The sequence below is a fragment of the Pongo abelii genome, chromosome 10 (genome assembly GCF_028885655.2).
Source record: "Pongo abelii isolate AG06213 chromosome 10, NHGRI_mPonAbe1-v2.0_pri, whole genome shotgun sequence".
In the NCBI taxonomy this organism is placed as follows: Eukaryota; Metazoa; Chordata; class Mammalia; order Primates; family Hominidae; genus Pongo; species Pongo abelii.
The window spans coordinates 4,337,365-4,406,729 of record NC_071995.2 but is presented as its reverse complement, the minus strand read 5'-3'; the positions used below and the strand labels follow the sequence as shown (position 1 = coordinate 4,406,729).

Here is a 69,365-nt window from a genome sequence, read left to right as displayed (position 1 = left end):
CTGCCAGATACCCCTCTGATGTCCTTATCACCCCTTCCATGAACTAGGCCATCCTCTGACTCCCCTTTATCCTCATTATATGGAAACAGCAAGAGAGGTGCTTATTGTCCCTGGTAATATCACTTCCTAGATACTGCTATTTTCACTTCCTCCATCTTCCCCATAAGAACTATCTTTATTGAAGCTGAGTTACCATTGGGCTCCTTAAGCCTTCTTCATACATTTTTCTTTTGAGGTGCTCAAAGCACTTCGCTGCTGTCATCTTATTTATCACTTACTGGCCGCAAGAGTAGAATGGAGTAGATAATTTTCTACTTCTATAAGCAGAGGTTGAGGCAAAGTGGTAATAGTAAAAATTACTAGCACTTAGGAAGTGCTTTCTAAAGGATAAAAACATTATCTCATATGTCAAGATGACCAAATGAGGTAAATGTTTCTGCTGTCGTCATTTTATATGTGAAAAAACAAGAGTTAAAGAACGTAAATAACTGGCTGAAGGTCAGACAGGTAGTAAAAGACCTAGAGGACACCTTGACCCCAAATCCCATGCTCTTTCAAGGTCACACACGAAGACACCTCTGTCATTGAAGGCAAAGTCCATTAAGCCTGCTCAGCTCCAACAGGCGGGGCTGGTGGCTCCGGCAGTCAGTGGCTTGTTCCTTCCTTCTGCAAAATTCTCCCTTGAATCTGTGCAGACTGCGAAAAGATGGCTTTTGAAAGCACAAGGGAAAGAAACTCTGACTCTCTCACATTTTCTAAACTTTCACATTGGCTCACACTGTCTGATGGAAGAGTCTGTGTGCCCTCCGTAGCAGCTGCTCACAGTTCCTCAACCATCGCCGGATGTTTTCTAGGGGGACTGGCTCTGGAGACCAGGAGCGTGTGTGCCATACGCACTGCCCACACTGACCCCAAGCATCAGGCCAGCACGCCTGTCAAGGCATGGGTCCGGCATAAACAGCAGGTCAGAACACGCCACGTGATGTCCTCTGTTTGCTCGACACTTTTGAGTCACTTTTACCACCATTATCCCATTTGATCGTCATCCTATGAAGTAGGCAGGACAGCTATTGTTCTATTTTACAGCTGAAGAAACTGAGGCTAGTGCAGGGTCAGCAAGTGGCACAATTGGGACCAAAATCCAAGTCCCCCAGTTCTCGGTGCCTGGCTCAGTGCCCCTTCCCCGAGCCCTTAGCGCTGCCGTGACTCCTTGTCCTCACTGCCTGCAGCATGTATTTTAGCATTTGATGTTGTCTTCTCAGACTCTTAGTGATTTCTGCTGGAGGCTTGTTACCGACTGGTAGGAAGATGTCTCTGACCTGAGTTTCAATCCTGTCTTAGTTTCCTTATCACTTAAATTAGGATATTGCTGCTACTACTAATAATAATAATAATTAGTACTGACAATATAACATTTGTTTTGAGAATTTAAAATATGTAAATGCTTAGAGTGCAGCCACTCAAAGACCATTACTAAATGTAATTTTTTCCCAATTAGACTGAAAAGTCACCAGAACAGAAACCATTTCTTTTTTTTTTTTTGAGACAGAGTCTCGCTCTGTCGCCCAGGCTGGAGTGTAGTGGCGCGATGTCGGCTCACTGCAAGCTCCGCCTCCTGGGTTCACGCCGTTCTCCTGCCTCAACCTCCCGAGTAGCTGGGACTACAGGCGCCCACCATGACGCCCGGCTAATTTTTTTTTTTATTTTTAGTAAAGACAGGGTGTCACCATGTTAGCCAGGATGGTCTTGATCTTCTGACCTCATGATCCACCCACCTCGGCCTCCCAAAGTGCTGGGATTACAGGCATGAGCCACTGTGCCCAGCCAAAACCATTTCTTACACGCTCCTTATATTTCTCCAAAGGTTTACCACAAAACTAGCCATACATTTGAGACACATAGGCAGACACCACTGTGGAGGAATTTAAGCATCCTTTGCGCCTGTCATACCCCAGTCCACTTCCTGGGAAGCTTCCCTCAAGGTTCCCCTCAGCCAAACTTTGAAACAAATTAACTTCTCTCTTTGGCCCTCTTCCTTTCTCACCTTTCTGGGGCTTGTCTCCACCCTCATTCCCTCTGTTCCACGTCAGTCCAATTTCAGTCCCTATCATGATTTCTACTCAGCTAGTACCTAATTATTGCTGCTTATTTTCCTCAAAGGTCCTTGTATTGCGCCTGCATGGGGTGGGAGAAGAGCTTTGGGCTTTAAATCACCCCCACGAGGCTCCATCACTTGCTAGGCACAGACATTGGGCATTTACAACCTCTCCAAGCTACAGCTGTAGAAGAGGAATTAGAATCCCTGCGTGGGATTCTAGCTGCCTCCCTGGGGGCTATGAGGTCAGATGAGAAGCACCTAGAAATTCTGTGATAGGTAACTGGAAGTGGCCCCAAAGACCTAAAGTAATGATTTTTAACAGAAAATGTCAGGTAATTAAATAACATTCGGGGAAGAAGTCTCGCTGAATTATCACTCATGTAACACTAGTATATGATTTAGTTGTGCCTTTGCCACAAAACAGAAAGCACATTTAAAGCCATTATCAATTACTTAAGAGGAAGGTCGTGTGAATGGGTTTCAGGCCCTTGTCAGAGACTAGTTTTTGAGAGGGAACACTGAAAGTCCATGAGGGACTGCACCTGGAGGGGTCACCACCAAGTGAGAAAATGACAAAGAACCAACCCAAGAAGAGCCAAGAAGAAAATTCCATCCGTCACTTACATTGATTCAACATAAACAGTTATACCATCTGCCCCTAAGCAGCTCACTCTAAGGAAGGCACTAGATAGGTAAACTCAGTTGAAGCAAGGTAAATGGAATACATGCTGTAATAGAGGTGAAGGCATTGTCCTGAGGAGCTGAGAAGAAAGAACAACTGATTTTGAATGGAAAGATGAGGAAAGTCTTCATAGAGATGGTGACGCCTGAGCCTGGTCTTGAAGAGTGAGTGACTTCAATAAGTACAGAAGGAAGAGGGAGATCAAGCCTAATACCATTCTGTACACATACTGGGTGTTGACTGATGTATTAGACAATTACACAGACATCCAGGAGGAGAATCAGACTCTATGGCAAGCTGGATCCTTGAAAGACATCTCAGCATAGATTTAAAAATCACAAAGTAGAAGGCACGGAAGAATGTGACTATCACCACAAACATTCAAAGGTATTAGTAAGGCAAAAGGGAAAGTAAAGACGGTCCAGGTAGAGAGAGAGAAACATGTGTTCAGCACAGGTAGAAGAATTCCAGGAGCTCAGAGGTCCCCATACAGGCAACAAGATGAAGCAGGAGGTGAATGACTGTATACGTGTTGGGGGAAAGAGAGGATGTCAGAAGAAACGCTGAATATGCAGAAATGAGGCTGAATTTAAGGGTGTTGAAGTCATCACCACCCTTAAAATCAATCCAGGGAGGTTTCATGAAGGTGGGTTTCAGGAGGTGCTTGAAGGTGGGAATTGGATGCGCAATGAGTCTTTGCCCTGCCTGGTTTTCTCCATAGGTGCCCTGATGATCAGATCAGAGGATGCTGGCTTTGTGGTGATTACAGGTGTGATGAGCAGAAGATACCTCTGCATGGATTTCAGAGGCAACATTTTTGGATCAGTGAGTTTCTTTTTTGTGTTGGTCACCATTTGCAAACAATTAACCTAACTTATTTGACACGACATAGACTTTTCTAGCTTAACAATTCCATTGGCAGTGTACCCTGGTGACCTGTTTCCACTGATACTTCATGCAGTCTAAGTATTGAATGCTCACGTTTAATAGCTGGGGTTTGAACTCAGGCAGTCTGGCTCCAGATCCCAGGCTCTCAGCCCCTAGTCTGCACTGCCCATTGGAACCCATTTTGAATCTAGCACAGGCCCTGGTATGTAGTCGTAGGTCCTCAAGTCATGTCAATTCACGTTGTAAAGTACATTAGAAAGGGTGAAAAGCCATTGGTGTCTTCTTGATTCTGGGACTAGCTATGACTTTGGGTACATCTCCTCACTTCTCCAAACTTCAGCATTTTCACTTGGAAAAAGTGAAGTGGAATAGACCACGTGACCTGTGGAGCTCCCTCCAGTTAAAGATTTTTAATTAATAACCCCTGCCCCAATTGTGATAGCTATTCATTCGGATTGGTAAGCAAAGGATTTCCCAAACTAAAGGCTGCTGGCCTCTTTTTGAGGATTTTGAGATAGTAAAATAGTAGGACTGCTTATCTCAGGAGTCTCTTACCACCACCCATGCCCACTAGAAATTCCACAAGAACAGAGACTTTCTGTTTTGCTTTCTGCTGCATCCCAGCCCCTACAATAGTGTCTGGCTAGAGTAGGTAAACAACAACAACAACAAAAATCTGTTGAACAACTATTGAAATATAGATAACTATCTAAACATCTGGTAACCCCTCTAGGCATGTAGATAGCCCTGATCCGTAAACTGCTTACTTTGCGGGGTTTGAGGATTAAAAGAAATAACAGGCAAAGGCCTTCGTGGGGACACTCAGTAAAACCCAGTACTAGTGGTAGAGGATTCAAACCCAGCTCATCTGTCAGCAAAGTTCATGTGTCCAATCCCGTCAGTGCCCTCATTCATGTTTGACCCTATAAACTCCATCCCCTCTCCTTTCTCCAGTAAAGACACAAACCCAAGCCAATTTTCAGCCAGCAGAGGCTTGGAAAAGGTAGAAGGCTGGAGGGACGAGGTGGTGCCTACTCCAGGAAAACCACAGGCCAAGCCAGGCCAGCCCGGGCCTCCAGGCAGTAAGCTGAGGCCCCAGTAGTCGCAGTCTCTGAAAAGGGGAACTATAGTCAGGGCTTGAGCATTAATCAAAAGCACTCTACCCCAGCAGGGAACAAAGGGGTGAAGGCTCAACGCCCTAAGAACTGCAGGGCTTCAAGCTTGTGACCCCAGGAGGAGCTGGGGGGTGGGTGGGGCCCCCACTGCCAGCCTTCACGTGGTTCGCTCTTGTCCTTCCAGCACTATTTCAACCCAGAGAACTGCAGGTTCCAACAGCAGACGCTGGAAAACGGGTATGACGTCTACCACTCTCCTCAGCATCACTTTCTGGTCAGTCTGGGCCGGGTGAAGAGAGCCTTCCTGCCAGGCATGAACCCACCCCCGTACTCCCAGTTCCTGTCCCGGAGGAACGAGATCCCCCTAATTCACTTCAACACCCCCGTACCACGACGGCACACCCGGAGCGCCGAGGATGACTCGGAGCGGGACCCCCTGAAAGTGCTGAAGCCCCGGGCCCGGATGACCCCGGCCCCGGCCTCCTGCTCACAGGAGCTCCCGAGCTCCGAGGACAACAGCCCGATGGCCAGCGACCCATTAGGGGTGGTCAGGGGCGGTCGAGTGAACACGCACGCTGGGGGAACGGGCCCGGAAGGCTGCCGCCCCTTCCCCAAGTTCATCTAGGGTCGCTGGAAGGGCACCCTCTTTAACCCATCCCTCAGCAAACGCAGCTCTTCCCAAGGACCAGGTCCCTTGACGTTCCGAGGATGGGAAAGGTGACAGGGGCAATGCACGGAATTTGCTGCTTCTCTGGGGTCCCTTCCACAGGAGGTCCTGTGAGAATCAACCTTTGAGGCCCAAGTCACGGGGTTTCCCCGCCTTCCTCACTCCATATAGAACACCTTTCCGAATAGGAAACCCCAACAACAGGTAAACTAGAAATTTCCCCTTCATGAAAGTAGAGAGAAGGGGTCTCTCCCAACATATTTCTCTTCCTTGTGCCTCTCTTCTTTATCACTTTTAAGCATAAAAAAAAAAAAAAAAAAAAAAAAAATAGCAGTGGGTTCCTGAGCTCAAGACTTTGAAGGTGTAGGGAAGAGGAGATCCGGAGATCCCAGAAGCTTCTCCACTGCCCTATGCATTTATGTTAGATGCCCCGATCCCACTGGCATTTGAGTGTGCAAACCTTGAGATTAAGAGCTGAATGGGGCAAGTTGATGAAAACACTACTTTCAAGCCTTCGTTCTTCCTTGGGCATCTCTGGGGAAGAGCTGTCAAAAGACTGGTGGTAGGCTGGTGAAAACTTGACAGCTAGACTTGATGCTTGCTGAAATGAGGCAGGAATCATAACAGAAAACTCAGCCTCCCTACAGGGTGAGCACCCTGTGTCTCGCTGTCTCCCTTTATGCAGCCACGGCCAGAGGGCCCAGAACGGCCCCACTCTGTTCCCAAGTGGTTCATGATACAGCCTCACCTTTTGGCCCTATCTCTGGTTTTTGAAAATTTGGTCTAAGGAATAGTTTTTATATTGGCTCACGAAAATCTACCCTGCTAGGATTTGCTTTTCAAAATGGAAATAAATTCCAACTCTCCTAAGAGGCATTTAATTAAGGCTCTACTTCCCAGGTTGAGTAGGAATCCATTCTGAACAAACTACAAAAATGTGACCGGGAAGGGGACTTTGAGAGACTGGGACTGCTCTGGGTTAGGTTTTCTGTGGACTGAAAAATCGTGTCCTTTTCTCTAAGTGAAGTGGCATCAAGGACTCAGGGGGAAAAAATCCAATAATCAGGGGACATGTTATGGAAGTTATGAAAAGACAATCACATGGTCAGGCTCTTGACTGTGGTCTCAAGGGCCCTGCAGCAGCAGTGGCTCTTCGATTAGTTAAAACACTCCTAGGCTGACACATCTGGGTCTCAATCCCCTCGGAAATTCTTGGTGCATTAAATGAAGTCAGCTTTCAGTCCCAGGAGCCCCAGTGTTATCTGGAGGAAGCAAAGCTTCACAGAGCAAGCAGTAGAGGAGCAGAGGAGCACCAGGCAGGTGGGCCTGACGGTCAGCTCTCATCCCAGCCTTACCCCATTACTGCAGTTCTTCCTGTAAGGGGACTCCATTTTTCTACCTCTCTTTAAATGACCACCTAAAGGACAGTATATTAACAAGCAACGTCGATTCAACAACAGCTTCTTCCCAGTCACCTTTTTTTTTTTCCTCACTGCCATCACATACTAACCTTATACTTTGATCTATTCTTTTTAGTTATGAGAGAAACATTGGGCAACTGTTTTTACCTGATGGTTTTAAGCTGAACTTGAAGGACTGGTTCCTATTCTGAAACAGTAAAACTATGTATAATAGCATATAGCCATGCATGGCAAATATTTTAATATTTCTGTTTTCATTTCCTGTTGGAAATATTATCCTGCATAATAGCTATTGGAGGCTCCCCAGTGAAAGATCCCAAAAGGATTTTGGTGGAAAACTGGTTGTAATCTCACAAACTCAACACTACCATCAGGGGTTTTCTTTATGGCAAAGCCAAAATAGCTCCTACAATTTCTTATATCCCTCGTCACGTGGCAGTATTTATTTATTTATTTGGAAGTTTGCCTATCCTTCTATATTTATAGATATTTATAAAAATGTAATCCCTTTTTCCTTTCTTCTGTTTAAAATAAAAATAAAATTTATCTCAGCTTCTGTTAGCTTATCCTCTTTGTATACTAATTAAAAGCATGTCGGAATATAAGAATAAAAAGGATTATGGGAGGGGAACATTAGGGAAATATAGAGAAGGCAAAATTGAAAAAAAGATTTTAGAATTTTAAAATTTTCAAAGATTTCTTCCATTTATAAGCAGACTCAATGATTTTAATTGATCTAGACAGAATTATTTAAGTTATATCAATATTGGATTTCTGATCATTCTAACCCTAAAGTGTTTTCTTTCTTTTTTGTTTTTTTAAGATGGAGTCTTGCTCTGTCACCCAGACTGGAGTGCAGTGGCACGATCTCGGCTCACTGCAACCTCTGCCTCCCAGGTTCAAGCGATTCTCCTGCCTCAGCCTCCCAAGTAGCTGGGATTACAGGCACCTGCCACCGCGCCTGGCTAATTTTTGTAATTTTAGTAGAGACAGGGTTTCACCATCTTGGCCAGGCTGGTCTTGAACTCCTGACCTTGTGATCCACCCGCCTTGGACTCCCAAAGTGCTGGGATTACAGGCATAAGCCACCGCACCTAGCCGTGTTTTCTTTAAAGAGGGGATTTTTATTTGAAAAATACACACCATCACAACCACATCAGTATCTCAGTAAACCAAATGCTATGCACTTAACACATACACAGTGTTACTGTCCTGTGAGATTTGATAGCAGGACACCAAGATAATGAATCTACATTCCAAGATTGGTGTTCCCAGAGTTCCTTCTTTCAGAAGGAACTATGAAAAGGAGAGACTTTACATATGGGCATAAGCATTCACTACAAGTCCTTCGCCAAAGACTGGGTAGCACATGCACGGGGTAAGATACAGTGAGTCCTACAAAGATCACCTGCTACAGCAGTAGGAGATAGATAGCGAGTGATACCAGAGGCTATGCAATGTTGAAACACGTTAGAAATCCAACCAAACCTGGGTGAAGAGACCTTACTGAGTGCCTCAGAACTCAAAAGGCTGTTCTTATAAGACTAAGCCCCAGAGGCAGGGGTTATATCCTAAAACCAAATTCAAAACTGAAATAGACTTGCTCTAAGTGAGAATTATACCAATCCTGGCAAAACTACAAGGATCTGCCAATAATTTAACTGACTGCCAGAAGAGAACTTAACACCTTTTAAAGGAAGAGGACATGATTCAGACTTAATACACGGTATCCTATACAATCAGTAATAGAAAAATAACTGGACATGAGAAGAAATAGGAAAAAAACATGTGCACAATCAAGAGAAAATGCAGTCACTAGAAACTAGTAAGATGACCTAAAGATAAAGCTAATATAAATTATCTTATCTGAGTAACAGAGAAGAAATAAGTTTTTTTGAAAATGAGTAGAAACTCAATGATCTGTGAGACCTTATTAAGCTGTCCAACATATGAGTAAGTTGAGTCCCAGAAGGAAAGGAGCATAAAGAACTGGGGAGTAAAAAATATTTGAAGATATGGTGGCTGAAAATTTCCCAATTATTGGTTAAAAATAAGTGTACTAATACAAGAAGCTCAGAAAACTCCAAGCAAGACAAATGCAGAGATCACAGTTATGTATATTGCAGTCAAACTGTTAAAAATCAAAAATCAACAGAAAATCTGAAAGCTACTGTAGACAAATGACACTTTACATATAGAGGAACAGCTATAATAGTGGTGGATTTCTCATCGTAACAATGGAAACTAGAAGACAATGGAATGATGTATTGAAAAGGTTGAAAGAAAATAAAAAGCTACCTACCCAGAATTACACACATAGCAAAAATATCCTTCAAAATTAAGGTGGAATAAAAATGGAGAGAAATTATTGCCATGCTGAAAAGGAGTAACACCAGATGGACATTCAGAATTACAGAAAGAAAACGATCATTAAATGTGTGAACACATTTAAACTATATATATTGTATACCTTCTTCCCTGACTTCACCAACAGGCTGCTTAAGGCAAAAATTATAACACTGTATGCAGGTTTTGTAACATATATAGATGTAATATATAAGGCAAAACTCCCACATAGGATGGGAGGGATAAATGAAACAATATGGTTACAAGATGATAACACTGTATGTAAAAATCTTACAATATTAACTCTAGACTGTGATAAATTAAGGATGCATATTGTAATCCCCAAAGTGACCACTAAAATACTCACAATAATAAGTCAGGAGTGGTGATATGCACCTGTAGTCATAGCTACTCAGGAGGCTGAGGCTAGAGAATCACTTGAGCCTGGGAAGCAGAGGTTGCAGTGAGCTATGATCGTGCCACTGCACTTCAACTTGGTGACAGAGTCAGACCCTGTCTCTAAAAACAAAAAATTTAAAAATAATAATTCAAAGAGGTGCAGGTAAAAAGCCAATAGACATATTAAAATAGGATACTAAAAAAATTCAGTTATTCCAAAGAAGGGAAGAAAGGAGGAGCAGTAGAATAAAAATCAAATGGGACAAACAGAAAAATGATAGACTAAACCAAATTATATCAATAATTACATTAAATATAAATGGGCCAAACACTGTAACTAAAGACAGGAATGGTCAAATGGGATTTAAAAAACACCCAAGTATTTGTTTTGTACAAAACACACACTTAAAGAAAAGAATGGAAAAATACACAGTGAAGACATTCAATATAAAAAATATGAACTTACTATATTAATATCATCGAGAATAGGCTTCAAGTGAAGGAATACCGCATAAATAGAGGAACAATTCATCAGGAAGACATAAAAATCCTAACGGCTCATGTCCCTAAAAACAAAGCAATAAAATACATGAAGAAAACTGACAAAACTGAAAAAATAGACAAGTTCAAATCTTAGTTAGGAATGTGAACAGCCCTCTCTCAGTAACTGATTAAGCAAATACACAAAAAATTAGTAAGGATACAGATATCTGAACATTATTAACTAACTTCATTTAGTTGACATGTGTAGACCACTAAATCCAACAACTACACAATACATTCTCTTTCTGAGTACAAATTAAACATCCATCAAAACAGATCATATGCTTGGCTGAGAAGTCTCAATTAACTAAAAATTTCAAAATCTTGCAGAATATTCTCTCCTACCATTTAACTGGAAATCACCAAGCTATTTGAAAAAAATCCCCAAATATTTTGAATCAAATAGCACATTTATAAATAATACATGAATCAAAGAGCAGATCAAAAATAAAATTAGAAAGTACATCTAACTAAATGACAATAAAAATACAACATACCAAAATTTATGATACACAGCTAAAGCAGCGCTTAGAAAAGCTCTACATTTTAAAAGCTTATATATAAAAAGAGAGAAGGTTAAAATCAATCTAAGATTATTCATTAAGACTCTAGGAGGACATAAAAAACAAATTAGGTCCAAAGTAAGTAGACAGAGGATATAAGAACAGAAATCAATGAATTAGAAAAGAGACAAACAACAGAAGAGTTGGTTTCAAGAAAAAATTAATAGAACTGAAAAATTATTTGCCAAGAATATTAAGGAAAAGAGAAAATACAAAATACCAATATGAAAAATGGCAGAGGGGGGCAGGTGTGGTGGCTCACGCCTGCATAACCCAGCACTTTGGGAGGCTGAGGCGAGTGAATCACTTGAGACCAAGAATTCGAGACCAGGCTGGTCAACATGGTGAAACCCTGTCTCAACTAAAATTACAAAAATTAGCTGGGCATGGTGGCGGGTGCCTGTAGTCCCAGCTACTCGGGAGGCTGAGACAGGAGAGTCACTTGGACTCGGGAGGCAGAGGTACAGTGAGGTGAGATCATGCCCCACTGCACTCCAGGCTGGGCAATAGAGTGAGGCTATGTCTCAAAAATAAATAAATAAATAAATATTTTTAAAAATTTAAAAAAGAAAAATAGCAGAGGCAATATCATGAAAGAAATTAAAAAGACAAGTGAACACTAAAAATAACTTTGTGACAATAAATTTGATAATTTCAATGAAAGATAAAGTACTTGAAAAATCTAAATTTATAAAAACAGACACAAGATGACACAGAAAATCTGAATACCTCCTATTACAAAAGTTAAATTGTCAAAAAATTCCCACAAACAAAATTCCAGATTCAGACAGTTTCAGTAGCAAGTTCTACTAAACATTTCAGCCAATCCTACCCAAATTTTCCAGAGCAGCATCACCTCTTAACCTGTTATATAATGACAAAACAACTTTGACTTCAAAACGTGGCAAAGAAATGACAAAAAAAAAAACCCAACCAACTACAAATTAAAAATCTTTGTGAACATTGATACAAAAATATTCAACAAAATACAGCAAACCAAATCCAACAATATATAAAAATTTTAATAATACAAGTCAAGTTTATTCCAGGTAGTATGAAAGATTGATTTAACATTTTAAAATGTAATTCAAGATATTAACAAAATAAAGAAAAAAAATCAGTTCAATAGACACAGGAAAAAATTAGACAAAGTTTAATATGTATTTATGACAAAAACTCTCAGCAAACTAGGAATGTAAGAGAACTTCCTCCACCTGATAAAATGCATCTACGAAAAACCTACAGCTAACATCATATCTTAAGACAGCTCACAACCTGATCTGAAATTAGGAATAAGCAAAAATGTTTTCTTTCATTATGGATTGAGTTTCCCTTTTCTGAAATGCTTGGGACCAAAAGCATTTTGAATTTTTTATTTTTTCAGATTTTATAAATACATAATGAGATCTTCTTAGTGATGCGATCCAAGTCTAAACATGAAATTCATTTACGTTTCATATATTCCTTATACACTTACCCCAAAGGTAATTTTGTACAATATTTTGAATAATTTTGTTCATGAAACAAAGTTTGTATGCATTAAACCATCAGAAAGCAAAGGTATCACTGTCTCATGTCAGTGCTCAAAAAGTTTTGAATTTTGGAGCATTTAGGATTTCAAACTTTTGAATTAGGGATGCTCAACCTGCATTTTTATTTAATTCTGCTGAAGGTCTTAGGCAGTGCAATAAGGCAAGAAACAAATGGCATACAAATATAAAAATGTCTCTACTCTGAGAGGACATGATTGTCTATGTAGAAAGCCCTAGGGTATCCACAAAGCAATTACCAGAACTCAACTAAAGCTAAAAATAATATGTAAATTTAGCTACACACACACACACAGACACACACACACAAATTATATACCAGCAGCAAACACTGGAAAGTAAAATTTTAAATTAAAATGTAAACATTCAATTTATAACAGGGTCATAAGCATAAAATAGGAACAAACGAAAACATAAAATAATTAGGGACAAATTTAATGTCAAACATAAATATTACAAAACACTGATGAGAAAAATTCATTATATCGAGAGATATACTGATTTGGAGGACTCAGTATTGTTAAAATGTCAATTATTCCACAAGTATGGTCTCAGCAGCCTTTTTAAAATAGAAATGAACAAGCTGACTTAAAAATGTATATGGAACAAAGTAATCTAACTATATTACATGTGTATAAACAACCTCACTGGGGTGGTGGGGAAAGGTGCTGACTGACCTAAGTAATTTTGGAAATGAGTGAAGTCTGCAAGACTAAAGGCAAAAAGAACTGCACATAAGCGTTACATTGATGAATACAGATAGTCACATATAGAAATATTTATAGCTATGTATACATATGTGGATTAGTACACACACATATATTTCCTTGTTCTGTCAGCTGAGAGGGCCTAAAGAAACAATACCTTAATAGTAACCAGCACACCTAGCTCTCATCTTGGTTTTTAATACCATTCTCTAATAAAAGGAACCACAGTGCCTTGAAGAAATGGCTGGTTCTAGGAATGGGACACGAAATATGCAAGAGGAGCCTAGAGTGTCTAGTACTGACAGAAAGTACACCTGTGTCAAAACAACAGCAACAACAATAAAAACAAGCCAAGTTGATGGGGGTATTTCAAAGGAACACAAGAGCCAACTGAAAGAGCTCCCAATGGCTAAAGCTGGAGCAATTTAAGAAACAACAATAAAAAGTAGCATGGGATTATAACCCAAAGTATAAAATAACTATTCACAAGTCCAAAATGATATAAATAAATGATTGAATAAATAAATACATAAATAAGGTAATAAGAAAAAAAATCATCCATGAAGAATTCCAAATAACTTGTAGATACGCCCGCCTCAAAAGGAATGATCATAAATCCCGACTCCCTGCGTTCACAGTGACTTCCTGACTTTCTTCCGCAAGTACTGTATGGAAAGACAGAAAAAAAGAATAGCTTTACAACGGAGAAGCCTGACAAACATTATTTCAGCCAAGTGATCAAAGTCAACATCAACAATCAAATGAAACAAGTCATATTTATAGCATCTACCCTTGATATGATGTAATGAAAATGGAACTTTACAGGCTGGGCGCGGTGGCTCACACCTGTAATCTCAGCACTTTGGGAGGCTGAGGCAGGTGGATCACCTGAAGTCGGGGGTTCAAGACTAGCCTGACCAACACAGAGAAACCCCATCTCTACTAAAAATACAAAATTAGCCGGGTGGTGGCTCACGCCTGTAATCCCAGCAACTCGGGAGGCTGAAGCAGGAGAATCGCTTGAGCGAACCCAAGAGGCAGAGGGGTTGCGGTGAGCCGAGATTGTGCCACTGCACTCCAGCCTGGGCGAAAAGAGCAAAACTCCATCTCAAAAAAAGAAGAGAAAGAAAAGAAAGAAAAGAAAAGAAAAGAAAGAAAGAAGGAAGGAGGGAAGGAGGGAGGGAGGGAGGGAGGGAGGGAAGGAAAGAAGAAAAGAAAGAAAGGAAGAAAGAAAGAAAGAAAGAAAGAAAGAAAGAAAGAAAGAAAGAAAGAAAGAAAGAAAGAAAGAAAGAAAGAAAGAAAGGAAAGAAAGAAAGAAAGAGAGAGAGAGAGAAAAGAAAAGAAGTAAAATGGAACTTTACTTTTCAATAACCCCAGTCTAATCATGAGAAAAATACCAGACAAATTCCAACAGACAGTCATCATACAAAAGACTTGACTAGCACTTCTCAAACTCCCAAGGTCATTAAAAAAACAAAGAAAGTCTGAGAAGCTGTTACAGCCAAGGGGAGTCTAAGCACAGAAAGGCAAACACTGCAAGATCTCATTCATATGTGGGAGCTAACAAAGTTGATCCAATAGAAGGAGAGAGAACAGTGGTTACCAGGGGCTGGAAAGGGGAGGAGAATGAGGATGGGGAGAGGCTGATTCATGGGCCCCAAATCATAGTGAGAGAGAAGGAATAAGTTCTCGTGTTCTGTCGCACTATATGGTGGCTGTGGTTAGCAATACTTTATTGTACATTTTCAAACAGCTGGAAAAGAGGATTTTGAATGTTCCCAACACAAAGAAATGAGCAACGTTTGAGGTGATGGATATGCCAGTTACCCTAATTTGATCATTACATGTTGCATACATTTATCAAAATATCACTCTATACCCCACAAATATGTACAATTATGTGTCAATTTTTTAAAAAAGCAAGGGTAGTTGCAAAACAATGTGAATGTACTTAATGCCATGGAACTGTCTACTTAAAAATAGTTGATTTGGTAAATTCTGCTATGTGTATTTTCCACATTAAAAAAGCAAGGGTAATGAAATGGATACACACACACACACACACACACACACACATACACACACGAGGAACCTAACAAGACATGACAACTAAACATAATGTGGTATCCTGGATGGGATTCTGGAATAGAAACATGCCATTAGGTGAAAACTAAGGAAATCTGAATAAACTATGGGATTTGGTTAATAATGTGTCAATATCAATTCATTAACTTAAGATGTTAATAACAGAGGACACTGGATGCAGGTGTATGGGAATTCTGCATATTGTCTCAATTTTTCTATAAATCTAAAAACTGCTCTAAAAAGTCTATTTTTAAAAAATTTATGTGGAAATACAAAGGACCTGCAATGAGCCAAAACAACAACATCCCTGAAAAAGAACAAGTACACAGGTGACTTATACACTTGATTTCAAGACTTGCTATGAATGTAGAATAATCAGGACAGTGTGATATTTACATATGGATAGACAAAAAGATAAATGGAATAAAATGAGCCCAGCAATACACCAACACTTACACAATAAGTTGAATTATGACAAAAGAACCAAATAAATTCAAGGGAAAAGAAAAGTCTTTTCAACAAATGCTGCTAGAACAATTTGATATCCAGGTAAATAACCATAAGCCTGAACCTGCTACCTCATACCACACACAAAAATTCCACATGGATCAAGACCTAAATATAAAACTTATAAATCACAAATCTTCTAGAAGAAAAGAGTCTCCATGACCAGGGGATAGACAAAAATTTCTTAGACAAAGAAAGCAATAATCATAAAACAAACACAATGGTAAATCAGTCTTATGAAAATCAACAACTTAAAAAAATTGATAAATGGTAGAATAAAATTATATTTTATAATAAATATACAGACTGGAATAAAATTATACATAATATATGCAGATACATGCGTATACACACATACACACACACACACACATACATGCACACACACACCTGACAAAGAACTTGTATACCCAAAACATATAAAGAACTCCTACAACTCAAAAATAAGAAGATGACACAATTTTTTTAATGGATAAGAGTTTAATACACATTTCACAAAGAAAGTTGTATGAATGATCAATAAGAACTGTACATTAAAAAGCATTCCATATCATCAGTTAAAAGTGCAGTGATATACTACCATACAACAATCAGAATGGCTAAAATTTTAAAAACTGATAATAACAAATGTTGACAAGGATGTGAAGCACCTAAAACTCATTGTTGATAAGCATGAAATGGTACAACCACCACGGAAAAAGATCTGGCAAGTTTCTTATAAAACTAAACATACACCAACATATAACCTATAACTCAGCAATTCCACTCCTAGATTATTTACCCAAGAGAAATGAAAACATATGTCCACAAAAAGACTTGTAAAAATATTTATAGCAGCTTTATTCATAACAGCTCCAAACTAGAAATGGTCCTTGTGTTCATCAATAGAAGAATAAACAAACTGTTTTATATTTATGCATTGGAATTCAATGCAGTGATTTTTTTTAAAGGCACAATTAGCAATGAGCACCCCAGCACCCAGATCTTGGTTTCTAAATACCATGCATACCAGGTATCTTTCATTTCATTTCCAAAGAAACAGGGCTCTTTAGAGAAAAAGCTGATTCTGGGGCTGGGGTTCAGGAAGAATGAGTCTGGAGCGTATTGTTAATACCAGAAAGAAAGTACTTAAAGAAGGATGAGATTATGTCACCAGAACATAAGAGCCAGCCTGAAAGGGTTCCCACAGGACAAAGTTGGGACTGTGTAACCATAAAATAATAAAAGTACTATATTATAAGCCCCCGAATAAGAACTTCTGAGTTCATACTGACATAAATAAGTAGGCAAGAAAGGAAAGCTCTTAGTACAGAATGCCAACTAATAAATACAGAAGCAAAAGTACAGTCATGGTGTGAGTTGGCTAAAGAAAAAAAAAAGAGTCAGAAAAGAAACAATAAAGGCTAAAAGAGTAGTTGCAAGTTTAATGAGGAACCAGACATATTGATACAACATCCTGTCCCTCCTGACATGATCAAGGACACATCCTTTCTGGGCTGCTTCTGACAAAAGTATACAATCCAAATCTAATAATGAGGATATGTCAGGAAAAAAAACACAAGAACTCACCTATTTTTAAAAAAGTAACAAGATCAAGAAAGACAAAGTTCATCTGGTTAGATAGATGGTGGGAGAAAAAAGAAGGGCAAAGGAAGGCAAAGGAGTAGACGGAAGGACATGAAGAAACATGACGACTAAATGCAACACAACACACAGTCCTGGATTGATTGGATTCTTGATTCAGAAAAAAAAAAGCCACAGGTACATCAACAAAATAATTGACAGAATTTAAATATGGTCTAAGGATTAGCTAATAGGCAATATCAATGTCAAATTTCCTGACTCTGATATTTATTCTGGGTTATATATAAGAACATTCTTGATCTCAGGAAACACACATTGAAATTTTGTAGGGGAAGAGTATGAGGACTCAAAGTTACTCTCCAATGTTTCAGGGGAAAACAGAGGGAGAGAGAAAAAATGGCAAAGCAAATGGGACAACATGTAAGCAATGGTGAATAAGTGTGGAGTATACAGCCGTTCCTTCTACTGTTCTTGCAACTTTTCTGTAGGTTTGATAAATCCAAAATAAAAGATTACCAAAACATATGCACATACACGTTACTGTAATTATTCTCTATGAGGATACAGTAGCTCAGCAATTTTTTTTTTTTTTTTTTGGAGATGGAGTCTCGCTCTGTCGCCCAGGCTGCAGTGCGGTGGCACGATCTCCGCTCACTGCAAGCTCTGCCTCCTGGGTTCACGCCATTCTCCTGCCTCAACCTCCCAAGTAGCTGGGACTACAGGCGCCCGCCACCATGCCCGGCTAATTTTTTCTATTTTTCAGTAGAGACGAGGTTTCACTGTGTTAGCCAGGATGGTCTCTATCTCCTGACCTCATGATCCGCCCGCCTTGGCCTCCCAAAGTGCTGGGATTACAGGTGTGAGCCACCGCGCCCGGACAGCTCAGCGATTGCTTAGCCACAAAATTACTAAGAACCAGGCCTTGAACTTGAATCCAGGCCTTCTGACAATAGATCTTTCCAGTGTCCCTGCCCTGTCACTTATCAATGAACAAATCACCCCCTTTGGCCATATTGCTGAACAATGAACCAAGTGATTGAGAACTGTGGGGGGAAATCCTGAAGTTTTTAAAGCACTGGTAGTTAGTTACCTGTCATGACGACCTACTTGGCCATCTTGTTTGGAGACAAAGGAACTGACACATACTTCAATCTGAAAGCTGTACTTCCAAATTGATGGGGCCCAAAGAAATAGGGGTAAAAGGCAACATTTACATAAAACAAGGATGTTTTCTAGGAGCCCCATTCAATTTCCAAACTGCTAAGTGCTGCGTCTGATAGCAGGTACTCAGCCCAGCACCACCGCTCTACTGAATACTTCTTTCCTTTGCATCTCCTATGTCTGTGCTTAACAGGGCTGATAATTATGCCAGGTGGATTCACCTAGGATGATCTATTTCAATTAAGTTGTGACTGACCTTAATATAGTGAAGACATATAATAGAACCATTTAACTTACACGAATTCAACTACTTGTAAATGTAATATGCATGCAAGTATACATAATATAAGCATATGTACTTAAGTGATATGGCTAAATATTGCACTTCCTGCATAAGCCTAAGCCATGGAATTGGGTGTGAGATGCACTGTTCTCTCAGGGATATCTTACTTTATGTGCTTCCCCTAATATGAGCATGTCCTTGCTGAGTATGACATAACATTTAAAGAAATTAGTCAGAATAAAGATGCTAGCTAAAACAGGTTTTTAGTTAAAAAGCAATAAAGGAGAATCCTCATCCAAAAATGGAGATGAATAGTAGCTGAGTGAGGAGTGGGAAGGACAGGAAAATAAGAGACAGGTGAATGGGAGCCATGGTTTCGGCTCCAGGTGCAAGGGAGCCTAAGTGACAGGCTCTGCTTGAAGCTGTGAGCCTGGGGTGAAGCCTGGAACTGGAAACTTCTGCCCACTCCCTCTGCTAGGCCTGGGACTAAACCTAACAGAAACAGGCAAGACAAGGCAGGAAAGATGAGTGCATGGAACACAGAGGACTTTTAGGGCAGTGAAAATACTCTGCATGATACTATAATGGTGGAATACATGTCTTCATACATTTGTCCAAACCCACAGATCATGCAACACCAAGAGTGAACCCTAATGTAAACTATGGGTTTCAGGTGATGTTGATACGTCAGTGTAATGTGGGCTCACCAGTGGTAACAGATGCACTAGTCTGGTGGGAGATGTTGATAGTGGGAGAAGCAATGCATGTGTAGGGGCAGGGGATAGATGGGAAATCTCTGTAGCTTCCTCTCACTTTCGCTGGGAAATTAAAGTTTCTCTTAAAAAATTAAGTCTCTTAAAAAATTCATTTGTTAAAAAACAATCAAAAACCAGGGAAAATATTACAAATAAAATATCATTGGATAAAAGACTCAGGCAAAATGAGAGATCTATGACATTCACAGATGGGAGGATGAGAAATCCTAAGCTAACCTAGAAATTCAATGTCCAGGCTCCTTAGTCAGTCATTGGAGGCACTCTGGCCTGGTCCCTGCCAACATCTCTGGCCTTGCTTCTTCAAATGGCCCAATAGCCAGTGCTGCCATCTTCCCTGCCTCCAACCTTGTGCTCCTATAGCACCCCCTACAGCCTGCTCTCCACATTGCAAGCAGGATGGTCCTACTGAAACAAGTCTGAACACATCACTGCCCAAATTGGCCAATGGCGTCTCATCTCACTTGAGTAAAAGCCCAAGGCCTCAGCACAGGCCACCAGGCCATGTGGCCTGTCCTCTTCTCCCATCACTCTCCCATCCCACTTGCTCAAAGGAGTCAAGCCTGATCCTTCCTCATGGCCTCTGCACTCTACTTCTTCCATGCTGCTCCTCTCCCCAGAGCGGCAGATCTTACATCCTTCAGTGCTGACATCATCGAGTCCTCCCTGCCCATCCTGATAAAGCAGCATTCCTCCCACCAGTCTCCATCCCCCTTACTCTGCCCTATTTTGCTCAACAGCACTGACCACAATGTGAGCCAACACACTGTCTTCTCTGACAGAACAAAAGTTCCACAAGGACAGAGGCTTTGTGTTTTGGTTCATTGCTACATATTCACAGCTTTATCACAGTTGTAATAGTTCTGAAAATAGCCTGACATGTGTGTGCCATGCTCAAAAAATATGTATTGAATAACTACATAAATGAAGAGATGCATGCGACTCCAATAAAATTTGTAACAGAATTTTTCTGGAAACTGACCAATTGATTCCAAAATTTATATGGAAGAATAAAAGTGCACAAATAGTTAAGACAACTTTAAAAATGAACAAGAGGAGGTATCCACCCTTTAAGATAGTCAGCTGCAAAGCCACAGTAACTAAGTATGACACTAATAAGGGAATACATAGATAACTAAAATAGAAGACTCCACAGACTCTAGCAAATGAGGGTGTGTGAGGCCTGAGAGCACACACCACAAACCAATTGGGAAAGAACAGCCTTTATAATGGTGTTGGGATAACTGTTTCAACCACATGAAAAAAAAATTAAATTCTTACCTTATACTATAAAAAGCAAATTTCAATTTCAAGATCTGACATTCAGAAGTTCTCAAAAACTGTAAGAAGAGATTACTGTATGACCTCATGGTAGAGAAGTCTTCTTAAAGATACACACCAAAAAAACCCATAAAGGATAAGGTATGTCTTAAAAATTAAGAACACATATAAAAAAAAAATGCATCATAGGCCAGGCATGGTGGCTTATGCCTGCAATCCCAGCACTTTGGAAGGCCAAGGCAGGTGGATCACCTGAGGTCAGAAGTTCAAGACCAGCCTGGCCAACATGGCGAAACCCCGTCTCTACTAAAAATACAAAAAAAAAAAAAAAAAAAAAAAGGCCAGGCATGGTGGCGCATGCCTGTAGTCCCAGCTATTCAGGAGGCTGAGGCACAAGAATTGCTTGAACCCGAGAGGTGGAGGTTGCAGTGAGCCAAGATCACGCCATTGCACTCCAGCCTAGGCAACAGAGAGACTCTGTCTCCAAAAAAAAAAAAAGAAAAAAAGCAAAGAAAAAAAAAACTGAATATACCTAAATACCCACTAATAGAATAAACAAAAATGTGCTATATTTAATAGAATACAGTGGTTATAATTAACTAGATCTATATATATCAACATAGAGATGCCTCCAAGACATAAGTAAAAATAAAGAACACAGATGGCTTGATATTTATTTTTAAAGCACCAAGAGTACCATCTCCTTCCAGACACTAGGTGAAAATGTAAGGAACAGATGAACATATACACAGACTCACTGCAGTGGCTGCCTCTGGAGGGAACAGGACTGTGAGAGCGGGTTAAAGAGAACTCTACTTTTATCTTTATGTTTTGTTTCTTTAAAAAAAAAATGGAAAGATGACTTCAGTACGGTGGGAATGGAGATAGTCTGTCCTTTTTGCTTATTTTTCAAATTTTTATTTACAGTATACTTACTCTCATGCTCAAACATGTGCCCTGTTTCAATACTGGTAGAAAACTGGTAGTGATAGACACACTAAGAACAATATAATACTGAATTTTACATATGATTTAAAATGATGTCAAAGTAAATTTTGACTATATGTGACTATAGCCTTAACTGACAACTTTAGTATTAATCCTCTTTCAAGTTGAGACTCACAGCATTTAGCAACATGGTGACTTAAAAGCGAACTACATGTAAAACAGTTTCTTCATTTAGATAAAGATTTCTGAAAGACCAATCTTGTGTATAAAATTAAGTTAATCAAAATCCCTTTTCTCCAGTGCCATCTGGTGGAAAGAAGAGGCAACCTCACCTGTACCTTCCACAAAATAACCACAGCTGTGGTTATCAGAGCACCATTCTCCCCCTGCAACCACCCCCCCTCCCTGCCCCCAGAGCACCCTCTGTCATCCCCTCTGTCACCCAGGCTGGAGTAAAGTGGTGCAATCTCAGCTCACTGCAACCTCCACCTCCCGGGTTCAAGTGATTCTCCTGCCTCAACCTCCCAAGTAGCTGGGATTACAGGTGCCTGCCACCACGCCTGGCTTTTTTGTATTTGTAGTAGAGACAGGGTTTCACCATGTTGGTCAGGCTGGTCTTGAACTCCTGACCTTGTGATCCGCCTGCCTCAGCCTCCCAAAGTGCTGGGATTACAGGTGTGAGCCACTGGGCCCGGCCCAGAGCACCATTCTTTACAAAGAAGTTCCCTCTTTTATTCTGAGATTACTGTGTGGTGCTCTGTTAACTGTTTACTTTCTTTAGAGCCTTCCTCAAACTGGAAATTCTTCAGCCTACAGGTTAGGTAAGAAGCAAGTGGATATTCTTCATTTTTTTGGCTTTCCTGGTTTCCATTGACTTGACTTTTGCAAGGTATTGTTTAGAAAAGGCTGTTCTTTTATCTTCTGCTCCAAGATTCTTTCTTTACTGTATTTAAATCAAACGTTTTAACTTCTTCCCCCAGACCATTCTGCAATCATAATCTGTATTCATCCACATTTCAAGCCCTCTAGAATAAAAAATTCCAATAGTTGATTCATATGTAAAACATGTTAGTGTTATTTTGCTTTACATAAACTTATAAAAGGATTTTTTATTTAAAGGATTTAAAAAATATAACACATAGTCAATATAAACATGTATTGGGAATTATAAACCATTCTTTCTTCTAAGCACTGGATGAGATACTAAAAACATACAGTATCTTACCAATAGCCATTAAAATAGGCTTAAATGAAAAAGAAACCGTCGTAACAAGGTTACTAATCCCCCAGCTTTCAATGCTGAGTTCCTTCATCATCCACGGGCAATCCAGAGATGACACGTAGCAGGGTGGTAAAATTATTCTGGAAAATGCCAACTATACTTAGACAAAATAAGTTAATTCTATATGGTTGTCCATTAAAGTTTTATGTGGCTATGATTCCACTTGAGCTAAAAATTGGCTTTTAACTGTTTCCAAATCAGAACTAGCAGAGTAGAGAAGTAAATAAAGCTAATGGCACTCCCTTCAGAGGCTCAAAATGGTTAGATATTGATGCAGATTTAACCTTAGCGAGTTTCAGTCAGTCCATTTAGATGATCCTGTAGGTTCATACAAATACACTGAACCGTTGGTTTAACTTCTCTTCCTTCCTCAAAGTTTATGATAAAGAGACTCATCCCTGTATTGGGAGTGACTGACATATTATGTTCAGATCTGCTCAGAGTGGCTGGTAAGGAACACTTAAGGTCAGTCAGAAAATAATCAAACAGACTTCTCATGTAAGCACCGTGACTCACAACTAACACACTGGCTGCTAATCCTGGAACACCACCGTCTGAATTAACTTTAGAGCTGTGATTTTTTCCTAAAGGAAATATCTCTGCCAAAGAAGTTTCCAGACAGTTGCTTGGAGATCCTTGGGAAAACTGTTCTTTTTGATCCGCTTCTTTCAGGATTAGTTGACAAAGAAATTCAAAAAAGTCTATTCCACGCATTTTCACCTACAAGAAAAGAAAAGTCAAAATAAAGTGACATTAATGACTTCCTTAAAACGTTAACATAGAACATAACTGACTGGATTCTTTTCTAATATTGAATGCCAAGTACTATACAAGCAAAAGAATCTCAATCTACATTTCTGTTTGTTCAATCAGTAGTTTCACGGACATATATAAGTATCCACCACATTTCTGGAATTACGAAAGCACCATGGACACCAAGATGAAGAAGATCCAATTCCCAATTCCTGACTTCAAAGCACTCACGGTCTAGTTAGGGAAATCTACAAGCCAACAGAAACTCATAAAACAGTGCTAACTAGGAAGCTGTCTCTGGCACTTCAGTGCCACTGGAACAACAGCAGCAACAAATCCTTCCCTTACTAAAGTAATGTAAAGTATTTTCAAGAAAATTAAGATAAAGATTAAGGAGGTGGTGGTGGGTTAGGGGGAATCACCAATAATGCAATTCGAAGCAGAACACTCTGAAGAAATGCAAGCACAGGGATGCCACCATGAACAGAGCTGAGGAGGCAGCAGAGGCTTGAAGACTTCATGTTTTGAGTTATTTCACCTCGACTGACTTGCCGATCACCCTCTTTGAACTCCATTCCCACCACTAAGCCACCGCTTCATATTCAAAGGTCTTGTTTAGAAGTACCATCTAATAACACCTTTCCCTAAGTCCATTATCAATAATGACAAAGGCAACTGAACAGTAAATAAGATTTTAAATAGAAAAGAATAATTTGCTAAGTAAATAGATAATTTAAAATGGAAAAGAGAATAAACCAAGCAACTTTCAAACTGCTTAGCTAAAATTCCAAAATATCTAATTTTGAGTCTTAATTCAACCACTCTGACATTGGCAGTGCCATATACCTGGTCCAGCGTCTCTCCTCCGGGCGGTGTAAACACAGGGCACTCTTCCCTGGCTGCTTTGGCCATGGCCCTCATCTCACTTAGCGCTTTGCCTTCTACAACCCCGTATTTCTGAAACAGTCCAACAGATAACAGTTTCTCAAATGAAATTGCAATATAACAATTAAGTTTATGTTTATGGCAAATTTAGAACATTCATCCCAGGAATAAGCTAACTCTCCTCCACTTAATTTATTCTATCTCCTCTGAACTGATAATGAGAATGTACTCAGTAGAGGGCCATGAACCTTAGAAAATATAATTGAAATCTTACGTTATACACTATGTCCAAATGGGTTATTTTAGAAGAACTTGCTATCGCAAGTAGACGGTGGGAATTTATTGAACAAATACAGAGATTGCACAGATTGTAGGACTAGAGATTAACATGCACAAGGTACCAATTCAGCCACCTCCCATCCACACATACCATCGCATTTGATCCCAATGACAGTACCATGAAATAGCTAAATAAATACATCACCATAGTTATAAGGAAGTTGAGTTTCAGAGACGCTAACATGAGAGATCTATTTCTTTTTTTTTCCTTTTTATTTTTTGAGATGAAGTCTCGCTCTGTCACCCAGGCTAGGGTGCCATGGCGCAAACTCAGCTCACTGCAACCTCCACCTCCTGAGTTCAAACGATTCTCTTGCCTCAGCCTCCCGAGCAGCTGGGACTACAGGCGCGTGCCACCACACCCGGCTAATTTTTTGTATTTTTAGTAGAGATGGTGTTTTACCATGTTAACCAGGATGGTCTCAATCTCCTGAACTCAAGTGATCTTCCCACCTTGACTTCCCAAAGTGCTGGGATTACAGGCGTAAGCCACCACGCCAGCCACACGGCAACATTGTTAAGCTATTAAATTGGAAAATCACAGAGTCTAAGAATACCAATTGTTGGTGTAAAAAAACAAAAGTTTCTCCTAGGTCATCCATGGGACTATAAATTGGCACAGGTTTTCTGGAAGGCAACTTGGCAATATGTATATAAAAGCCTTAAAAAAAGTACACACTCGCCAATGTCCATTTCTAGAAATATATAGGTCTACAATGAATTAACTACAAAGATGTTTATTTTAACATTATTTACATCAGTGGGAGTCTAGTGAAAACCTAGCTGTCCATCAGCGTAGCTAGGTTACATAAATTATGCAATATCCATATTTTACACCTTTACTTTAAACTCTTCTATACTGTGTTAAGTTTCTTATGAGCGTACCTTCTTTTATACCTTAAGATGCTTGTCTCGTTTGATTTTAATAATAAGATCCTATATATGAGGGTATGTAACAGTGACTGTCATATGGTAGATTCTTAAATATTTTCACTGATTCAAAATCCCTAGCAGAAATGCATTTAACTTTTAGCCAAGTGACGAACTGAGGTGGCTTACTGATAATTTATGGGGAAGAACAATATGTAAATAAGTTACTTACCCTTTCCCGAAGTCTTGAATCATACTTTACTGTCATATCTTTGCAAAATTTGCTTCTCTCCAAAATTCCATGCATGGTCTGAAAATCAAGACAATTGTTTTTTTTTTTTTTTAAATAATCACCATTCTGGTGGAAGCCCTGAAAGAATCTATGTCATCTTAGTGAATAAAAAAGAACTAGAACCAGGCACGGTGGCTCAACGCCTGTAATCCCAGCACTTTGGGAGGCTGAGGCGGGTGGATCATGAGGTCAGGAGATCGAGACCATCCTGGCCAACATGGTGCAACCCTATCTCTACTAAAAATACAAAAAATTAGCCGGATGTGGTGGAACACGCCTGTAGTTCCAGCTACTCGGGAGGCTGAGGCAGAAGAATCGCTTGAACCTGGGAGGCGGAGGTTGCAGTGAGCCGAGATTGTGCCACTGCACTCCAGCCTGGGCGACAGAACAAGACTCCATCTCAAAAAAAGAAAAAAAAAAACTAGAAATGATTTTCCTTTGCAAAAGTTGCCTCCCTCTGTACTGCACATCCGTGTCTCTTCATTCCTGATTTTGATATTCTCGTCTAACCTATCTTCTAGTTCAGAAGTCAGCACAATCCAGGCCATCATCTGCTTTTGCAAATAAAGTATTTTATTGGGACACAGCCACAGCATTCATTTATGCATGGTCGATGGCTGCTTTCTTGCTATTACTGCAGACTTGAACAGGTGTAACAGAGACTGTATAGACTATAAACCCTAAAAAAAATTACTATCTGGCTCTTTGCAGAAAATGTTTACTAATCGCCATTCTAGTTCCTTAATTCGCCATTCAAATGTGTCTAAATTGTTGTTAAACCCATCCATTGAGCCTTAATTCCAATTGTATTTTTAGTTCTAGAATTTGCATTTGGCTCTTTTTTACAGTTTATTACAGTTCTCTGCTGAAATTCTACATCTTTCACCTATACAAAAATATAGTTATTTTAAAGCTTATGTCTGATAACTCCATCAGGTAAGTCATGTGGCTGTTTCTGTTATCTTTAGCTCATTTTTATTCACATTTCCTTCTCTCATTGTATGTCTAGCGATTTTTGATTGACAAGCGACCCTGTCACGTAGAAATAATTTAGGTCCATGATCTGCCTTTCTTAAAAACACATTCCCCGACAAATTAGACATCATCATCATACTGTTTTATATGTATTGTCAATATTTCCTTGTATTTTCCCATACCTTTACCAACTTTGTTCACTATTCTTTTCTGAAACTCAGATCTCCCTTCTGCAATTATTTTCCTCTTTTTCATTTTTCCTTTCAAAGTTACTTCAGGATCTCTTTGAAATGTCATTTCACCTACACAGCAGAAAAAAATCTTGCTGGCTATAAAACTCTAGGTTAATCCTTGTTATTTCTCAGCACAATAAAGAAATCATCAATATGAACAAATGTGCTGACAGCCTAACTAATGGTCTTTAATAAAGGATAGTTTTTTCCTCCTTATTCTTTGGAGTCTTGCAATTTTGCTATAATGAATGTAGATATGGGTTTCTTTATTTATCCTGGTTGGGATTTGGTACACTTCTTGGATCTTTCAACAGTTCTGTATAATTGTCAATATACTGTAACCTCTGAATATCACCTCTTCCTCCCCATTCCCCATTCTCTCTGCTATCTCTTTCTGAAAGACATTAGAACTTCTCATCATGCTCTTCATGTCTTCTGAACTCTCATATTTTATTTATTTTTTAAAGGGACTTTTTTTTGAGACAGGATCTCGCTTTGTCACCCAGGCTGGAGTGAAGTGACACAATCACGATTCACTGCAGCCTCAACTACCTGAGCTCAAGTGATCCTCCCACCCCAGCCCCCCAAGTAGCTGGGACTACAGGCAAGTGCCACCACACTGAAATAACTTTTTTATTTTCTGTAGAGACAAGGTCTCCCTATGTTGCCCAGGCTGGTCTCAAACTCCTGAGCTCAAGTGATCTTCCCACTTCAGCCTCCCAAAATGCTGCGATTTCAGGCGTCAGCCACTGTGCCCAGCTAAACTCTCATATTTTAAATCTATCATGCCGTGCTACATTTAGGTTATTATATTTATCTGTAAGTTAATGATCACTTCAGCCATGTGTGAGCTATACTTTAGTACTTCCACTGAGGTTTTCATTTTTTGGCTTTTTTCTGTATTTTAATTTTTAATTTTTGTGGGTATACAGTAAATGTATATATTTATGGGGCACATGAGACACTTTGATACAGGCATGCAATGCATGACAATCACATCCTGGTAAGCAGGGTATCCATCCCCATAAGCATTTATCCTTTTTGTTACGAACAATCCAATTATATCCTTTTAGTTATTTTCAAATGTACAATTACATTATTATTGACTATAGCTGCCCTGTTGTGCTATCAAATACTAGGTCTTATTCATTCTTTCTTTTTGTACCCATTAACCATCCCCACTGACCCAACACCTCCCCCTACTACCTTTCCCAGACTCTGGTAACCATCCTTCTACTCTCTATCTCCATGAGTTCAATTGTTTTAATTTTTTGCTCCAACAAATAAGTGAGAACATGGCAAGTTTGTTTTTCTGTGCCTGCCTTACTTCACTTAACATAATGACCTCCAGTTCCATCCATGTTGTTGCAAATGACAGGATCTCATTCTTCTCTGTGGCTGAAAAGTACTTCATTGTTTGTGTGTGTACATTTCCTTTATCCATTCATCTGCTGATGGACATTTGGATTATTTCCAAATCTTGGCTACTGTAAAAAGTGCTGCAATATGGGAGTGCAGTTATCTCTTCAATATCCTGATTTCCTTTCTTTGGGTACATACCTAGCAGTGGAACTTCTGGACCATATGGTAGCTCTATTTTTAGTTTTTTGAGGAACCTCCCTCCAAACAATTCTTCACAGTGGTTGTACTAATTCACATTCCCACCAACAGCGTGCAAGGGTTCCCGTTTCTCCATGGCCTTGCCTGCATGTATTATTGCCTGCCTTTTGGATAAAAGCCATTTTAACTGGGGTAAAATATCTCATTGTAATTTGGATATGCATTTCTCTGATTACCAATGATGTTGAGCACTTTTTCATATGTCTCTTTGTCATTTGTTGTTTTTTTTTTTAAATATATATATTTTTATTATACTTTAAGTTCTAGGGTACATGTGCACAACGTGTAGGTTTGTTACATATGTATACATCTGCCATGTTGGTGTGCTGCATCCACTAACTCGTTATTTACGTTAGGTATATCTACTAATGCTATCCCTCCCCCGTCCCCCCATCCCACAACAAGCCCCGGTGTGTGATGTTCCCCTTCCTGTGTCCAAGTGTTCTCATTGTTCAATTCCCACCCGTGAGTGAGAAAATGCGGTGTTTGGTTTTTTGTCCTTGCGATGGTTTGCTGAGAATGATGGTTTCCAGCTTCATCCATGTCCCTACAAAGGACATGAACTCATCCTTTTTTATGGCAGCTGCATAGTATTCCATGGTGTATATGTGCCACATTTTCTTAATCCAGTCTATCATTGTTGGACATTTGGGTTGGTTCCAAGTCTTTGCTATTATGAATAGTGCTGCAATAAACATATGTGTGTATGTGTCTTTATAGCACATGATTTATAATCCTTTGGGTATATACCCAGTAATGGGATGGCTGGGTCAAATGGTATTTCTAGTTCTAGATCCCTGAGGAATCGCCACACTGTCTTCCACAATGGTTGAACTAGTTTACAGTCCCACCAACAGTGTAAAAGTGTTCCTATTTCTCCACATCCTCTCCAGCATCTGTTGTTTCTTGACTTTTTAATGATCGCCATTCTAACTGGTGTGAGACGGTATCTCATTGTGGTTTTGATTTGCATTTCTCTGATGGCCAGTGATGATGAGCATTTTTTCATGTCTTTTGGCTACATAAACGTCTTCTTTTGAGAAGTGTCTGTTCATATCCTTCGCCCACTTGTTGATGGGGTTGTTTTTTTCTTGCAAATTTGTTTGAGTTCTTTGTAGATTCTGGATATTAGCCCTTTGTCAGATGAGTAGATTGCAAAAATTTTCTCCCATTCTGTAGGTTGCCTGTTCACTCTGATGGTAGTTTCTTTTGCTGTGCAGAAGCTCTTTAGTTTAATTAGATCCCATTTGTCAATTTTGGCTTTTGTTGCCATTGCTTTTGGTGTTTTAGACATGAAGTCCTTGCCCATGCCTATGTCCTGAATGGTATTGCCTAGGTTTTCTTCTAGGGTTTTTATGGTTTTAGATCTAACATGTAAGTCTTTACTCCATCTTGAATTAATTTTTGTATAAGGTGTAAGGAAGGGATCCAGTTTCAGCTTTCTACATACGGCTAGCCAGTTTTCCCAGCACCATTTGTTGAATAGGGAAATCCTTTCCCCATTTCTTGTTTTAGTCAGGTTTGTCAAAGATCAGATAGTTGTAGATGTGTGGTATTACTTCTGAGGGCTCTGTTCTGTTCCATTGGTCTATATCTCTGTTTTGGTACCAGTACCATGCTGTTTTGGTTACTGTAGCCTTGTAGCATAGTTTGAAGTCAGGTAGCGTGATGCCTCCAGCTTTGTTCTTTTGGCTTAGGATTGACTTGGCAATGTGGGTTCTTTTTTGGTTCCATATGAACTTTAAAGTAGTTTTTTCCAATTCTGTGAAGAAAGTCATTGGTAGCTTGAAGGGGGAGGCATTGAATCTATAAATTACCTTGGGCAGAACGGCCATTTTCATGATATTGATTCTTCCTATCCATGAGCATGGAATGTTCTTCCGTTTGTTTGTGTCCTCTTTTATTTCGTTGAGCAGTGGTTTGTAGTTCTCCTTGAAGAGGTCCTTCACATCCCTTGTAAGTTGGATTCCTAGGTATTTTATTCTCTTTGAAGCAATTGTGAATGGGAGTTCACTCATGATTTGGCTGTTTGTGTTATTGGTGTATAAGAAGGCTTGTGATTTTTGCACATTGATTTTGTATCCTGAGACTTTGCTGAAGTTGCTTATCAGCTTAAGGAGATTTTGGGCTGAGATGATGGGGTTTTCTAGATATACAATCATGTCATCTGCAAACAGGGACAATTTGGCTTCCTCTTTTCTTAATTGAATACCCTTTATTTCTTTCACCTGCCTGATTGCCCTGGCCAGAACTTCCAACACTATGTTGAATAGGAGTGGTGACAGAGGGCATCCCTGTCTTTGTGCCAGTTTTCAAAAGGAATGCTTCCAGTTTTTGCCCATTCAGTATGCTATTGGCTGTGGGTTTGTCATAAATAGCTCTTATTATTTTTAGATACGTCCCATCAATATCTAATTTATTGAGAGTTTTTAGCATGAAAGGCTATTGAATTTTGTCAAAGGCCTTTTCTGCATCTACTGAGATAATCATGTGGTTTCTGTCTTTGGTTCTGTTTACATGCTGGATTACGTTTATTGATTTGCATATGTTGAACCAGCCTAGCACCCCAGGGATGAAGCCCACTTGGTCATGGTGGATAAGCTTTTTGTTGTGCTGCTGGATTCGGTTTGCCAGTATTTTATTGAGGAGTTTTGCATTTATGTTCATCAGGGATATTGGTCTAAAATTCTCTTTTTTTGTTTTGTCTCTGCCAGGCTTTGGTATTAGGATGATGCTGGCCTCGTAAAATGAGTTAGGGAGGATTCCTTCTTTTTCTACTGATTGGAATAGTTTCAGAAGGAATGGTACCAGCTCCTCCTTGTACCTCTGGTAGAATTCAGCTGTGAATCCGTCTGGTCCTGGACTTTTTTTGGTTGGTAAGTTATTAATTATTGCCTCAATTTCAGAGCCTGTTATTGGTCTATTCAGAGATTCAACTTCTTCCTGCTTTAGTCTTGGGAGGGTGTAGGTGTCGAGGAATTTATCCATTTCTTCTAGATTTTCTAGTTTATTTGCATAGAGGTGTTTATAGTATTCTCTGATGGTAGTTTGTATTTCTGTGAGATCTGTGGTGATATCCCCTTTATCATTTTTTATTGTGTCTATTTGATTCCTCTCTCTTTTCTTCTTTATTGATCTTGCTAGCAGTCTATCAATTTTGTTGATCTTTCCAAAAAACCAGCTCCTGGATTCACTGATTTTTTGAAGGGTTTTTTGTGACTCCATCTCCTTCAGTTCTGCTCTGATCTTAGTTATTTCTTGCCTTCTGCTAGCTTTTGAATTTGTTTGCTCTTGCTTCTCTAGTTCTTTTAATTGTGATGTTAGGGTGTCAATTTTAGATCTTTCCTGCTTTGTCTTGTGGGCATTTAGTGCTATAAATTTCCCTCTACACACTGCTTTAAATGCGTCCCAGAGATTCTGGTATGTTATCTCTTTGTTCTCGTTGGTTTCAAAGAACATCTTTATTTCTGCCTTCATTTTGTTATGTGCCCAGTAGTCATTCAGGAGCAGGTTGTTCAGTTTCCATGTAGTTGAGCGGCTTTGAGTGAGTTTCTTAATTCTGAGTTCTAGTTTGATTGCACTATGGTCTGAGAGACAGTTTGTTATAATTTCTGTTCTTTTGCATTTGCTGAGGAGTGCTTTACTTCCAACTATGTGGTCAATTTTGGAATAAGTGTGGTGTGGTGCTGAGAAGAATGTATATATTCTGTTGATTTGGGGTGGAGAGTTCTGTCAATGTCTATTAGGTCCGCTTGGTGCAGAGTTGAGTTGAATTCCTGGATATCCTTGTTAACTTTCTGTCTCATTGATCTGTCTAATGCCAACATTGGGGTGTTAAAGTCTCCCATTATTATTGTGTGGGAGTCTAAGTCTCTTTGTAGGTCACTAAGGACTTGCTTTATGAATCTGGGTGCTTCCATATTGTGTGCATATATATTTAAGATAGTTAGCGCTTCTTGTTGAACTGATCCCTTTACCATTATGTAATGGCCTTCTTTGTCTCTTTTGATCTTTACTGGTTTAAAGTCCGTTTTATCAGAGACTAGGACTGCAACCCCTGCCTTTTTTTGTTTTTCCATTTGCTTGGTAGATCTTCCTCCATCCCTTTATTTTGAGCCTATGTGTGTCTCTGCACGTGAGATGGATTTCCTGAATACAGCACACTGATGGGTCTTGACTCTTTATCCAAGTTGCCAGTCTGTGTCTTCTAATTGGAGCATTTAGCCCATTTACATTTAAAGTTAATATTGTTATGTGTGAATTTGATCCTGTCATTATGATGTTAGCTGGTTATTTTGCTCGTTAGTTGATGCAGTTTCTTCCTAGCATCGATGGTCTTTACAATTTGACATGTTTTTGCAGTGGCTGGTACCGGTTCTTCCTTTCCATGTTTAGTGCTTCCTTCAGGAGCTCTTGTAGGGCAGGCCTGGTGGTGACAAAATCTCTCAGCATTTGCTTGTCTGTAAAGGATTTTATTTCTCCTTCACTTATGAAGCTTAGTTTAGCTGGATATGAAATTCTGGGTTGAAAATTCTTTTCTTTAAGAATGTTGAATATTGGCCCCTACTCTCTTCTGGCTTGTAGAGTTTCTGCCAAGAGATCTGCTGTTAGTCTGATGGGCTTCCCTTTGTGGGTAACCCGACCTTTCTCTCTGGCTGCCCTTTACATTTTTTCCTTCATTTCAACTTTGGTGAATCTGACAATTATGTGTCTTGGAGTTGCTCTCCTCAAGTAGTATCTTTGTGGCATTCTCTGTATTTCCTGAATTTGAATGTTGGCCTGCCTTGCTAGGTTGGGGAAGTTCTGGATAATATCCTGCAGAGTGTTTTCCAATTTGGTTCCATTCTCCCCGTCACTTTCAGGTACACCAATCAGACGTAGATTTGGTATTTTCACATAGTCCCATATTTCTTGGAGGCTTTGTTCATTTCTTTTTATTCTTTTTTCTCTAAACTTCTCTTCTCGCTTCATTTCATTCATTTGATCTTCAATCACTGATACCCTTTCTTCCAGCTGATCGAATTGGCTACTGAAGCTTGTGCATTCATCACGTAGTTCTCGTGCCTTGGTTTTCAGCTCCATCAGGTCCTTTAAGGACTTCTCTGCATTGGTTATTCTAGTTAGCCATTCGTCTAATCTTTTTTCAAGGTTTTTAACTTCTTTGCGATGGGTTAGAACTTCCTCCTTTAGCTCGGAGAAGTTTGATCATCTGAAGCTTTCTTCTCTCAGCTCGTCAAAGTCATTCTCCGTCCAGCTTTGTTCCGTTAATGGTGAGGAGCTGCGTTCCTTTGGAGGAGGAGAGGCACTCTGATTTTTAGAATTTTCAGTTTTTCTGCTCTGTTTTTTCCCCATCTTTGTGGTTTTATCTACCTTTGGTCTTTGATGATGGTGACGTACAGATGGGGTTTTGGTGTGGATGTCCTTTCTGTTTGTTAGTTTTCCTTCTAATAGTCAGGATCCTCAGCTGCAGGTCTGTTGGAGTTTGCTGGAGGTTTACTCCAGACCCTATTTGCCTGGGCATCAGCAGCAGAGGCTGCAGAACAGCAAATATTGCTGAACAGCAAATGTTGCTTGCTGCCTGATCGCTCCTCTGGAAGTTTCGTCTCAGAGGGGTACCTGGCCGTGTGAGGTGTCAGTCTGCCCCTACTGGGGGGTGCCTCCCAGTTAAGCTACTTGGGTGTCAGGGACCCACTTGACGAGGCAGTCTGTCCGTTCTCAGATCTCAAACTCCGTGCTGGGAGAACCACTACTCTCTTCAAAGCTCAGTTGGAAATGCAGAAATCACCTGTCTTCTGCATTGCTCACGCTGGGAGCTGTAGACTAGAGCTGTTCCTATTTGGCCATCTTGGAACCGCCCCCTGTCTCTTTGTCATTTGTATGTCTTCTTTTGAGAAACATCTATTCAGACATTTTGCCCATTTTTAGTTGGATTATTAGATTTTTTCCTATAAAGTTGTTTGAGCTCCTTATATACTCTGGTTATTAATCCCTTGTCAGATGGCTAGTTTACAAATATTTTCTCCCATTCCGTGGGTTGTCTCTTCACTTTGTTGATTGTTTCCTTTGTTGATTGTTTCCTTTGCTGCACCAAAGCTTTTAAACTTGATGTGATCCCATTTGTCCATTTTTGCTTTGGTTGCCTGTGCTTGCAGGTTATTGCTCAAGAAATCTCTGGCCAGAATAATGTTCTGGAGAGTTTCCCCAATGTTTTCTTGTAGTAGTTTCATAGTTTGAGGTCTTAGATTTAAGTCTTCAATCCATTTTATTTGATATTTGTACATGGAGAAAGACAGGGGTCTAGTTTCATTCTTCTGTATATGGATATCCAGTTTTCCAAGCACTATTTATTGAAGAGACTCTCCCAATGTATCTTCTTGGCATCTTTGTCAAAAATGAATTTGCTGCAGATGTACGGATTTGTTTCTGGGTTCTTATTCTGGTCCATTGGTCTATGTGTCTGTTTTTATGTCAGGACCGTGCTATTTTGGTTTCTATAGCTCTTTGTATAATTTGAAGTCAGATACTGTGATTCTTCCAATTTTGTTTTTGCTAAGGATGGCTTTGGCTATTCTGGGTCTTTTGTAGTTCCACATAAATTTTAGGATGCATTTTTCTACTTCTATGAAGAATGTCATTGGTATTTTGATAGAAATTGCATTGAATCTGTAGATTGCTTTGGGTAGTATGAACATTTTAACAATATTGACTCCTCTAATCCATGAATATATAATATCTTTCCTTTTTTTGTTGTCCTCTTTAACTTCTTTCATCAGTGTCTTATAGTTTTCCTTGTGGAGCTCTTTCACTTCTTTGGTTACTTCCTGAGTATTTAATTTTATTTGTGGCCACTGTAAATGAGATTACTTCTTTTTCAGATTATTCATTGTTGGCATATTCAAATGCTACTGATTTTTGTATCTTGCTTTGTATCCTGCAACTTAACCTTATGTATCAGTTCTAATTGTTTTTTGGTGGAGTTTTCAGGTTTTTCCAAATATAAGATCATATCATCTGCAAACAAGGATAATTTGATTTCTCCTTTCCAATTTAAATGTTATTTATTTCTTTCTCTTGTCTGATTGCTCCAGCTAAGACTTCCAGTACTACGTTGAATAACAGTGGTGAAAATGGGCATCCTTGTCTTGTTCTAGACCTTGGATGAAAGGCTTTCAGTTTCTCCTCACTCAGTATGATACAAGCTGTGGGTCTACTGCATATGGCTTTTATTGTGTTGAGGCTTTTATTGTACTGTTTTATATTGTTCCTTCCGTACCTAGGTTGTTTTTGGGTTTTCATCATGAAGGGATGTTAAATTTTATCAAATACTTTTTCAGCCTCAATTGAAATGATCATATGGTTTCTATCCTTTATTCTGTTGATATAGTGTATCACATTGATTCACTTGTTTATGTTGAACCATCCTTGCATCCCTGGGATTAATCCCACTTGGTCAGGAAGAATGATCTTTCTAATGGTATTGTTGAATTTGGTTTGCTAGTATTTTGTTAAGGATTTTTGCATCAATCTTCATCAGGAATCGTGGCCTGTAGTTTTCTTCTCTTAATGTGTCTTTGTCTGGTTTTCGTATGAGGACACTACTGGCCTCATAGAGTAAGTTTGGAAGTATTCCCTCCTCCTCTATTTTATGGAATAGTTTGAGTAGGATTGGTGTTAGTACTTTAGATGTTTGGTAGAATTCAGCAGTGAAGCCATCGGGTCCCAGACTCTTCTTTACTGGGAGACTTTTATAATGGCTTCAATCTTGTTACTTGTTATTATTCTGTTTAGGCTTTGGATTTCTTCCTGGTTCAATCTTGGTAGGTTGCATGTGTCTAGGAGTTTGTGCATTTCCTCTAGATTTTCCAATTTTTTGGCATATAGTTGCCGATAGTAGCCCTTAATGCTCCTTTGAATTTCTGAGGTATTGGTTGTAATATCTCCTTTTTCATCTGATACTACCTATTTGGATCTTTATCTTCTTAGTTAAGTCTACCTAAAGGTCTGTCAATTTTATCTTTTCAAAATACCAATTTATCATTTCACTGATCTTTTGGAGTCTTCATTTCAATTTCAATTATTTGTGCTCTGATCATTATTATTTTTCTTCTAATAATTTTGGATTTGGTTTACTCTTGCTTTTCTAGTTCTTTCTTTTTTTTTTTTTTTTTTTTGAGACAAAGTTTTGCTTTGTTGCCCAGGCTGGAGTGCAGTGGCACAATCTCAGCTCACTGCAACCTCTGCCTCCCAGGTTCAAGCAATTCTCATGCCTCAGCCTCCTGAGTAGCTGGGATTACAGGCACCTGCCACCACGCCAGGCTGATTTGTTATTTCAGTGGAGACGGTGTTTCACCGTATTGCCCAGGCTGGTCTTGAACTCCTGAACTCAGGCAATCCTCCCATCTCGGCCTCCCAAAGTGGCTTTTCTAGTTCTTTAAGATGCATTGTTAGATGTTTATTTGGAGTTTTTCTTCTTTTTTGATGTAGGTACTTACAGCTAAAATTTCCCTAATATTTTTGCTGTATCCCACAGGTTTTGGTTCATTATCATTTGTTTCAAGAAATGTTTCAATTTAAGGAGATTCTTGTACATATTTCTAGAGTTCTTTCTCTGTCCACCTCTTTCTTCCAGTACTCTGCCCCACAAATTTTAGTTATGTAAAAATTAACCTCCCCAAATTCCAAGTTTTGTCTCCTTAACTCACGGAGACCTCTAAGCACTACTTGGCTTCCCCTACCAGAGTCTGGAAATTGCTTCAGCCAGAAAACCAGGACACTCCTAGGGCTCACCTTCTTTGTTCCACTTCATTCAGGCATCATAGGCCCACAGTGCCCAAAGTCTAATGTCTGAAAACAGTGGTTTCACATATTTTGTCACATTTTCTAATTGTTTTTGGGGGAGATGAAATTCCAACAATAGCTCACTCACAGTTGGTCACAAAACTCTCCTTCCATGGAGTTTTTAGAAATAGACTGGGTTCGTTTTTATTTTACTTTTTTTTTTTTATTTTCAAGACAGAGTCTTGCTCTGTAGCCCAAGCTGGAGTGCAATGGCATGATCTCGGCTCACTGCAACCTCTGCCTCCTGGGTTCAAGCAATTCTCCTGCCTCAGCCTCCTGAGTAGCTGGGATTCAGGTACATACCACCACGCCCAGCTAATTTTTGTATTTGTAGTAGAGACAGGGTTTCACCATGTTGGCCAGGCTGGTCTTTAACTCCTGACCTCAAGTGATCCACCTGCCTCGGCCTCCCAAAGTGCACGGATCACAGGCATGAGCCACCATGCCCAACTGGCTTTACATTTTTATAGTCATCTGTTCCCTGAAGATATTTCTAACAAGTCTTTTATTTCTTTACAGTGACATAGTGGTTTCTTATTCTATCTGGTAATCCTAATACCTGATGTCATGGTGGGTTAATTTCTCCTGTCATTTCTCCCTGCTCTCTCTCATAATAGCTTATTTATATTCTTGCTGGACTTTTTTTTCTAGGCTACTCTAATTTAAAAATTAATTTTTTAAAAAAGTACAGAATAAAATTAAAATAAATAAGTTCTGTTGAGGAAGGTCATGTCTGTTTGGGATTTAATTCCCTACAGACTCTGGTAGCAGATTTTTCAAGATTATACAATTGTTGAGACTTTTGGCACATCAGCCTAGACCTTGACTCTAAACTTACCTGTTGCTGGGAGTGGTGGCTCACGCCTATAATCCCAGCACTTTGGGAGGCTGAGGCGGGTGGATCACCTGAGGTTAGGAGTTTGAGACCAGCAACGTGATAAAACCCCATCTCTACTAAAAATACAAAAATTAGCTAGGTGTGGTGGCACACACCTGTAATCCCAGCTATTTGGGAGGCTGAGGCATCAGAATCACTTGAACCCAGGAGATGGAGGTTGCAGTGAACAGAGACTGCACCACTGCACTCCAGCCTGGGCATAGAGTGAGGCTCTGTCTCAAAATAAATAAATAAATAAATGTACCTGCTTTGTCCTCATGAGATCACTGGAGAAAGCATGAGTAAACTTCACATTATTCAGAAATATACCAGCAGCTGCTGCTTGTTTAAATCCAGTTTCTGAAAGAGGTTCATCTACTCCTTGTCCTGTGATATATTAAGAAGAGGAACAATAACATTCAAAACTACATATCAGAGATGTATAAATCACATGTAGAAAATATAAGCTGCGTTTATCTATATTTTAATGAAAGATTTTTTAAGTACTCTTCCACGTAACTTTTCAGGGAGTTATTAGCAAGTAAACATAAGTTGTAAGTCTATAAAGACTCAAGTATTCAATTATTTTCCAAAAGAATGCTTGCCTAATGGGAATTAGGTGATGATGAGATAGAAATGTCTTAGCTTTTCCCTCTTTTATGTTTGCCCATCTCTTCATTAATTGGCTCTGATCTTACAGGTACTGTGTTGGGGCAGTAGGACCATCACCTACAAGTTTTTTCCTTCTTTATTCCCATCATCCAAATGCTCAGTATTATAACGGTATTAATTTTCCTCTCTCCTTCCTCCCTCTGTTTCTTGTTCTTTTTCATTTTAAAAATGCTTTGAAACCTCCATTTCCAGGATAACGGTTGACTGGACACTCTGAAGGGACCTCCTACTAAAGATCTAAATGGTGGATGTGTGTGAGTGTGTGTGTGTGTTTGTGTGTGTGTCTGTGTGTGCGTGCTGCATTGCTGGGTCCACAGAACACATAAAAAATCTCCAAGGGACAAAGTAAAGCAACCCCAAAGCCCTGAGCTGAACTGTGAATACCAACATGAAAAAAATGAAGATGGTGGACTATGAGGACAGGCTGGTGGGGCTGGGAGAGGAGGCCTGCTGGAGGGGACGGCAAGCGGGAGGACTAAACACAACATTCTTGCGAGCAAGGGCTCCTGTAAGGAGACTTAATGCAGCCTCAGGCCTGTGGTAAAATAAAATGCAAATCCTTTTCAGAGCAAATCATTCTCAAAAGAGGCTAACAGGTTTTCCACTAATTTAGAACAAATAATTGTTTAGCCAAAGATTCAACACACAAGAAAATAATCTATCATAAACCAAAGCCACCCATCAAGACTTCAGACATTGAAAACAGCAAATACGGACTTTATAATAACTATGAATAAAACATAAAGACAGAATCACAAAAATAAGCAATTAACAGTAAGCATCAAAAATAAGTAGACAGTTTTCTAAAATAACCAAATAGATCTTTTAATAATAAAAATCAAGATTGCTGGGGGCTGGGGGGCCCCTCAATGGATAAACAGAGATTCAGATGAAAGGAGGTTTAATGAACTCAAAGACAGGGCAGAAGATATTACCCAGTACACAGCACAGATACAAGGAGATAGAACATAGCACAGATATATTAGAGTTCTAAAGGAAAGAATGAGAATTCCTAACAATGCATTGTCTTAGTTGCTGTAACAAAGTACTACAGACTGGATGGCTTGTTAACAACAGATATTTATTTCTCACAGTTCTGGAGGCTGGAAGTTTGAGATGAGGGTACCATCATGGTTGGGTTCTGGTGAGGGCCTCGCCACGTTACAGGCTGCTGACTTCTCCTTCAGTGCTCCCATGGCACAAAGAGGAAAGAGCTCTCTGGTGTCTCTTGTATAAATTCCATTCATGAGGGCTGCACCCTTGTGACCCTAATAACCGCCCGAAGATCCCACCTCCTAATGTCATCATATTGGGAGTTATGATTTCAACATGTAACTTCTGGGAAGAAAAACATTCAGTCTATAACATGCATCTAATTGGAACTCTAAAAGAATAGAAAAAAAAATGGCTGGGCGTGGTGGCTCACGCCTGCAGTCTCAGCACTTTGGGAGGCCGAGGACGGTGGATCACTCAAGGTCAGGAGTTCAAAGTCAGCCTGGCCAACATGGCGAAATCCTGTCTCTACTAAAAATACAAAATTCGCTGGGCATGGTGGAGCACGCCTGTAATCCCAGCTACTTGGAAGGCTGTGGCAGGAGAATCGCTTGAGCCCAGGAGGCGGAAGTTGCAGAGAGCCAAGATCACACCACTGCACTCCAGCCTGGGCAACAAGAGTGAAACTCCATCTCAAAAAAATAAAACAATAGAAAAAATGAAGGAGAGGAATACGAAAAGAAAATAGCTAAGAATTTCACAGAATAAGAAAACACATGTACGTCAAGCAGGATAAATTTAAAAAAATTCCTCCTAGATATATTATGAGAAACTAAAGAATATCAAAATTAAAGAGTTTAAAGGAAGTTACAGAGAAAGACATATTTCCTACCATGGAACACCGTTTAGCTGATAGAAACCTCTTACCAGGAAAAATGGAACCAAAACTGCAGAATGCTATCTTCCAAGTGCTGAGAGAATCATTAGAAGTGTGTACTGACTGAAGCCACTGTGTTTACCACCAAATGCTCTACACATACTAGAGGACTTTTCAAAGAATGTACTTCAGGAATGGTCTGAGATGAAAACAAATGAGGAGCAGAGAAACTTGCAAATATATTCATAAATTTAAATGCCATCTAAACAAATGAAGATAATAATGTCCACCTCAAACAATTAAAAAAAGACAGGACTAAGCTACTAGACAAGTTATTTGTATTTTTTGGAAGAGGGGATATTAATATTATACTTTATTAGGTATTGTCAGAGTAAATGTGTCCCCGCAAAATTCAAATGTTGACATCCTAACCCTCAGTGTGACGGTATTAGGAGGCAGGCCTTTGGGAGGTGATTAGATCCTAGGGTAGAGCCCTCATGAACAGGATTAGTGTCCTTATAAGTGTTCTTGATCTATCTCTCTGCCATGTGAGGATATTAACCAGAGGACAGCAGTCCGCAAACCAGGAATCAGGTCCTCCACAGACACTGGATATGATGGCACCCTGATCTTGGAATTCACAGTCTCTAGAACTGTGTATTGTTCAAGCCACTGGGTCCATGATACTCTGTTACAGCAGCCCTGGCTAAGACAGGTATGAGGGTAAGAATTTTAAGATAACCATGAAAAGAATGGAAATGGTACATCATTTCAAAGGTAGTGGGGAAAGTAAGAAAGTGTGGAACAAGAAAAAAACTAAGCACTTAAGAAGTAAAAGCAGGTAAGATAAAAAAAAGAAAGACTACAAAAAGAAGGGGAAAAAAAACAAAGAAAAAAAATCGAAACACATCAGTGACCAGAATAAAGGCAAACAGTCACTACTGCCAGTCAAAAGACAGATTCTAGGCCAAGCGTGGTGGCTCACGCCTGTAATCTCAACACTTTGGGAGGCCAAGGCAGGTGGGTCACCTGAGGTCAGGAGTTCGAGACCTGCCTGGCCAACATGGTAAACCCTGTCTCTACTAAAACTACAAAAATTAGGCCAGGCGCGGTGGCTCATGCCTGCAATTCCAGCACTTTGGGAGGCCAAGGTGGGTGGATCACCAGGTCAGTTCGAGACCAGCCTGACCAACGTGGTAAAACCCCGTCTCTACTAAAAATACAAAAATTAGCCGAGACTGGTAGTGCACGCCTGTAATCCCAGCTACTCAGGAGGCTGAGACAGGAGAATTGCTTGAACCCGGGAGGTGGAGGTTGCAGGAGCCAAGATCACGCCATTGCACTCCAGCCTGGGCAACAGAGTGAGACTCCGTCTCAAAATAAACAAATAAATAAAAATTTAAAAAATGAGCCAGGTGTGGTGCCGGGAACCTGCAATCCCAGCTACTCTGGAGTCTCGGGCAGGAGAATTGCTTGAACCCAGGAGGCAGAGGTTGCAGTGAGCTGAGATCGCGCCATTGCACTCCACCTGGGTGACAGAGCAAGACTCTGTCTCAAAAAAAAAAAAAGACAAATTATATATATTTTCAAAAGAGCCAAAATTTAGCTACATACTATTTATGAGATAACACTTAAACATGAGTACACACAAAGAGTGAAAGGAATGAGATGGAAAAATACATACCAGTGAAATTTCATCCCCAAAACAGCTCAAGTAGCTATATTACTATCAGAAAAGTAAGACTTTATGACAAAAGTCTCACTAAGGATTTGGGGACCACTATAAGAAGATCGATGATCCAATTTACTCAGAAGATGTAATCATTTAAACTTGTATAAGCCTAATAAAATAACCTCAATCGATACAAAAGCAGAACATAGAAACCAAAAATGGAGAGAATTCCAAGTATAAAAAGGGCAAACTGGCCACCGCAGCAGGAAATTAAAAATACTGCACTCATAAATTGATATTTAGGACATGCAGGCAAACTAGTGCATTTATAAAGGTAATAAAGTGTATAAGATTTGAAAAACAAAATCAAGAAGGCTGATTATTTTATATATAACTCCAGTCCCAACAATGACGGATTATACATTTTTCTGAAGCATACAATGGAAGAATTATAAAAACTGACCATAATTAACACATTTCAAAGAAGTATCATCAAATAAACCATACTGACAGAACACAAAAGCATTTATAATGGAAGTCAGTCAATGGGAATTGAAAATACTTGGTGCTGAATGCTTACCACATTACCACGTGTCAAAACTATGGGCATACAAACAAAAACAGTACTTAGAAATATATAAGCCTTGAGGCCGGGTGCAGCGGCTCACGCCTGTAATCCCAGCACTTTGGGATGCTGAGGCAGGCATATCACCTGAAGTCGGGAGTTCAAGACCAGCCTGGCCAACATGGCGAAACCCCATCTCTACCAAAAATACAAAAATTAGCTGGGCATGGGGGCACGTGCCTGTAATCCCAGCTACTCAGGAGGCTGAGGCATGAGAAATCACTTGAACCCGGGAGGAGGAGGTTGCAGTGAGCCGAGATCGCACCACTGCACTCCAGGTTGGGTGGCACAGTGAGACCCTGACTCAAAAAAAAAAAAGAAATATATGAGCCTTGAATGCTTATACACAAAAGGCTGTAACTTAAAGAACTAAAGCATCCAACTGACAAGGTCAGGAAAGTTTTGACAAGGTCAAAAACTTTCTTGCTGTTCCATTGTCAATGTCTTAGGAAATAAGAGAAATGAGCAATACTAAAGGCCAGGTGGTAAGAGGCTTCAGTCCAAAGGATAACCTGGGTGGGGCATATTTCGTCTGAAAACAAAGGTTCCTTTGAGAATCAGACCAGTTAGTGTCCATAAAAGGGAGTCAGGCACATGGAATATGAAAATCAGTTTTTGTAAACCCCAGAAGTCCCTAACCAAAACAATAAAACTAAATGCTTTTATAATCACAGCACAGAAATAGCATGTCTAGCCAAAAGTTCACCCAAGATATTCTTAAAAAGCCAGACTAGCTGGATCACAGAGCAAATAAAAGATCTGAGTCCAAATTAACAGAAAAAGGGAGAAAGAATCCTTTCAGAATAAAGTAATGACCACATGTGAAAATAGTTCTTTTTTTAAACCGTTATTACTATTAAAATTAAAATAACTATCTTAGCAGAAAAAAAACCATTAACACCAGTCAGTAAACCTCATGTTTCCAAATATAAAATAATTTCAAATCCAGACATTTATATTTTAAGACACCCAGACCCAATATAATTAATCAGCTGACAGAGCCACTTTGAAGCCATACATAAAGAATAACTTGGAGACCTGTACTTCACACCCAGTTCACTTGAGAGATTTATTCCTCCTGGTTACTAACAGCCCTGATCATATTTCTGTGGTTATGATGCTTTGATTCTGTAATCCCAATTCACAATGGAGTGCTGCCCCCAGTCTACCCCACCCCACCAAATCTGCTTAACTCACACATCTTATTAACACAAGGGTAAGAGCTAAAATAACAATCGGATTATACCAACCTTGGATTATTTTCTCCTTGTTAAATCTTGTTTCTCCACTAAAATAGAAAGAGAAGGAGAACCTTATTAGCCAAATTATACTATTTTTGAGAGCAGGAAAAAAATGAGCAATCAAGTGTGGTGATACTCATAAAAATACCATATGAAACTTGTAACACACTTCATAATCCAACCTGTAAAAACAATTTATTCTAAACTAATATTTGCAATTGTCTTCTTTAATGAAGAGCTAAGAATTTCAAACTACTCCAAACTAAAACGTGTAGATCAGGAACCAATCTTAAGTGAATTGCAGGTGGAAAATCCTACTAAAAAATACAATGCAAATACCATTTTAGCCAAATAATTTTGTTAAAAGAAATATATTGATCAAAACTACTCTTACTGGCAGCAGGAACAAAAATGTGAGAGTCAGTCTATTCATTGCTGGACTGAATGAGCAAGTGAAAGAGAATCTGAATGGAATGGGAGAGAAGTGTACAAACCTTCAGAACCCCCTGCCTTCTCTTAGTTCCTAGGTCTTCAGCAGTTATTTTTTGTAGTACTGACAGCTATCTCGCAGACCAACTGCACACTGAACTGAGGTTTGAGTACTACACTTTTAAAAACTAAAATACCAAAACAAATCAAAGCAATCTGAAGCAACCGGAAGGGTAAAAGAACTGGAAACTTTGTCACAAAATAACTGGGGTTACGGAGGCTGGAGGGGGAAAAGGGCGGGAAGTGCATGGGTAAGACTGGACAGACAGCAGGATAGGTTAACAATAAATGCAACTTCCAAATACATAAGAAGTAGAATCAAGGAGAATTCAGCTGAAATTTCTTTGAGCGCTAATTAAATGTTTGCTGACCCAACCTACCACTAGAATTGCTGGGCCATAAGGTATGCAAATACCAGCTTTATTAGGTAATGCCAGTGTCATAGCAGGTTACACCACCCTGTAGTGTGGTATACCACCCTCAACAAGATTCAGTGATGGAAGGTTTCTTCCATTTGTACCAATCTGGTACCTGAACAATTCATCTCACTTTAATTTTAATTTGCATTTCCTTGATTTCGATGGAAAATGATCGCTCCATTGTTTTTAAGTGAAGCACTAGTTTATAATAATTCAAATGTCACATAGGACTGATTTACTCAGACCTAGAAAAAAAATCTACCAGACCTGGAAGTCAGAATCACAAACTCAGGCCTCGGCCTGGAATCTTGCCGCTTGTTTACAAAAACAGCTGTATGCCAACCTCTGCCAAGATACAGGTTGCTGGATTTGGCCAATACGAATGTTCTTTAAGACCCAACACAAGACTGGTTCTTTTAGGTAGTGTCCCTCCCCAGTACCATTCCTATCTACCTACTCTATTTAATACCCACACTTTATGTTCTCATGGTCCCCTCGCACCACCAGCATAAGTTTTCATCTGTGTGCTAATTACTTCTTAGCTCTGTGTCTATCCCGGCTCCAGTTCCTTAAAGGCACAGGCAGGGATTGCATACCCTCAACATGCCCAGGGCCTGGAGAAAATCCTGGGAAATGACAGAACTTCAGTGAATGTACTTTTACCTAGGGAGGGTCATCTGGAAATACCCATCAACATGACAAATCTGTTTACCCTTTTATCCAGTAACCCAATTACTGGGAATAACTGAATTCACTCATATTTAAAAGATCATTTGCGGCCAGACGTGGTGGCTCATGCCTGTAATTCCAGCACATTGGGAGGCCGAGGTGGGTAGATCACGATGTCAGGAGTTCAAGCCCAGCATGGCCAAGATGATGAAACCCCATCTCTACTAAAAATACAAAATTTAGCCAGGCATGGTAGCGGGTGCCTGTAATCCCAGCTACTCGGGAAACTGAGGCATGAGAATTGTTTAAACCTGGGAGGCAGAGGTTGCAGTGAGCTGCAATCACACCATTGCACTCCAGTATGGGTGACAGAGCAAGACCCTGTCTCACAAAAAAAAAAAAAAAAAAAAACATTAGCTACAGTATTAGTTCTAGTAGCAACAGATTATAAACAACCCAAATGTCCATAACTCATTCCTTAACTATGGCCAGAATAACCATTATTTATATTAACAAATAAACAGTGACATATCTACCTAATGGAATCCTATGTAAATGTGTCCTTTAAAGAGAGAGATTATATGTAAAGATATGGAATGCTCACCAAGATATATGATTAAGTAGAAAAAGCAAGGTATAGAATAATATAAAAAGAAAGCTACCCTTTTAGAAAGGGAAATAAACATCTGGATCTGCACAAAGAAACAATGGAAGGATAAACATGAAACTAATAAACATGGTCACCTATTGGTTGGGGGGAGAATAGGAAGACTAGGGAAAATTGTTTTGATTTCTAAATATGTAGATGTATTAGCTTAAAAAATAAACGTATGATAAAGAAATAAAATTACACAGAACTGGCCGGGCACGGTGGCTCACGCCTGTAATCCCAGCACTTTGGGAGGCCGAGGCGGGCAGATCACGAGGTCAGGAGTTCGAGACCAGCCTGGCCAATAAGGTGAAACTCCGTCTCTGATAAAAATACAAAAATTAGCTAGGCATGGTGGTGAGTGCCTGTAGTCCCAGCTACTCGGGAGGCTGAGGCAGAAGAATCGCTTGAACCCGGGAGGCAGAGGTTACAGTGAGCCAAAATCATGCCACTGCACTTCAGCCTGGGCAACTGAGCAAGACTCTGTCTCCAAAAAAAAAAAAAAAAATACACAGAACTATTTATACCTTGGTAAAAAAAACCAACAGCACTGATTTGCCATTAACATTGTTGTTAATATTAATAAAAGATTTCCTAGGCCACGTGCAGTGGCTCAAGCCTGTAATCCCAACACTTTGGGAGGCCAAGGAGGGCAGATCACCTGAGGTCAGGAGCTCGAGACCATCCTGGCCAAAATGGTAGAGGACCCTGTGTCTACTAAAAATACAAAAATTAGCCAGGCATGGTGGCAGGCGCCTGTAATCCCAGCTACTCGGGAGGCTGAGGCGGGAGAATCACTTGAACCCAGGAGGTGGAGGTTGCAGTGAGCCAAGATCATGCCATTGCACTCCAGCCTGGGTGACAAAAGCAAGACCTCGTCTCAAAAAAAAAGATTTCCTACACTCCAAAATTCATTCAGAATCTTATAAAATGGGCATGAAAGAGGATATTAACCTCTACCATTCAGATGGATAAAGCAGAAGCATTCAGATGGACAAAGCAGAAGCATGATGGGGAACCTGTCATTTTTAATCTAGAAAATAGTTACCATGTATTGGATTCACTTCCTGTCTCAGCCTCAAAATCTTGCTGAGACCAAGAATAAAATATCTGTTATTTCAATACAAGTAACATCCTCAGCTGGGCGCAGTGGCTCACTCCTGTAATCCCAGCATTTTGGGAGGCCGAAGCGGGCAGATCATGAGGTCAGGAGTTCGAGACCAGCCTGGCCAATATGGTGAAACCCCGTCTCTACCAAAAATACAAAAATTAGCTGGGCGTGGTAGCACGTGCCTGTAGTCCCAGCCACTCGGGAGGCTGAGGCAGAAGAATCGCTTGAACCCAGGAGGCGGAGACTGCAGTGAGCCAAGATAGCACCCTCAAAAACAAAACAAAACAAGTAACATCCTCGCTAGACAGTGGCTTGTAGCCCTTAAATTAAACCTGGCCTAAAACTGCCTCCATGCCTAAGGAGCTGTCACCTAACTTAATATGTATACAAACTACAACATAATTTGAGAGTATATTCCTGTAATAAAAACCAAGTCTCAGCCAACCATGGCAGCTGAGCTTTCAGCCAATTATAGGCTGCAAGCTGCTCAGACATGTCCTAATAAGGCAAAGCAGAGCTGTAACCAATCAGGCTATTTCTATATGTCACATCCTTTCTTTTTTTTTTTTTTTTTCTGTGATGAGGTCTTACTCTGTAGCCCAGGCTGGAGTGCAGTGGTGTGATCTCGGCTCACTGCAATCTCCAACTCCAGGATTCAAGCGATTCTCCTGCCTCAGCCTCCCAAATAGCTGGGATTACAGGCAAGCACCACCATGTCCAGCTAATTTTTGTATGTTTAGTAGAGACACGGTTTCACCATGTTGGCCAGGCTGGTCTCGAACTCCTGACCTAAGGTGATCCTCCTGCCTCAGCCTCCCAAAGTGCTGGGATTATAGGTGCGAGCCACCGCGCCTGGCCATGTCACTTCCTTTCTCTGTCTATAAATACTGCCTGCCTATGTCGCTGGGCTGAGCACTCTGAAGCTTTACTGGTTCAGGTGCTGCCTGATTTATGAATCATTTCTTTGCTCAAATAAACTAAGTCTAATTTGTCTAAAGTTTTTCTTTTTATATGTTGCTAATACAATTTCCAGCCAAAGCCAAAGAAGCACCCTCATTTTGAAATGAGGGGGTGAGAAGAAATTTAATTTGCCAACCAAGAAATCACACAAGAGCCACCAAAAAAACTCAGTATTTACAAATCACAGAAATTTGGCAGAGATGATTACTTTTTGTATACTTGCTAAAGATTAACTCAGCATTTTTATTTAATCGAAGTAGATAATGAAATATTCAAATTAAAATAAAGGTTTATACTGTCAAAATGTCATTTTATAAAAAATGGAATCCCAGAAATTTAATAGTTTCATAAAAGTACTGCCCCACCATCTAATGATTTTCAGTGAAAGCAGCATAACCACTGTGATATAATGAAGGATTCATTTAGCTGTATATCAACAGAGGCTGCTGTAGACTCAATAGTATTATTAACAATCACAGCATTCAGTTTAGTTCTATTTGGCATTTTTGCGTTCAAATCACCTTATAAATATTAAAGAGTAGGAATCCAAAAATAGATTTTTTTCCAAAAGCTTTCATAAACATTTAGTTGTACAGCTTTTATCAGCTTTATTGAGAGGTTTATATAAATCCTTTAAGTAACTGTTTAATTAGTATGTTTGGGGAATGGGAAAGGAAAGTTGATGGCTAAAACAGTTTTACTATTAATCTATTTCCCTTAACCAAGTCTGACTTGTGATAGCAGCAGAGAAGGTGAACGGAGCTGAAAGGTCAGAGGGATATATTTTGAAGGAGTCAGGAATAACACCACTCATTTTCAAAATCTGCAGTGTGGTCCATTTCCAAAACAGAAACCTGACTCTGCAGGAATCCAAGTGCTTCTGCCAAGATGTTAAGTCTTAGGATCAGCCATTTATAGGACCTACAAATATACATCATTCATTTTGTAGCTTATCTCACAGTTCTTAAAAGACATTGTATCTTGTTAGCCTGGATTTATACTCTGCAGCATTTCTTCAAAAATCATATAGAAAGCTCAATTTCCCTTAATTCCATTTAAGGAATTAAAATTCAACACACAATACTCAGCATGCTACAAAGGAGGGACAAATCATGGGAAAGTTGTTCTTTAGTGTAAATGAAAATGTAAACCCTCACCTGATATCACGAATACAGCTTAGTCCTAATTCCTTTACACTAATACATCCATTTGCAAATATATAAGTTTTCAAGAACTAGTAACACAAGACTTTTGGCTGTCTTTTTTTTTTTTTTTTTTTTTTTTAGATGAGTTTCACTCTTATTGCCCAGGCTGGAGTGCAATGGCGTGATCTGGGCTCACTGTAACCTCTACCTCCCGGGTTCAAGAGATTCTCCTGCCTCAACCTCCTGAGTAGCTGGGATTACAGGCGTGTGCCACTACGCCCAGCTAATTTTTTGTATTTTTAGTAGAGACGGGGTTTCACCATGTCGACCAGGCTGGTCTTGAACTCCCGGCCTCAGGTGATCTACCCGCCTCGGCCTCCCAAAGTGCTGGGATTACAGGACTTTTGGCTGTCTTTGATCTTTGTAAAGTATCTGTACAAGGTACCTTTATACTTTTAAAGAAGCATTAAAATTTTTTAAAAGTATTAGGTTTATAAAAGTACTAAATTACAGATGACCTAATAGTATTTTGCTTGCTTTATTAATATACAGAACAATTATTAGCATTACACAAAAAGTAACTGCCAATAGAGGTACAGTAAGAAAAACAAATCAGTTTTGCTATCAGTAACTTTACTAATTCGGCCAGGTGGGGTGACTCACGCCTGTAATCCCAACACTTTGGAGGGCCGAGGCAGACGGATCACCTGAGGTCCGGGAGTTCGAGACCAGCCTGACCAACATGGAGAAACCCCATCTCTACTAAAAGTACAAAGGTAGCCAGGCGTGGTGGCATATGCCTGTAATCCCAGCTACTCCGGAGGCTGAGGCAGGAGAATCGCTTGAACCCAGGAGGCGGAAGTTGTGGCGAGTCGAGATCATGCCATTGCACTGCAACCTGGGTAACGAGAGTGAAACTCCGTCTCAAAAAAACAAAACAAAACAAAAACAACTTTACTAATTCATTTTTAAATCATTAAAAGTAAATTAAATTTAGTTTGCCAAAAATTTTTAAAGTTTTAAGAGCTGCCTAAAAATGGAAGTGAACTTTTCTGAGGATCCGACAAGATGGCCGAGGTAGAGCAGAAGAAGCGGACCTTCCGCAAATTCACCTACCGCGGCGCAGACTTGGACCAGCCGCTGCACATGTCCTGCGAGCAGCTGACGCAGCTGTACAGTGCGCGCCAGCAGCGGCAACTGAACCCGGGCCTGCGGCGGAAACAGCACTCGCTGCTGAAGCGCCTGCGCAAGGCCAAGAAGGAGGCACCGCCCATGGAGAAGCCGGAAGTGGTGAAGACGCACCTGCGGGACAGGATCATCCTGCCCAAGATGGTGGGCAGCACGGTGAGCGTCTACAACGGCAAGACCTTCAACCAGGTGGAGATCAAGCCGGAGATGATCGGCCACTACCTGGGCGAGTTCTCCATCACCCACAAGCCGGTGAAGCACTGCCGGCCCGGCATCGGGGCCACCCACTCCTCCCGCTTCATCCCCCTGAAGTAGTGGCTCAGCTAATAAAGGCACACATATCTCCAAAAAAAAAAAAAGGAAGTTAAATGGATGGTTTTGCCGGGGACTCACTGCAAACACCTACAACATTTCAAGGAACCAGACCCTTCAATAGTGCTGGATAGGTGATGGTAATGCCAACCTACACGTGTTGGAGTTTTCAACAATGCTGTGCCATAAGCTCATGAGAAGTTATAGTCTGACAATGATGATAGACTTGAATTCTGGAATCTTGGGCAGTCTGTTCCAGAAATGAACACACTGGTACTTTCATTTCAAAGTATGAAGAAAGATAAACCACATATAGGAACAGCACAAGATTCCTAACAGGTTCTGTTGAACTTAAATTGCTTTAAAGATTTTTTTGCATTATCTGAAGAGGTAAGTCCAGTAAAATTATCTAACTCTTCAAAAAGTCATTACATTTAACTATGGTGATAAGGAGTCAAATTTAAAAATCACTTCTTTTCCTGAAAGAATCACCAGGTTTTGGTTTTGAGAACTCTGAAGGCAAGAAGAGGGATATCCGATCCAGACCGGAAAGCATTGAACCAGCCTTCTCACTCCATCTTCCTACACATAAAACAGAACAAAATAAACTATTGTCATAACTCCACACAATTATATTAAGAGACTAAAAAGTAGCCTCAAAAATGGCTGGTGATGTTCAAGTAATCTACAAATATCAGGTTTTAACACATTAAGTAGGAAACAAAAGATGGTGAGTGGTAAAGTTGCTTTGGTTAAACTACTTCCTCAACTTGCCATGTGACTTTAAGCAAGTTACAAGGCGTCTCTGTCTCAGCTGCCTCACGTGAAAAACGAGGATCTCAGTCCTTAACTCACTAAACTGTCAGATTTTAATTACAACAGTGCCTGGCAAATAATCATTTATTAAGACTTATTTTTTAAATGATTCCTATGAGGGCCTCCGGAATCAAACCCTTTCTAAGCAGCAGGAAGGGAATAAAATCCACATTTATATGACTATTGTCTATTAAGAATCTAAATAAGAATCATCTTACTTTTTAGGGGTTGCCTTACCCCAAATATTCTACAACTTCTGAGTTTTCTTTTTTTTTTTTTCTTTTTGAGACAGGGTCTCACTGTGTCACCTAGGCTGGGGTGCAGTGGCCCAATCACAGCTCACTACAGCCCTGACTTCCCAGGCTCATGTGATCCAAGTGATCTTCCTGCCTCAGCCTCCCTATTAGCTAAGTTCACAGGCATGCACCACCACACCCGGCTTTTTTTTTTTGTAGAGAGGAGGTTTCACCATGTTGCCCAGGCTTGTCTTGAACTCCTGTGCTCAAGGGATCCACCCACTTCCGCCTCCCAACGTGCTAGGATTACAGGGGTGAACCACCTTGATGGTCTGAGTTTCAATTATAAATATGACACTGGGCTGGCTGGGTCAGGCATCTAGAAAGTGCACTAACATTGGAAGAAAGGCTGATCAGGACTCTAGTTCCTGTTCTGCTACCAATTAGCTGTGTGACCTTTAGTAAGTTAAGAATCCTCCCAAGGCATTCTATACAACCGAGAGGGGTGGGAGAAGAGATAGTGAGGAACTAGATTTCTAAGGTAGCCATTAAAATCCTGCTAAACCTAAACGGACAATTTTACAGGATTCTTAAGATTATCTTTCTTATAACGGAAGGACAGGCCAGAAAAGATAGCTGTTAAAGTCAATTGACAAAGTTAAATCATATTAATGTCCTTTGTGAGCTCCATGAATGCAGAAATGGTATGTTATTTATCTGTATGATCCAGTCTACTGGCACATAGTACCTACTCAAAATGCTGGTGTGCTAAACTGTACGTTCGTATTTGGGAATCAACTGCAGTTTTATTGGAGCTTTCTTTATAGAAGTTATTTCGCGATATATTTCTTCCCCTGTTGCATCGTACACTTTACCTGTCCCCCATTTAATTCTCGCATTAAAATAGTGAGATAGGCACTATCATTTGCATATCAGGAAATTTAAGTCCAGGCTACCTGGCTCTTAGCTGGAGAACAGATTCCAACCGAGGTCTACCTTGCCTGAAAAATCTGTGCTCTTAGCAGGGCGCGGTGGCTCATGCCTGTAATCCCAACACTTTGCGAGGCCGAGGTGGTCGGATCACAACGTCAGGAGTTCCACACCTGCCTGGCCAACATGGCGAAACCCCGTCTCTACTAAAAATACAAAAATTAGCCGGGCGTGGTGGCGCATGCCTGTAATTCCAGCTACTCGGGAGGCTGAGGCAGGAGAATCGCTTGAATCCCGGAGGCGGGAGGTTGCAGTGAGCAGCACTCCAGCCTGGGTGACAGAGCGAGGCTCCATCTCACAAAAAAAGAAAAAAGAAAAATCTGTGCTCTTAACTACCCTGATTTTCACCTCCCGTAAACACTTGGCAAATACATGTTGATAAGAAAAGATAAGAGACATAAAGACGTATCAGCATTCAGCTCCATGTAATGTTATGATAATAAAAACATTTATTTGGGATGATACGGTCTGCTGAGATCAGAGCTGTGATCCTCTTTTCTTTCCCAGAACTGTAACCTCTGGGGAAAAGAAAGAAGTCTCATATATGTGCCTGGGGGGCTGACTGCCTGGGGAAACGAGGGGGAACCTCAGAAACAGAGAGGATAGCGGAAGGCAGCCGGCATCAAAAACAGCAGCCATGGACGAGCAATTCTGCAAACTCTTTGCAATCTGCTGGGGAGCAAAATCGGTACCCAGACAAGTCTGTGGACATGTCTGGCACCGTTTTTGGTGCAGCCACCAAGTGCCTACGAACCCCGATCCTTTGCTCCTCCGGGCCTCACTTCATCTGAAACACGGGACGAAGCTATCTAAGACCTGCCGTCGTCCCTCGGGGCTGCTGGGGTGAGAGGAGGGGCGACACGGGACGGCCCCAGGGCAAGCGCCCCGGAAAAAGCGCTTCCAAGCCAGCCCTCACGGGCTGGAGCGAGCAGGGAGGGGAGAGGGTGGTAGACCCGTTTTCCCTTCACCCGCTCCAACACACTCAAGGAAGAGAGAGAGAAAGTCATCCTGCCACAGCCATACTCACTGCCGGACAACAGTCAGAGCGAAGCGAGCCATGTTCCCGGAGCCGCGTCCCGTCAGTGGCCCCGCGCCGCGCTGCCCCTGCACTGCGGGCTACCTCCCCCACACCACTTCCGCCAAGCAGCCGGCCGGCTCCGCAGCCATAGGCCGAGGCGGCCTCGCACGTCATCCCCGAAGGCCACTCAGGGCCGAGCGAGGCCGACGGGGCGGGGGAGATGCGGGAGCCACGGAGGCCCCGCCCAGGGCTGCGGCGCTTGCGCCCCTGCGCGCGGGCCTGTGATTGGCGCGCGGCAGGTGCGGGAGGCCCCGCCCGCGGAGTCCGCGGTAGGATTCCTTGCCTTGATAGCCGGCAGCCTGCGTTCGGGGCAGATAAGGAAACCGGCGCACAGATTTGTGGTTGATCCGATTGAGGCTGGAATGCAACCGTTCGTCTTATAGCTGGCCGCTGTGATGAATCCCTCACGGGTGTACAGCGACCAACAGACTGTGTTCTATGAGGTCTGTTAGTCCCTAACCTTAGGGATGTAGCGTCTGCAAGGTCTGTAGACTTAGACCCACCCACCCCAACTCCGCCGGGACAGACGCCCTCCTTGACCAAACTTTAGTCGGGCTCCTTTGAGGCCTTTTCTATACTAGACGGCATCCTTGGCCTGCTGAGCCCGGTAAAGAATCCTGCTAAGCCTGTTTATCAAGAGAGACCTCACTCTTGATGCTCTCTTCTAAGGCCCTTGATAATCTAGTCAAGTTCCTCCTCCCCGTCCTCCTAGATAGCTTACCACGTTCTGGTAATTTCCCATCTTCTCTTTCATCCCTTCCATCCTGCCCCCGGCTATAAATCTCCACTGGTCCCGGTTCATTCTAGAGTCGAATTCAGTCTCTCTCACCTATTGCAGTAATCTTGAGTAAAGTCTTGCCGTTTTTAACAAGCCTCAGATGAATAATTTCTCTTTAATAGCCTTCAGAACCTTGAGGGAGTTACTTAATGTTAGATATGAGTTCTAAATTTCTTTTCAAAGAATCAATGTGTCAGTATGTTCAATTCTTTGCTTTTTACTTTCAACTTCCTCCTAAAGCAACCTTCTTTTTTTTTTTTTTTTTTTTTTTGAGATGGAGTCTGGCTCTGTCACCAGGCTGGACTGCAGTGGCGCGATCTGGGCTCACTGCAAGCTCCGCCTCCCGGGTTCACGCCATTCTCCTGCCTCAGCCTCCCGAGTAGCTGGAACTACAGGCGCCCACCACCACGCCCGGCTAATTTTTTGTATTTTTAGTAGAGACAGGGTTTCACCGTGTTAGCCAGGATGGTCTCCATCTCCTGACCTCGTGATCCGCCTGCCTCTACCTCCCAAAGTGCTGGGATTACAGGCGTGAGCCACCGCGCCCGGCCACACCTTTTTCGATTACCTGCTTCACCCTGACTCATTCCAATTACCTGCACCACTCTGACTCCTTCCCATTACCTACTCCACCCTGACTCATTCAGATTACCTGCTCTGTCATAACCGTTTTTCCCGCCAAACCACTCACCCCATCACTCTCTTTAAATTAGCCAGTCGGAATTAGTTTAGCCTGTGCGGTGGGGAACTACACAGCAGCAGGGGCCACGTGCGTCAGGGATAAGAACCCCTTCCCCTCACTTGTCCAAGTGTGCGCTCACCATTGCTCCATCTGTAAGGACGCACCCTTCTATAGAAGTACCTTGCCTTGCTGAGAATTAAAAAGAAAATGTTATATTCGAGTGCTGTTTCTTTTGCGGCACTGAAACTTTATTTATAACATTAACTTCTCTAACCCTGGGTTTTGTGACAGGTAAACTGGGATAGCAGTACCTAGCAATGTGACACAAGTAACAATAATGTTAGCTAGGTGACATTGTCTTCCATGCACTGTTAGCTAAATTCTTGTATTTCATAATGCATTTGTTTCCTTGAATCCCCACTTATATACGAAAAGATGTGTTTAGAGAAAAGATGAATGAGATAGATTCATAGGCACACATTTCAAAACAATCTTACATGTAATATCACATTTGGCCTTCTGAACAATTCTAAGGTAGACAGGATAGGCTACATTATCTTCACTTTAGAGATGAGAAATATGGCCGGGCATGGTGGCTCACGCCTGTAATCCCAGCACTTTGGGAGGCCAAGGCAGGTAGATCACGAGGTCAGGAGATAGAGACCATCCTGGCTAACACGGCAAAACCCCATCTCTACTAAAAATACAAAAAATTAGCCGGGCATGGTGGCACGTGCCTGTAGTCCCAGCTACTCGGGAGGCTGAGGTAGGAGAATCGCTTGAACCCGGCAGGCAGAGGTTGCAGTGAGCCGAGATTCCAACACTGCACTCCAGCCTGGGTGACAGAGCAAGACCCCATCTCAAAAAAAAAAAAAAAAGAGAGAGAGAGAAATATGGCCTAGAGAGAAACAGCAATTCGTCTAGGCTCACACAACTGGTCAGTGGTGACACAGAACTAGTTTAGAGGTCCTCAAACCTATCTTTACATTAGAATCTGGAGACCTTTGCCAGGCTACACCCCAGAAAAATCAAATCTGAACTTCTGGGAGAAAGACTCAGGCAGCAGTATCTGTATGTTTTTAATTCCCAGCTGTTTCCAACATAAAAGTGGCTGTTCTGAGAGCTAGCAGTTTAAAGCAATGCTTCATAAACTTGAACGTGCACACAAAGCAGTTGGGCATAGCGTAAAAGTGTGGATTCCGGAGTTAGTAGATTGGAGTGGGGACCAAATTCAGCATCTCTAACAGCTCGCAGGTCAACAGGAGGCATTTTCAGGATGAGAGTGGAGGGATAATCCAGAGGGCCCTAACAGTGGGGCCCAGGTATCGTGTGTGTGTGTGTGTGTGTGTGTGTGTGTTCATGTTCTGAATGCCCAAAGGAATGAATCATCCCAGCAGATTCTCCTGGAAGTTTGAGCTGAAAAAATGAAATTAAGTAGTTATCTGTGAGGGCTGAAGCAGAAAGAAGGCACAGAAAGAAATCATAAGATAGAGTTAGGGCTACAAAGAGGCATATGGTGATTGAAGCTGTGAAGAAACAGAAGCCATAAATAATACAAGTGAGAGAACAGAGGAGAGGGTACGAAGAAGCAAAGTCAATGGAAGAAGTAACGAGAAACACAGAGAGACACAGACACAACAAGTGAGTAATGCGAAGAGTACCCAGTCACTAGTCACTCAAACTGCCATAGTACCAGATACCTTGAAGGTTCCAGTTTGTATAGTAAAACCTCTTTCACTTTAAGGTGGTCCAAGTGCATTTCTAACGCCTAAATAAAAACAGCTTCCCATTTTGTCTTATTTAATACACACAATAACTCTGCAAGGTAGGAGTTATTTCCGTTTCACAGATGAAGAATTAAGGCACATACAGGTTAACTAACTTCCCATTTCTTGGGCCAGGCACAGTGGCTCACGCCGGTAATCCCAGCACTTTGGGAGGCCGAGGCGGGCGGATCACTTGAGCTCAGGAGTTGGAGACCAGCCTGGCCAACATGGTGAAACCCCTCCTCCACTAAAACACAAAAAGTAGCCAGGCGTGATGGCAGGCGCCTGTAATCCCAGCTATTTGGGAGGCTGAGGCAGGGGAATTGCTTGAACCCGGGAGGCAGAGGTTGCAGAGCCAAGATCATGCCACTGCACTCCAGCCTGGGCGACAGAGTGAGACTCCATCTCCAAAAACAAACAAACAAACAAAAACTAATTTCCCATCTCTCAAGATCTCAGAACTGAGTTTGAGACCACATAAGTATACTCCAGGTTTCACAACTATAAATCATGAGGGTAACTACCGGCTCTGTTTCATTACTTCCTAGGTTCCTAAGAAAATGTTTGGAACACAGTGGAGATTCCATTAAAATCTGTCAAATGAAGAATAGCTGTTATGATCAATTTGTTTAATGAAGCATACATATGAAAAAAAGCTGGCATATGGGAGAGGATTACTGTTTTAGGAGAAATTTAGAAAGTTGCATAGCATCCACCTATGCTATTTCTTTTAATTATCTAAGGAATAAATTAAAAAACAATTCTTCATAAATTTTAAGAATCAGGGGCCAGGTGCGGTGGCTCACGACTGTAATCCCAGCACTTTGGGAGGCTGAGGCAGGCAGATCACTAGGTCAAGAGATCAAGACCATCCTGGCCAATGTGGGCAAATCCTGTCTACCAAAACTACAAAAATTAGCTTGGCGTGGTGGTGTGCAACTGTAGTCCCAGCTACTCAGGAGGCTGAGGCAGGAGCATCACTTGAACCCGGGAGGCAGAGGTTGCAGTGAGCCAAGATCGCGCCACTGCACTTCAGCCTGGTGACAGAGCGAGACTACGTCTAAAAAAAAAAAAAACACACAACAACAACAAAAAACTAATCAGGGGCAAAAACCAGGCTGAAAAATGAGGTGTCTTCGAAATAGTGGACATTGTCCTGCATTATTCACTGAGTGGTTCAGGGATTGCCCTTCCACTTATAAAATGAACAGGGAGTTCACTTAAACTGTGTTTCAGATAGAAGCTAGAAATACCCATATATGTATGTATGTGTATATATGTGTGTGTGTGTGTGTGTGTATCCATATATATTCAGATAGAAGCCAGAGATACCCATATATATATATGTTTCTAGGTTCTATCTGAATTAAAGTTTATGTGAACTCCTTGTTCATTTTATAAGCAGGATGTGTGTATATATATGTATATACATGTATTTGTGTGTATGTGTGTGTATACATATATATACATATATGTTCTTTTTTTTTTTTTTGAGACAGGGTTTCACTCCCATTGCCCCAGGCCGGAGTGCAGTGGTATGCTCTCAGCTCACTATAACCTCTGCCTCCCAGGCTCAAGTGATCCTCCTGCCTCCCGCCTCCTGGGTTCAAGCAATTCCCCTGCCTCAGCCTCCTGAGTAACTGGGACTACAGGCCCGCACCACCATGTCTGGCTAATTTTTGTACTTTTAGTAGAGATAGGGTTTCACCAAGTTGGTAAGGCTGTTCTCAAACTCCTAACCTCAAGTGATCTGCTTGCCTCGGCCTCCCAAAGTGCTGGGATTATAGGCATGAACCACCATACCCAGCCATCCACCAATATATTTTGTTGACAGCCTCTCAAATCACATATGCCTTTTTAAAAAAATGAAAAATGGTGCTTTGTTGAAGCACATCATATGATGGCATTCTGGATTAGGCCATGTTATGCCAAGGTAACAAATTAACTCCGGAATTTCCATGGCTTCACACACAAGTGTTTGTTTTTCTTTCATGCTATATGTCTGACGTGGATCAGAAAGGGTCTTGACGCCACATACTCATTCAGGACCTAGGGTTGACAGACATGTTAACTTCAGAAACACAAGAATTCACGATTTTTGAGGCAGGAGATGAGAATAGTTGAGGGTCTTGAACCAGTCATTAGATGCTTCCTTCATTCATTGTCCAGAGCCACTCACGTGGGCCTACCAAATTGCAGAGGTGATGGGAAACATGAGGGACACATGAATGGTTGGGGGGTAGACAATCCCATAAACCCTGTGCATGTTGGAGTATTCAGGATTCTGCCCTTGGCTCTCTTCTCTACTCAACTGTGCAGTCAGCTAGGTGATCTAATCCAATGTATAGATCTTAGTTATATCCCCAGCCTGGCCTTTCCCTTGAGCTCCTCATTCGTTTATCTGTTATAGTTGCCTACTCAACATCTATGCTTGGGTCTATAGTTGACATCTCAGGCTAACTTTGTCCACACAGAACCTTTAATTTTTACCTCTAAAAACAGCTGATATTCAAGTCTTTCTCATCTCAGTAAATGGTAACACCCTCCACTTGACTGCTCATGAAACCCTTGATTCTTTACCTATCCTAATATTCCCCGTCAAATTCATCATAGACTTCTGTAGGCTCAATAATGCAATGAGTGCTGGATTTTACTCGTTTTCTTGCTTTTTTTTTTTTTTTTTTTAAGACAGAGTCTTGCTGTCACCCAGGCTGGAGTGCAGTGGTGTGATCTCAGCTCACTGCAACCTCCACCTCCCAGGTTCAAGCGATTCTTCTGCCCCAGCCTCCTGAGTAGCTGGGATTACAGGTGCACACCACCACGTCCAGCTAATTTTTCTATATTTTTAGTAGAGACGGGGTTTCACCTTGTTGGCCAGGCTGGTCTCAAATGCCTGACCTCAAGTGATCTGCCCGCCTCTGCCTCCCAAATCTTGTTTTCAAATAAAGATTAATTACTGTCTTCACTGAAGATAAGCCAAGTGTAAAATGCCTGATCTATTTGGAATGTAGGGTAGGGGAGGAGATTGTGGGTTGGAGCCAGTTCCCCAGGCATTTAAATACTTTCAGCAATGCATTAAGAATGAAATTAATTACATTGTGACCAAAAGCTGGCCTGTTGACTAACCACCAAAAGCTGGTTAGCTGGAGTCTGTGAAATTTATATTCTTCTTGTTTATCATTTTTTTTATTGAAAGGTTTTTTTTTTTCCTTAATGGCTATTCTTGGTAGTAAGACTAAGATAGCTGCAGACTTAATCTCCAGGACTTCAAAGATTTTCAAGGGTATACATTTTTTAAATTTATGGAGACTTGCTTTGTGGACTAGCCCACAGGCATTTCACAGAAATGTTTCGTGTGTCCTTGTGAAGAACGTGGATTCACTCATTATTGGATACAGAGTTCTATATATACGTCTGAAGCAAGCTTATTTATTCTGTTGTACATATCTTCAATAATAAATAAATGATAAAAGCTATCTATCCAAAACCTTTAACAAAAGTTTATGGGGTCTATCACCAAATTATGTCCTGAATCCACCACTTTTGGAGTCTCACTGTGTCCCAGGCTGAGCCTCCATCACCTCTCGTCTGGATTACTGTGATAGCCTGTTGGCATAGCTCTGCTGCCTCTACTCTGATACTCAGCCATTGAAGAGATGTCCCTATTGTGTCACTCCCTTGCTGGACAATTCTCTATTGAATTCTCATTGCAGTTAGAATGAAGTCCCAACTCCTGCAAGGCCTATGCGGCATGGCCCCTCTTGGCCCTCCAGTTGCAATTCTCTCTTCACTGCCCCTCCTCATCCAGCTCCAGCCATCAGGGCTTCTCTCTGCTCGTAGACCATGCGCTCATTCCTACCTCGGGATCTTTGCATTCTCTGTTCCTTCTGCTCACAGAGCTCTTTCCCAAGATATTTGCATTTCTCAGCCTTCAGGTATCAACTCAGAAGTCCCACTCTCAAGAGGTCTTCCCTCAAGCAAAGTAGCCTGCCCAGTCACTATCCATCATCCGATTTTATTCTGAAATTACATTTATGAACATTTGTGTAGGTTCATTGCTTGTCTTTCTTCAGCAGGATATGTATTCCTTGACCGTGGGGACTGGCTTGTTCCCTTCTGTGTCTTCAGCGTCTCGATTAGTACTAGATATATTGTAGGAGCCCAAACAATTCATTAGAATCTATGGTTTTTTGGGGGGGTTTGTTTGTTTTTTTGAGATGGAGTCTTGCTCTGTCACCCAGGCTGGGGTGCAGTGGCGCCATCTCAGCTCACTGCAACCTCCGCCTCCAGGGTTCAAGCAATTCTCCTGCCTCAGCTCCCACATAGCTGGGATTACAGGCATGTGCCACCACGCCCAGCTGATTTTTGTATTTTTAGTAGAGATCGGGTTTCACCATGTTGGCCAGGCTGGTCTCAAACTCCTGACCTAAGGTGATCCTCCTGCCTGGGCCTCCCAAAGTGCTGGGATTACAGATGTGAGCCACCGTGTCCAGCCCTAGAAATCATGTTCTTACAGAATATTGAATGGTATGATAACATTCCCTTGATAGGAGATTAAATGAAGAAAGGGTAGAAAGCCATTCATTTATGAGCCTGATTTTTAAGAAAAAATGCATACATATTTTTAAAAGACAAGAAAAAACGTGTAATTTATGTCAAGGGTTTCTCTACTTGGTAGTTATAACGTTAAAAATGCTTGTTCTGCTCTATTACTAAAGAATTTATTTCCTGGGACACATGCATACAAATAAGCAAGGTGTCTTTCACAAAGAAAATTATCCAGAGGGTGGGTGACGGAGAACATATAAACTGTTCTATGTGGCTACTCATATATACTAAAGCAAGGCAACTTACTATTTTTATTATGTAATAGAATACAGCTGAGAATTTTTTTTTAAAAAAACCTTTGTTGAGGAGTAGTATGTTCCTGGTATCTGTTCTGTTTATTTTTAATTAGGTCACTTTATGATTCTAAGATAAAGCTCTTTAAGACTTACCAGAATAGAGGCAGGGTGCAGTGGCTCACGCCTGTAATCCTGGCACACTTTGGGAGGCCAAGGCGGGCAGATCACTTGAGGTCAGGAGTTCAAGACCAACCTGGCCAACATGGCGAACCCCTGTCTCTACTAAAAATACAAAATTAGCTGGGCATGGTAGTCCCAGCTACTTCGGAGGCCAAGGCAGGAGAATTATTTGAACCTGGAAGGTGGAGTTTACAGTGAGCCAGGATTGTGCCACTGCACTCCAGACTGGGTGACAGAGCAAGACTCTGTCTAAAAATATATATATATTATTAAGACTTATTAGAATAGAGACAAGAGGATTTTAAGTTTCAGAATAAAAATGGACAAACAAAACTGACATCAGATAGTACAGACTGAGAGTGTTTGGGACCAACTGAGAACTGTGGTTTTTGTGATTACCCAAGTTATTTATAACACCACTACTTTGCTTTTTTCTTCTATTGCTTTGAAGTTGGAAATTGTAGTGGTTTATGCAGACTTAATAAAAGAGAAAGTCTTGGGCTTTTATTGGCAGGGATTTTCTTGCACCACCCACTGTCATAATTGATTACATGCTGTACCCTGATGGAAGAACAGAATTTCTAGGCCAACAGAAAATCGCAAATACATGGTAAACCATCTGCTTTGTCCAGCGACTGAGAAATAATAATGTAACCAATGATCCAAGTGAGAAGGGACTCCCAGTCCCCCATCAGCTTGATGTCTGAAGGTGGAGGGAGACTTGTTTTGGCAGCTGCTCTGCCAACATCTGACATCTGTCACCAATAGCTCCCCATTATTGCTGGTTCCAAAAAAATTATATCTGCCAGTCAAACAGCTTTCCTACTGATGGACAGTCGAAAGATGCCTTCTCAGCCTGCCATGCTTCTGGGGAACTCCCCTTTATTTGAATACATGCATCCTCTAATCCCTTTTCATGCCTTGCCTGTTAGCCTGTTGCTTAGTGGGGAAGAGAACGCTCTCCAAGCCCAAGTTCATTGCTGTTTGGAAGAAGGGCAGCAGCACCAAGGGGATATTATGAGAACTGTAAATGCTTATGTTTCACTGCTGTGCTCTTGACAGTAGTCTCATCAGGATCCACAGAAAACCCATATCCACCTCCACCCCTGACTTTTTGGGAAAATAACATTGCATCTACAATGCCTGCAAAAGCAATTAACGCAGTCCTTGGTGTGTTTGCATATGTTCAGACCAGCTGATTCTTGTTAAAGCTTTCTATGTATTAGGCACTTTACATAGACTACCTCATTTAATCCTTCTAATAATCCAGAGAGATTTTATAAAAGAATAGCAGAGACTCAGAGCTTGTACAGCTAAGTGGCAGCCCTGGGATTCAAAGTCAGATCATCTTTTTAACTAAGCCTTTTTCCACCACAGCATCCTGACTCTGTCACAATGATTGTAGGTAATACAGAAATGTATGATACAGTCCATAATATTCCAGGCAAGTAGCAGGCACTGGGGGGGACATCGGCTAGAAAGGCCAATCCTCTTGTTCTTGCCAGAGCCCTGACAGAACGCTAAGGAAAAGAGAAGACCACTAGGCCCTAAAATCCTAGGTGTCCTGGCCCTAATACCTAGGCAGTGCCATATGGAAGCAAATCTTCCATAGTCCCTTCATTATGAGTTTACAGTGACATATGAAAAACATAAGTGAGTGACTGCTTTTAAAACCTGTGGTGCTTCAAGATTTTCCGAGAGTATTCACCAAGATGTCCAGAGGCTCACAGAGCTGAGCAATGAATGGAAGCCTGCAGAGGCCAGGAGTTCTCCTTCACTGTTCATTTGTACATTGCTGGGTGACCCTCAGTATAGCATTCACCCTTGCAGGGCCTCAGGTCATTGCATCCATGGTAAAATAATATTTTTTGAAATATTAATCAGCATTTTTTCCTACGGTACTTTTCCTCTATGTTTTTGGGCCCTTCCTCCTGTGTCCCTTTTTTTGGGGCAAGGAAGGTGGCCACGAAAAACCAAGAAAAAGAATATCTCTTTCTATAGGATGACAAAAGGAATCTTTAAATAGCAAAGGCTTGGGAGACTGTGATGATAAAAGCAAGGCTTCCCTGCCTCTGGACTGAGATTCTCTGGGCTTGGTGGGGGAAGGAGGGAGCGTTGGGGGAGAAATAATAATAACACAGATATTCGCGGGTCCCTGAAGAATAGGGAAAACGAGATGTGTGATTTTTTTTTTTTTTTTTTTTTTTTTTTTTTTTTTTTTTTTTTTTAGATGGAATCTCGCTGTGTCACCCGGGCTGGAGTGCAGTGGTGCAATCTCGACACAATGCAACCTCCGCCTCCTGGGTTCGGGTGATTCTCCTGCTTCAGCCTCCCGAGTAGCTGGGACTACAGGCACATGCCACCATGCCCAGCTAATTTTTTGTATTTTTAGTAGAGATGGGGTTTCACCATGTTAGCCAGGATGGTCTTGATCTCCTGACCTCATGATCCGCCCACCTTGGCCTCCCAGAGTGCTGGGATTACAGGTATAAGCCACCATGCCTGGCCGTGATTCTTTTCTTAATTGACATAGGCTTGGGGATTTGGGAGGAAAGCAGAACCCACGGCTCCTTCCCAGGAGTTTATGAGCAACTCATTTATAACCTGAATGGAATGAGCATGAAGAACAGCCAAGGGGCAAGGCAAAGACGCTGGAAAGAAAAGGCTACTTCCTTGGTGTACATTCACTGACAAACTCCTCCTTAGATTACAAGGCCCTTTACTTTCTTCATTGACTTTGTCTTCATTAAAAAACTATCCCTTGATGATTTCACTAAGTGATGTCATCATCCAACCCCACCCCCCACAACCTTCCAACCCACACTGGGCTAAAAGTCTCACTCTTTCAGCTCAATGCTCAGTAAGCAAAATATGGATCAATAAAGTAGCCCAATGTAGCAGAAGATGCATGATATTTGAATTCAGACACATCTGGGATCCAGTCCTAGCCTAACTCTGTGATAAGCCAAGTGAGCCATGTGACCCTCCATTCACTTAGCTACAAAACAAGGTACCAAATTCACCAGAGTTACAAAAGGATTCTAGGAGAGGCTTGTGGAAAGCTCTTTCAAAACTACAAAACCCCACTTCACAGATGAAAAAACTAAGTCACTGAGTTTACTGTGAGTTACTGGGTGGCTCAGTAATGAGCCCAAGGTTACAAAGTGAGTGGGTGGCCCGGGGGGCATTCCAGAGCAGAGCATAGAGCACTTGTATTCTGGGCCAGCCACCAAGTAGCAGTTGTCTTTTTATCTGTCTCTGTCTTCAGCCTTTGAGATCAAGGAGAGCAGAGATCTCATCCCTGGAAAAGCAAGTACTGAGACACATTTGTTGAATGAGGGATCCCATACGGAGCACCAGGCACGTACCCAGCCCTCATTTGTTGAATAAACGAGCAGTGCCCAGGAGCCCTGTGTGGGAAGGGGATGATGAAGAGTAACGATTTTCAGTGAATGGGTTGACCGAAACATAGCCACAGAGATTTGCACTTTTTCAACAAATCTAGAAATCTCACAGGTTTGTCTTCTCATGGAATCTCCATGGTGCCAGGAGCACTAAAAATGACTCTCCAGACAAACAAAAGCAGGAAAAGCTGTCTGGACGCAGTGGCTCACACCTGTAACCCAGCACTTTGGGAGGCTGAGGTGGGAAGGATCTTTTGAGGCCCAGAGTTTGAGAGCAGCCAGGGCAACATAGTGAGGCCCTGTTTCTATAACACATTTTTTTAAAACCATCTAGATGTAGTGGTGCATGCCTGTTGTCCTAGCTACTTGGGAGGCTGAGGTGGGAGGATCACTTGAGCCTGGGAAGTTGAGGCTGCAGTTGAGTTGTGATCACGCCACTGCCCTCTAGCCTCAGAGACAAAGGAAGATCCTATCTCCAGAAACAAAAGAAAAGACAACCAAAAAACAAAAAGCAGATCTTTACCCACCCCACCTTATTTGGGCCTACCTGCAGACCTGGGCGTGGGGCTGAATGTTGGGATCTCAAAGGAATTTCAAAAATCTGGCCCAGCCCCGGGGTAATCTGATAACTAAAAACTCATAAAGACATAAAGAGATCTTAATGCTTCATGAGGCAGTAAGGTCTTTCTTTATCTGAGAAGGAGAGGTTATGGTCCACAAACTGAAGGGAGTATTCCAGGTCTGTTTGTGGTGGAGAGGGTTGGAGGAGGATGACTCCACTTGGGACTTACTGGGTCCTGGCCAGGGAGGTGAAACAGACACAGATTAGGCTGAAGAGCTGGAAGCCCTAAGCCGACTGGCAGGCGCTGTAAAAGAGAGCAGCGGGTTCAGTGGGTTGTGGGGTGGCCAGGGGGTAGAGAAGGGGGCCAGTCACACTCAGCTGCAGCCCTCGCGGCCTCACAGGCCTGTGGTTGCCAGGACTTAAATTTCCCAAGAGTCGTTACAATCCTGACTTTTATGTGAAAGCGCTCATCTTGTATTGGCAAGTAAATCCAAGGCAATTTCAATCACTGCGGGAGTCGAGCTAATTATGTCTGCAGGCTGGATTTGGTCTGTAAGCTGCCAGTGTGCCATCTCTGGATCAGGAAAGGTGATGAATCAGCACCAGCCACCCCAGATGGAGTCACGATGTGGCGGTAGTGAGAGAACCAGGTGAGGGAGCTGCGCCAGGTGCGGACGGGAAAGGCCTGACGTTCCTTCCCCAGGCTGCCCTGGGGAGATGGCGGAGGCGGGGCTGCTGCTCCTGCTGTCTGCTGGAGGGAGGCGTTCCCTTCCCTGCAGGGCGGAGACAACCTACACCTGGCTGGCTCTGGGTTGCTTTGTGAGTGATCCTGTCTGTGGCATTAGCACCACCTAGTGGACTTCGCAGGAAGAACTGTTATGTTGAAACCACGTGGACAGTCATTTAGCAGTGCGGTGGCGGTGACAGCAGCAGAACGGCCAGGGTCCAAGCGAATCAGCGTGAAAGAAACCATAATGATGAATAAACTCAAAGCTTGAAGCATAAACTCAAAGCTTCAGGGGGATAATGAGACAGAGGCAGGGGAGCTGGTCTTGCTTTCTCAGGCCGCCCAGTTCTGTTTGACTGAACCTATGGTCCGAGCGGATGGAATCCGCCCCTCCAGCACAGGGAGGCCCCCAGAGCCCAAAGACAAGGAAAGCCACCAGTCACATCGAAGCTTCCAGCCTTCTTTCTTTAAGCCTCATGAGAAATTAGGTGGGTGGTAATCCCAAATCAATGTTTGTGGCTGTGCTTATCCTGTTTCACAAGCCTAACATCTGTGTTTATAGTGTTTAAAATCTATTAAATTGTGTGTGCTCTTCAAGCCGCCTATTTGAATGTTTTCCCTTCATTTAAAAAAAAAATTACTTCCCATCCCTTTTATTTTTGGAAAGGTCACACTCTGTTTCCGTTTCCAAACTATGCTGACCCACATGGTCTTCCTAACAAAAGTGTTTTCCTAAAACTCACTTGCTTGAGGAAACCTGTTCCTCTGCAAGGCCCCCCCCCACCCCCCCACCATACCTTAACATCGATTTTCCCCCAGATTCATTTGCATTTGCTGCTGTTTCTCTCTGCAACTTCATAGGCCTGTGTGTCCTGTTTTTTTCTGTGCTTTTCCTTAAAGGCTCAGTACAGGCCCCACATACACATCAGCTGGGAGTACTAGGCTTACCTTGATACTCCAGATCTCCCTACTCTGCCCACAGCATTTTTGCTGTTGCTGTAATTGCTAGCAGAGCAGGGACGTAATCTGGTGTAATATTCAGCTTTTGAGTACTGGCTTCGTGTCAGTATTTTGACAGTATTACTGCTAAGCCAACTGGGAAGGTGAATTTTGGTGATACCTCTGCCTATTGAATACAAGCTCCAGATCTCAGAAAGTCGTTAGAGATACAAAAGCGCTCCCTTGAACACGCACAAAAGATCGGGGATTTCCAGGTCTTCATTGCATTTTTAATGGCCACTTTCAGGAAAGGCACTTTCAAAGTTTGAGATTTTCCAGTTATAGGATGATCTGGGTCTGAAAGAGCATAGATGGGGCAGTCAGATTTCTCACTGCTCGGCTGTGTGCTTCATCTGCTCTTCCTGCCCTTGAAACATCCATTGCTCAGAATGGGGGAAGCCCAGCAGTGTTGCCGGGTGGCATTTGAGAGAGGGAGTGGAGTTGTCATCCTATAAACAGATATAGCATTGATCCTACAGAGCAAAAAGATGGGGAAAGGGAGGGAGAGGAACCCAGTTGGACATTGTCATGCCGAAGAGAATTCCAAGGATGGTTAAGAATGGCAACCAGAGGTCCTTGAAACTCCCAAGAGGCCAGCAGACTTCACTAGGCAGAAACCCAAGAAAAAAGTTACCCCCATTTGTCGCTAAGAATGGCGGATGTCAAGGGGAATGGGAACAAAGGGGAATTTCTAGGGTCCTTGTACGCTTAAAAGT

The 69,365-nt window shown here is 41.3% G+C and overlaps 3 protein-coding genes across 3 annotated transcripts in view; 2 read left to right on the top strand and 1 right to left on the bottom strand.

Moving 5' to 3' along the window:
* The window catches only part of FGF23 (fibroblast growth factor 23), a 10,688-nt gene extending 3,318 nt beyond the window's left edge, over positions 1 to 7,370 (top strand). Inside the window, exons 2-3 of the mRNA XM_024257283.3 lie at positions 3,502 to 3,605; positions 4,968 to 7,370. Of these exons, the coding sequence (XP_024113051.1) occupies positions 3,502 to 3,605; positions 4,968 to 5,408 (545 nt within the window). The 3' untranslated portion in view covers positions 5,409 to 7,370. The remainder of the gene's footprint in view (positions 1 to 3,501; positions 3,606 to 4,967) is intronic.
* A 15,308-nt stretch (positions 7,371 to 22,678) lies between these two features.
* On the bottom strand, positions 22,679 to 54,863 carry TIGAR (TP53 induced glycolysis regulatory phosphatase). The gene is made up of 6 exons (XM_002822785.5): positions 54,657 to 54,863; positions 44,655 to 44,692; positions 38,831 to 38,952; positions 25,963 to 26,040; positions 24,483 to 24,593; positions 22,679 to 23,603 (listed from the first exon to the last, which is right to left on the bottom strand). Exons 1-6 carry the CDS (start codon positions 54,686 to 54,688, stop codon positions 23,169 to 23,171), a joined length of 816 nt encoding a protein of 271 aa, XP_002822831.1. The 5' UTR covers positions 54,689 to 54,863; the 3' UTR covers positions 22,679 to 23,168.
* Positions 51,141 to 52,604, top strand: LOC100458335 (small ribosomal subunit protein uS19-like). The gene is made up of 2 exons (XM_054526693.2): positions 51,141 to 51,977; positions 52,074 to 52,604. Exon 1 carries the CDS (start codon positions 51,156 to 51,158, stop codon positions 51,588 to 51,590), a length of 435 nt encoding a protein of 144 aa, XP_054382668.1. The 5' UTR covers positions 51,141 to 51,155; the 3' UTR covers positions 51,591 to 51,977; positions 52,074 to 52,604.
* Positions 54,864 to 69,365: the final 14,502 nt, after the last annotated feature.

Excerpts from the sequence above, each read along its gene's own strand:
- LOC100458335 (XM_054526693.2), top strand. The coding sequence starts at position 51,156 with ATGGCCGAGGTAGAGCAGAAGAAGCGGACCTTCCGCAAATTCACCTAC.
- TIGAR (XM_002822785.5), bottom strand. The coding sequence starts at position 54,688 with ATGGCTCGCTTCGCTCTGACTGTTGTCCGGCA. Across the intron at positions 44,693-54,656 it reads GCTCTGACTGTTGTCCGGCA|TGGAGAAACAAGATTTAACA; the intron begins GTGAGTATGGCT and ends TTTCTATTTTAG. Across the intron at positions 24,594-25,962 it reads ATTCAAGACTTCGGGAAAGG|AAATACGGGGTTGTAGAAGG; the intron begins GTAAGTAACTTA and ends GGACTGTTTCAG.